The 67,105-nt window shown below is 42.1% G+C and overlaps 1 protein-coding gene across 1 annotated transcript; it reads left to right on the top strand.

Moving 5' to 3' along the window:
- The first annotated feature begins 10,389 nt into the window (after window positions 1-10,389).
- ACYP2 (acylphosphatase 2) lies at window positions 10,390-42,141 on the top strand. Its single transcript, XM_041417196.1, has 4 exons — window positions 10,390-10,666; window positions 11,266-11,282; window positions 12,712-12,821; window positions 41,517-42,141. The coding sequence occupies exons 1-4, from the start codon at window positions 10,405-10,407 to the stop codon at window positions 41,629-41,631; spliced, it is 504 nt and encodes a 167-aa protein (XP_041273130.1). The 5' UTR covers window positions 10,390-10,404; the 3' UTR covers window positions 41,632-42,141.
- The last annotated feature ends 24,964 nt before the right edge of the window (window positions 42,142-67,105 follow it).

Genomic DNA, 67,105 nt, shown 5'->3' with positions numbered 1-67,105 from the left:
AGAAATTGAAGTTGGCAGATATGTCAGGAGTTTCCCAGCTGCGTTCTGTTGCTTTGTGGCCATGTTATAAAAAATTACTCCTGCCCTTTCTAACCCAAGTTAAAACTAAGCCTTGATTTTTCAGGCTTTATTTTGGAATATTTGGCATGTGAATGAACACCTCTGACCTCAAGGAGCCTCTTCTGTCTGAGCCAACAAGCTGCCTTCTCAGCTGTGGCCTCAGACACATGAGTGCCTTCCATCAGGATTGAACACTCACGTTTTGGTGGAAAACATGCCAGGTTACACCATCAGCACCTCTGACAGCCATCCTAATAACTCATCTGATCTCCTCCATTCCTGTTTTCAGAGGCTGAAAAAGGGGGAGAGGAGATTCCTGCTCCGTTCATAATTACAGCAGTAAGCACACCTGTAGTACTTGCTTTTTGAATGTATTTTCTGCATGTTGATTTATTTACTAATTACATTTGGTGATTAAGAAAACCTAATCCTTTCCCCTTCCTGCTATGCCGCCATTCTGCTCTTTAAAAAGAAAAAAAAAAAAAAAAAAAAAAGAGATACATTTTGCCAAGTGAGTCAAAAATAAATGTGTTGTTCAAGTTTGCAATATGTTTTGGCTGCAGCAGTGTGTGAGAGCACATTTGGTTCCCGAGTCAGATGATGAGGGACGAGGCTTTCATAACACAGGACCCGTCTGTGCCACTTCACATCAACAGCTTCTTCCTCTCCCATTAAGTAGGAGGAATATGAATTGCCAGCAACCCAAATATGGCAGCCACCTGTTGGTTTTGGCATTGCCTCCTGAGAGCTGATGGATCTGAGTGGAGTAGTTGTGAGAAAAACACAATCTTCCCATTCATGAGGAACTTCGAGTGCTGATGGTGGCATGGGTCACGCTGGGGGTTGTCCACGTGTTCCCTCGTTGGGAGATGCCCGAGGGCAGCCAGCACCAGCACTGGCACTGGGATTTGGGAATCTTGTCACTCAGCCTTGCTTCCTACTGCCTCAGCTCTCCAGGGACTACTTAGCACAGATGTTTTCCTTAGTGACCCATCTGTCCTTTTCCACCCAAGTTAGATGATTTTTGAGTGACAGATTTCCATCCATTTTTCAGCACCTTCCAGTACCTGAAGGGAACCTCCAAGAAAAATGGAGAGGGACATTTCACAAGGATCTGGAGTGACAGGACAAGAGGGGATGGCTTCAAACTGAAAGAGAATAGGTTTAGATGAGATATACAGAAGAAATTCTTCTCTGTGATTAGGGAAGCTGTGGCTGCTCCATCCCTACAAGTGTCCAGGCTGGACAGGGCTTGGAGCAACCTGGGATGGGGAAAGGTGTCCCTACCCATGGCAGGGGGTGGAACTGGATGGGCTTTAAGCTCCTTTCCAACCTAAACCACTCTATGACTACAATGTGGAAAAGAATAGCCAATCCAACAGGAGCTTCATGTCACCTGTATCATACCTGTCCTAGCCTATGACCCCCATATTTCACACAGCACCACTACAGGAATAAAGAGGAATAGCTGCTTTCTGATGAGGATTCTCAGACTTTCCCTCAGCCCCGTGTTTCTAAACTGGTCAGTCATCCAAAGATGGTGCTGAAAGGTGCCAAAGAGGCAACTCAGAAACATCCCTGTCACATAAACCTCTGTTTTACAGAGAATTTGTCTATCTGGGGGATGAGGGCAAGAGTAATTACAGCATCTGAATGAGGAACTTAAAGTTTCCTGTGTAGTATGGGACAAAAATAGGTTCTTCTAAAGTGTGATTCAGAGGAACTAATTTTAGGTCCCTAAAATAAGGCTGTCTAAATACTCCATGACATGTTTCAAGTTGGATGGGGAGGCGGGTTCAGTGTCACCTACAGCACATACGCTGAATATTGTTCTTTTTCTGCAGAGCCTGTTTGGATCTGCGTGTTCTAATGTAAGTGGAACATTTCTGTTGAGCAGAAATAAGAGGCCCTTGTGAAGAGATTAAAGTGGGCACCTGTATAATTTTTAAAACTCTATTACATAGACAAGCCTGACCAAATAGGTGCAGCATTGTTATCCTTCACTTTGCATTCCCAGTGGTTCTGTTTATGAGAGTTACATCCATCCTCAGTTATATCCATTCACAAGATATTGTTTGGCCTCTGCTCTTTTCCAGCTGAACTTAGTGGGTTACTGTGCTTACAATGGACAGTCTTTGTACAAGAACAGGACCTCAATTCTCCTTGGTGACATAAATTAATTCATAGCAAAAGTGTTTTTTCCTCTTCACTCCCTGGATTTGTTATCTTTTGGTGTCTTATTGCCTAAGATATGGAAAGCATAATTGCCCCAAATCCACAGCAGAGATTCTGCCTGTGACAAGCTATTTCCTCCACATGTCTGAAACTCCCAAAGATATCCCTGGAAACTATTATGCCTGCGGGGAGAAAAAGCAATAGACTTGAGCCTCTTTGTAAGAGGTTGTTTCCAAATTACTCACAGCTATTTGAAATAAATAATAATTCCTTAGACATGACAGAAATGCAGCCAACTTTGGGGAAAGAGATATTAGGGTTATTTTCCTGTTCCTCTTGAGCCATTGAAATGGATTTTTCTGTCTTACTCTCTTGCCAAACAGAAACCAGCCCCAGAGGAGCATGTGATGACACTGAACTCACAAAGGTCATTCCTAGGGATTCTGCTGTTCTAGGAAATCAAGAAAACACAGTCCCTTGGCAGCCTGCAGTCACTCACATAGAAACTGCTCATTTTGAACTTGGGAGTCTCATGCAGCTGCCCTGTGTTTGCCAGAGAGGATTGTGACACACCTTATCCCAAGTGCCTGGGTGGTGATCATATTTATTGTTTTTAAGTGGCAAATGCATGTGTTGCAGCTTCTTCTGCAGTTCTCTGGTTTGTCTATTCCTTGTCAAGATGAAAAACTGGCAATGTATATTTAAAAAAAAATAGAAAGGTCTGCTTTCCCAACGCAGGATAAATCAAATAACAACCAGAAATCTTTGCTGAGGTTTTCAGTCTTGTTTCAAGCAGCATTCAGCACAAATAATTGTGTTTATCATGGCCATAGCTCAAGTAGTTGTTCAGGCTTTAATTCTGTGGGTGGATTGTGTTCACTGTTTGGACATGTGGATCAGAAAATACTTAAATATTTATGAATTCTGGAGGAGAAGCAATCTCACTTAAATATTCCCTTAAGCAACCAATCCTTTCTCTCATGCTGAAGAATTATCTATCCTTTGCTTCTGGCTGAGTGGTTTTGTGCATGGAATCTGCATGACAGACTTTTTGGCACGTTTCTAAAGCAGCAGCTTCTCTCATGGAGTGTTAGGGAGACACCCAGCAGATTAACAAACCTTTGGGAGGATCACACAGCACAACCTTGGAGCTCTCTGGTGTTCATTTGGTCTAACCTGGCACGTTGTTTATGTCTATGCCTTAGTAATGTGGGGATAATAAATGTAATTATGTCAAGGGCTTGATTATGGTAGTGCTGGGCCTACTGACTAACAGCAGGATTCAAGGAATTGTAAATTTGTTTTATTATTGTCCCAGGTATCCCGTTAAGAAGAGTTCAAGGTGAAACAATGACTGTAAATTAACGTTTCCTTACAACTTTGGAAATATAACTGTCAGAAAGGTCATTTAGGATAGAAGGAATGTTCCATTTAAAGAGCACAGGAGGCCTGTAAATTCAGGGATATCCCAGGCAGAGGAAAAAAGTTGCTTTTGCCACATTTGTGTGTTGTTACTTTGAGGTCAAGCCCAGTGGAAAACTGAGCCTTGCTTAGTACAAAGGCAGCAGCTGCCCTTCTGCTGGGCAGAGCACTGAGAAGTGGGTGAAAGAACTCAGGGGGTTTAGAAAATTCAAGTGAGAAACAGAATCTGCCTCGAACAAAAAGAGCAGGAAAAAGACAGTTTGTAATCTCCAGAGAGGGCTCTGCAGGACAATCCGGTGGGCGTTCACTGTGGCTGTGATACCACTATCTACAACCCCCATGTGTTTTCTTTTTCAGTAGCCTTGCAATGGATGGATACAGAACCTGATTCATGCTTTCTTGGCTTTGCCAAATGCCTGCTCAAATCCTGTATCCATGGTCTGAATTAATCTGCTTACCCAAAGGTATTGCTGGAAAAATGGTTGTCCTTGGAGATTCCAGCCCCCTTTGCCTGGGAAAGAGAGCCATCAGCATCTGGAGTGGTATTAGCAGGAGGCTTGACAGGCTCTGAAATTAGAAGAAACAGTGTCAGAATCACTCTGCTTACCCCTAAATACCCCCAGCAAATTAGCACCTCTGAAAAGCAGGGAGTTTTGAGATGGGAAGTCAGGAGCAAAGCGAATTTGGGGTGGTATCAGGGGTGCCAGAGGTGTTACCAAGTTCAGAGCACCCAAGAGCTGGATGTGCACAACACCTCTGCATCACAGCAGCTGCAGCAGTCTGAGTGCAGCCAGAGCCAGCAGCCCAGGGCACCTGACCCAGCCCAGGGCACCTGACCCAATCCTGCACTGCACAGAGCAAGGGATGGCATCCACCAGCTCTCCAGGGGCTTTTCAGGGAGCAGCTGGTACCATCAGAGTTACTTTGTAGAGTATCTCCTTCAGGTGCCCTCACTGTGATTTTTTTGAAGTTAGATAATCACTTAGGTAGTTTTATCTTCTCACTAGATTCCCAGGCTCCATGCCTTTTTCTCTCTGCAAAGCTTTCAGTTTCTTTCAGCTGGCCTCAGTCTTTGCTGCGGAAATGTGCAAGAACATTTTCCTGTGACAAGACTAAAACTCAGAACTAAAGATTAAGAACTGGGCGTGCAGCTTACTTCCCCCCTGCACACTCTCCATTTTCTTAGTTCAGACAGACATCCTGACTCACAGGCTATTTAGTTCTGTTTAATAGTGCTAAATGGGTTTTTCATCCCCTCATTCATCTGCTTTTTAAGCTCATTATGTTCTGGCCTCATGTTCTGCAGCAGTAATTTCTGATTCATGCACAGTGAAAAGTTGTTCCCTTTTGATTGTTGTTAACTTTTTATCTGGGAATTTTTTTAGTGCCCTGAGATTTCCTGTGTGAGAAATAACAAGGCCTCTTTGCCATCTATGATTATACAGACCTGTGTGGTCTATAAAAATTATGCTGATTCTTCCTTTTTCATCAGAACCACTAAAGTTTCTGCTAGGTTGGATGGGGAAGCTGCCATCAAATTATAAAGATGGATGGAAAGTTTGGGACTGACAGCATCCCTCCTTTCAAATGCAAGACACCATCTTTCTTCACCCAGGTGCTGACTTTCACCAAATTTGTCACAAGTAAATGTCTTTGAATCATACTTTTGATGAGAGCTGGCCACATGTTCAAACTTGGAGAATGAAATCCAGAAGTTATCCAATTCCACGTAGTGAAGCAGTAATCAGTTCGGTGAGACTTCCTCTGATGGCAGAGGCTGCACTAATACAGGGCAAGATTCTGAAATACTCACTATTTTCTCTTTGTTGTTTTGAGAAGAAATAAAGGTCTAATGCAATTAAGGAGAATGAATCAAATAGTTTCACAGAGCTGCAAAATGTAATGCTGTCAGCCCACCTCCCTGAGAAACCATTCCTTTAGCAACCCACGCTCTTTTGTGTGTTCTTGGATCTTCTGTAGAGCCCTGAATCCTCCCTAAATTTGACAGCATTGTTCTGCCAGCTGTGGGAAGGGTGATGCTTAAAATTTCCTGTGTTTCAATGGGAATAAAAACTTACTGCCTTAAATGACCACATCTCCTCCTCCTCCTCAGCATGTGCAAGAGGAGAAAACATAACAGTAGAATCTCAATGTTTTCCTCAAATGTTAATGAGTTTGCTGTGAATGGATATTTCATAAATCAAACGTTAGATCAATCTGCTTTCCTATCAAAACAATTTAAATGTAGGTGTTATAGTAGGTGGGTTTGTGTTTGGATTTAGTCATCAAGCCAAGCCTCACTTGACCTTTCATACCAGCAGACAACTGACAGACTTAACCCCAAATTCCACCTGATTCCTGTGCTTTGGTACTGAATAGTTTAACTTTATCCATCACATTTTTGTTTGAGATGGGTTTTTCTTTTGCCATAGGCACATCAGTTCATATACTCATGTTTTAATTCCCAACATCTTGTAGTTGAAAAGAACTTTGCAGTGGTGATGCAAGTTCCTGAGGCTGATTTCCTCATATCAAGTATTTATATTTACCCAGTGGTTTTGTTTCTTATTGTAATTTCAGATTAAAACTTCACAACTACCAACTAGGAATGGTTTACCTGAATATTCTTTATTTTTTTAATACATAATTTATCTTTTAAAAAAATATTCTTTTAAAGTACTTTTAAAAGCTTAATTTAGACAAAAAAAAAATAACTTTGAACTTTGTTCTCAAGTGGTTTTATTGGTGGACGTTTAGAGGTTTATTGCCCAACTTAAAAAATAAAAGCTCCTTTCAGAGAAACAGTCGATTGGTCTTCATGCCCTACAGAATCAGGCTATGACACAAAAATAAAACAAAAAATAACACGAAATCGAAACAATATAGTCTAGCCAGAGGAAAATAACAGGCTCACAGTTTTGTATGTGTCACTCGTGTTACTTTGTTACTTTATGTAAGCAGTGCGGGTTTTTGGAGCACGAGGGACAAATTTAGCTCCTGTCCACACAAAGTTTGGCTGCGCTCCTGAAATCTGATCTGTGTGGGTGTGACTCATACCCTGCAAGACTCTCCCCTCGCTCAGGGGCTGCTGCACAGGTCGGGGGTTCTTCCCACATGGATCACGTCCCTGGATTTGGATCCTGGAGTATGAATTGATCAGGAGACAAGTGCTGTAACCAGGTCACCTCCCTGTGCTATGGGCACGCTGGGGATCCAGCTGTAAAGTCATTAATCACTCAACCACCAGAATAAAGCTCTCCAAGAATCCCTCTTTGTGCCCCTCTTGCCCATTAGACTTCCGAATATAATCTGTAGTGCTAAAAGGAAGAAAGTTCCTGATAGCCACTAAAGAGGAAAAACTGGGAGATTAAGCCCTCCAAAAGGTTTCAGTATATTTAGATACTATGTAAATAAGGACTGCAAAAAAGACACTGAAGAAGCTCGTACAGCTTTGAAGAAGAGATAGCAATCCCCTTAATTTTCATTCAGAAATGAGGAGTAAACACAATTTAGGGAAAGAAAACATTCTATGGGAATGAGGACAAGAGGAAGAACAGTGAAAAAGGTTAGAAGTTTATAATTTTGCCTGAAGGAGAAAACATAAAGGAACAGAAGTGCATTACCTAAAAGGACAGAAAAATAAAATCTGATGTTCATTACCGTTTACAGAAAATAAGGAAAAAAATGTGGGAAAGGTCAAACTAAGCTTACATAGCTTCCAAGTTCTTCCCTGATATTGCATGCTCCCTAGGTAACAGCAAAAACCTGGCAACAGAAGCAGTATCTTTATAATTTATCTATCTGGAGGCTTTGGTGTCCTTTGGGAAACACTCACCAAAATCATCTGGGGACAGTTTGCAAGTGAATCAGGTCTAGAGTTTGGCTCTGATAAACAGAGCTGCACAGCTAAAGATACCACAAGAAACTTTTATGATTAGAAATAGCAGGGGAGAGACATGCAATCACAGCAGGTTTGAGGAGGAGCCAGCTTACCTAAAAACGGTGCAGAAAAACAGTGTAGTTACAAGGTGAAGGATGAATCAAGACAGCAAGGTGGGAGGTTAAGTGCCTGACAGGGTATCCATGTGAATGCCAAAGCAGCCATTTTGGGAGTGGGAAACATCAGGTGTGTGTGGGGGGGGGTGTGAGGTGACAGCCACACACAGAGATAGCAGCAGTAATGGCTAATGAAAGAACCAGCTGGTTTCAAATCTATTCTGTGCCAGAGATGAACAAACAGCATAAATAAGGAAGCTAACACTTTCCAATGACCAACCCAAAAGCTTAATAACTGAGATGCTTTAATCAAATTGCTTTTTACTGGTACTGGCCAGAGTCAAGGGCACCAACAGCTCTGGCCCTCCCAACCAGCCTCACCTGGCACACACCCATGCCTGGTGCAGGAGCTCTGTTTAAGCTGAGGGCTGAGCAGAACTCTTGCCTTTAAACCGTGGTGTGTTCAGGTTTTATCTCTGTGTTGTAGCTGTGGCTTCCTGCTCCTGGAGGGACTCTGCTGCCCAGGTACTGTGGGGCTGTTGTCACTGACGTGCCAAGGTTGCTCCTTGCAAAGCCTTGCTTGTGCTGGTCCCTGGTGCTCAGCTGCAAGAACGCTACTGTTGGGTTTTGGTGCTTTCCAGTAATGATAATTTTTACTATCCCCTTTTTCATGCCATGGCTAAAACCCAGCGTCGTTGCAGAGTTTTACTGTGCTTGGAGTGAATACTGGGAGGCTTTTAAAGGCTTTATGCCCAGAGGAGGGGCAGAGGGCCTGGTGGTGAAATGTGGTATTGTTATTTTTACAATTGGCTGTAGCTTTGGGAAGTGCAGCCAACTGGTTCTCCTTAGGCCAATGCCACCACCCTGGAATAAACAGCTGGAAGTGGGAGGGAAATTCAGAACTCCTGCATTTTTTGGTAGTGTGTGCTAAAGCTCTCTTGCTAATTAATGTCAGTAACCTTTGGTTTCTAATATGGATTAATTAGGCAGCAAAATATTAACTGGTTCACAGTACCACCTTCAGGAGTTTTCTACTACTTGTCAGGAAATAAGGAGAAAGTTGGACTTGTCTAAGGAAAGTGGGACAAGTTGTTATGACAAATGAAATGTCAAAGACTGTAGTGATAAAAAGTGTTGCTGCCAGTGCTGGAATCTGCAGGTATCCAAGTGTCATCAGCACCAGGATAAGCTCTGCTTTCAGGCTTGTGTGGCTTTCTAGTGCAATAGACTCTACTATAAATCTACTCTTTTACTGGTCTTGTTCTTCACTGCTGCCAGATGGCAGCAAATTACAAAGGATTTTCTGTGTTCTGCTCCTCTTTCTGTGGAATCCTCTTCTTTGAAAACAAAATGGTGCTGATTCCACATTAGTAAAATGCATGGTCTCCAAAGATTTGATTTAGTGTGCTATATAGGTAAAGCAAATGAAGTTTTGTCCATTACGTGCCTATTCCCTGTCATACTGGAAGCTTTTTTGTTTCTATGTGAATATTTGTGTTCTGTGCTGAATTCAGTGGTTGTTTCTTTCGTTAACTTGTGTATCTGGGAAAAACAATTTAGTTACTTTTCTAGGACTTTATTTTGAACCTCCCTGTAGTCTTAAGATCCAAACCTGCGAACAACTCAGGTTATGCTGTATTACTGTAGAACACAAGGTGCATGTGACTAGAAATTGCTTAATAGTGAGAGCAAATGAAAATATTTTCATTTTTATTGTACAGTTGCTGTTAACTTATCTTCATCTGTTGGTGAGTGAGAGCAGAGCTCATCTTCTACAGATGGATAAATGTTGTTTCTAATGTAGAATTTTGCCTGAAAAGTATTGTTGGTTAAAGAAAAAAAAAAAAAAGTGGGGGGGAAAGTTAACCTTCAAGCAGACATAGAACACACCAGAGAAAAACCTTTGTGGTGTGTTGCTGGAGAGTCAACCGACTAAATAATCAATTGCTGACTTTTTTTTTTTTTTTTTTTTTAATCTGTAGCATATAGGCAAAAAGAAATGTCATGACAACAGTTTTGGAAAGGTGTTGCAATGAGAACATAAGCACTACTAGATACCACTGAAAGCTGGGTGAATAGCTTGCGTGGAATGAGCTTTCTTTCTCTGGGGTCTGCTGCTCCAGCTGAGGAGTCTGGCATTTGCCCCAGCACAGAGGGGGATAGAAATGGGCTGTTCAAACTCCGGGTGAAGATTTTTAAGCCACGTGGAGATTGGAGATGTAAGCTGGTCACTCAGCCTCGTGCAGGGAGGAGTGCCCAAGACAAATTTGAGGGTTTTTTTTCCTCATGCTTTAGTTTTCAACTATCTAATTTTCCATCTTATCAGGCAAAATTACCTCATTTAGCAATGTACATTGCAAAATTACCTCATTTAGCAATGTACGGGAGACACTTTGTTTTCAATGATTCCTGTAAATGCCCGGGAAAGACTAATGCCGCTCACCTGTGCTGTGGATGCTGGAGAGTCCAGGTGTGTGTGTGTGTCAGCACCAGTCCTGGAGGAGGAGACGGTGCCCTTCGGACACTGCTCTCTGAGCACATTTCTAATCTGGAACAGAGACGGGAATGACCCCTTGTGAGGGCTCTGTAGGAGCCCTTTAGGGACGTGGGGCCGCCGCCCTCACGGCGGGAGCGCCTTCCCGCCCTCGGGATCATGGGGCGCTCTCTCACCCCTCGCTGTCAGGTGTTTTCCCTTACAGGAAGAGCTGTGCCACCCCTCGCTGTCAGGTGTTTCCCCTCACAGGAGGAGCGATGTTTCCGCCCGCCGTTGTCGGCCGTTCGCTCCTCACACTCGGGGCTCTCTTCGGGGTGCCGTGGCCCGCCCCATTTGCACGTGAGGCGGCCGCTTGCGCGGTAAGCTTGAGCCTCTCGCGCTCCCGTCCGGGCGCCGCTGGTTCGCGGAGCACTGGCGGCCGCCACAGCAGCTCTTCCTTCGCTGGTGCCATGTCCGCCCCGGCCAAAGCCGCCGGCGCACTCAAATCCGTGGATTACGAAGTGTTCGGGCGCGTGCAAGGTAATGGCGGGCTGAGGGGGTCACCGGGCGAGGGGCGCCGCGCTGAGGCAGCGGCGGCGCCACCGCGCGTGCGCGGGGTGGGAGCGGCCTGAGGGGGGGCGGGAGCCGGCGCCGCGTACCCGGCCGGACGGGGAAGTTTTTGGGTCGCGTGGTTGGTTTGTTTGTTTGTTTTTAAAATTTAAGTCGTTGTAAATATTCCCCCGTCCTAAGGCTCGGCTTCCCCTGGGTCACAGGCTGCTCTGTCCAAAGTAGTTCCCATTCCGCGCACTTGCGCTCGTGGCTTCTGTCAGCGCGGGTGTGTGGAAATGCCCCGCCCGTCCTTCCCATTCACACACCGCGGCGTTTTCACTTAAATACACTTATTATTTCACTTAAATACATAAATGTGTGAATATAATAATCATGTGACGTAGGGAAGGATCAAAAGTCCTGTTCGGTTTCCCTAATATTAATGTCACTGAAATTTCAGTAGTAAAACACCACGGGTGACTTGTATGCACATCATTGCTCCTTTATATTAACTGAAATTCCTACGGGTGGTATGCTTTCACAGGATTTTAATTTATTTTTCTTTTTTTTTCTTTTTTTTTTTTTTTTAGGTGTTTGTTTCAGGATGGTAAGGCAATGCTGGATTTGCTAGCTGCTTTATGGTATAATGTTTCCAGTGCTAAAAATAAGGCAGCGGGTCTGTGGAGTGTAAATATATCCAGCCTGAACTTTGGTTGGATGGTTAAGTACTCTGAGTAGACTTTAAATGGTTTTATATTAAAATGGATTTTTAGAAGCTTAATTAATGTGTTGCTTGTGTAGATTGTGGTTTGGATTACTTGTGATGTAGCAGCCACAAGAATGTTGTAACACCTTAATCTTTAGAAAGGTTAAATATGAAACAAGGTGTTTCAGTTTAATTTTTCAAGTGGCAGCTCAGTGCCTGTATTTAAGGAAGGTTACTGTGGAAAAAAATGTGCTGCAAAAAAGCACTTTGTGGCTCATACCCTGTGCAAATGACTCCAGCAGCTCTGAAGTGCAGCAGGTGGTTTTGAGTTTCACAGAAACCCACGAAACAAGAGGACACAATTAAAGTAAGAATAGTTTGGTCTCAAAACACTGCCCCATGCTTAATACTAAACCTGAGAGATTTTATGTATAGTGTATATGTATTGTGAAATAGTGCCAAGGGGAAAGGAACAGAGGACTGCAGTGGAGTTTGCCTCAAATTTAGTTATTCTATCAGGATTAAAGGGTAAGTCTAAGCTTGCTGTGCCTTATTTTGATCTGACCTGGAGCTGTGTGAACACGCAGCTCAATGCCAGTCCTGAGCTGCTCTGCAGTACTGAGGAAAAGGTTTGCTGCTGCATTCCTGTGCTTTTGGGCAAATTAGTTGGGAGAAGCTGCTCATAGTCACCTTGGAAAACACTCTTCACAGTTAGCACCATTTTTTCATTGTCTGCATCACCCCAAGGCACCTTTTATCTTTTGGAATGGGCCATACAGACCTGATGTTTGGCTCTTGCTATTTGTGAATTTCATCACAACTGGGTGGCTGGGAAACCATAATTTTTTGCAGAAATATGCTTGGTTTTTTTTTTCTAGCTGTTAGATTATGGCCCTTGCTGTTGTCAGTAGAAATGCAGCAGCTGGGGGTAGGATTTAAAGGGTGAAAGTTGGGTGGAAAGGATTTGAAAGGGAACTGGAAAGTTTTTACATTTAGCAGATTTAAAGAGTTTACAGACTGTGCTGATTGAAGGGTCAAATGGGCAGTGATAGGAACTGTGGAAAGGAATAAAGTGGGTACAAGGGAATGGTATGGGATTAGTGGAGTCCTCTATGATGAAAATATTGTTCTTTTTGGAAAATGAGCTGTGCCTGCTGCAACTCCAGAGCTGCCAGGAATATCTGAATGCTTGAGGATGAGCATCACTCATGGGTTTTTATTTTTTAAGTGTAGCTCTCACAGCTGGACAAATGCAAGTGGGGGGTTAAGAGTTCTGTCTGTGGTGTCTGTGCTGGCACTGACTGTCCTCTTTCATTATTTCCCAAATCAGTACACAGAACAGGAAGCCAAGAAATTAGGAGTGGTTGGCTGGGTTAAAAATACCAGCCAAGGAACCGTGACAGGCCAAGTTCAGGGCCCAGAAGAGAAAGTGAATGAAATGTAAGTATTTCTGTGTTAGGTTTTTTTCTTACTGTCATTAAAGTAATTTACAAAGTGTTTTTAATGTGTCAGTAATGTAACAGTGTTTTCATTCAGCTTTGGAGGTAAGGAGGTGCATTCTTTGAGCTGTGAACAATCTTTAACTTGAAAAATACCGTTTTCATTTCTAGTGTCTCACAGTTTGTGAATGTATTTCCGTAACATCCTCGCTTCTTGTGAAATGAAAAGAAAGTCTTTATTATTTATAATAAGTGTGACTAAAGATCTGTTTTTTAATTCACCAAAAGTTCTCTAGTTAAAAAAAAAATAAAATTGAAGGGCTTCTCAATACTTTCTCAGTCTGTGCTTAAAAAAAACGGTTTAAAGGATACTGGGTTTAAATACGATTTTTTTTTTCTGGTTTAAAAAAAAAAAAAATTGAAGAACTTCTCAATATTTTCTCAGTCTGTGCTTAAAAAAACAGTTTAAAGGATACTGGGTTTAAATATGATTTTTTTTTCTGGTTTAAAAAAAAAAAACCACAAACAATACATAAATGCACATTTTAGCCAAGGCTTGCAGTTTCTGCCATTTGGAAATGAGTTTTGAAGTATTTTGGTGTCTTTTAAAGAATGGGTAATGATTTTCATTACGGGATTGCCAGTTTCCAGGAGCTTAAAGCTATCACTGAGGAAATGATGCCTGGAAAAACACAAAGCCTGATTGAGTTACTTCCAACTATCATTTTTTTCAACTGTGTACAGGGAGATTGTTGGGAACTTCAAAAAATCCTTCAGGGGTTTGTTCTCTCAACAAAGAATGAGTGAGGGCAGAGCTTTCCTTTTCTAGATGGGAAATGAGCAGTGCACATTCTGCCAGCACTTTCCCATACAGGAATTGCTTCAAAACTGAACTTGGATGAGGAGAAGTTGGCTTTGTGCACGCAGAAGTGTTGCACATTCTAGTCAGGAGACTTAAATAATTTCCAGTCATTTTCCTTGGTTTTGTGCTTAACGTGAGGTTCTTATCTTGGGCTGCAAAACATTTACAAAGCCAGAGAAATACCACGTTTTTTCTTCTATCAAGTTTGCACTTTTTGAAAGAGTTTAATATTCAGAGCTCTTCATGTTTTGTAAATTTCAGTGTTGGTGCCACATTTTTATTTAACTTGGAACATGAAACTGACCACATAAGAAACCAGGGTTTTTTTACTGTTTTTTGTCCTACTTTTTCGTTCAAAAACACAGATCCAGAAGAAATAAAAAGTTGTTTTCAGTTGCTTCTCCTTTATTTCATGTTGGAAATCAACGTGTTTCTCTGACATGGGAATAATGTGGCAATGTGAAGTCCAAGTGTGGTTTTTGATGCATGGATTATTAAATTTGGGGTCCTGGAGTAAAATTCTGAAATAGGAAGCATTTTCCTTGTTCCTCAAGAAGCATTGGCCTTATGTAATTTGTTTTTATGTGCAGGTTGCAAGGTAAGGTATAACTTAGGAGGAGCAAGAGAACAAGCAGACATAAAATGTAGTCATGCTGAGTTCCTTTGGGAGGTGCCATGCAAAATAGTTTGCTCTGGAGCAAACAGCTGAGCAGGGGCCTCCTGCCTCTGCAGAAAGCAGTGCTACATTTTAAATAAGTGTGAACAGCTGGGGCCTGGGAAGTGCTGCTTGTGCAGGAAGTTGTATCCCTGATTGGGCCATTCATTTCGTGGTGAACATGGCTGTGAATTTCCTTGGAAGTGCTGGGAGGCTGATTCCTTGATATTCTGTGGTGCTGAAATCTTGATCCCGCTAAAAACTGGCAAAATGTACCAACCTCCCCAGAGTGCGTTGGGAATGTCACTGTGCTGCAGGAAGCCCAAGGGATAGATGAGCACTTTGAGATATTTTCCTTTCAATTTTGCATTCAGTTTGGTTTTAATGAAAGCCTTCTAGGTTCTCAGGGATTAGGTGACTTTTGTGTAAAGTATTTTAAAGCAAATTCTTAAATTGGGAGACCTTGGAGAATGTTTTAGAGGGTGTTTTTAAGAAGTCTTGAGAACCTTTTACCTGTCAGCTTGTTTTGGTATCCCTTGGTTTTTAACTCTAGATGGAGCTGTTAGTTCTGAAGATCCTCAACCATTCATGCTCTGTTTGCAGGGAATCTATTTTTAGACTTATGGTAGACTCCATCTTTTTCCTCACTGTATTTTATAGTCCTGTTCCCTTTGCTGCTTCTGCTCCACACAGATCACACCCCTTAGGTAATAAAAGCTCATTTTCAGAGAGTTTGACCTGTCAAGTCCCAAGAGAAGCAGAGCTGCACCATTTCTGTAACATAATAAGGTTTTATGGTAAAGTGGAGGCCTTTTTTTGCCAGCCAAGGTATGAGCTGGCATAAAAAATATGATAAAAAATGGGGCAGAGGAGTCTTTTGTTTTATTTTTCCTTTGTTTTATTTTTCCTCAGGAATGCTCACACCACAGGATTTTTCATTATATTATCTTGTGCTATTTCTTCCACTTTACCCATTAAATAAGGTTGGGCTCTGTGTAGTCATGGTGGTTGTTGCCATAGCAACCTGCACTGACAGGCTGGAAGTTGCTTTCTTGGGAGAATTTTTTAAGCTTCAATGACAAATTGCTAAGTTATCCATTAAAAAGGCAGGATAAGAGTCTTTGTAGAGTGCCAAATTCAGAATTTACTCCAAAATCCAAGGTCAAATCAGGCTGACACTTGAAAATATGAAATCTTAGGGTATTTTTTAAGCACAAGCATGTAACAGCACAGTCAGTGTTCTTCCTGTCTCTAGAGAAAGGCAGAGTTCTAAATATAGATGGCTTGTCTTGGAAATGGGTTTTAATTAGGAAACTAATGCTAATTTCATTTGAATGTTGTAATTTTTATTACCAATGTCAGTTAAGAAGAATTAAGATTTAACTGACACAAGATTTAAATTACTATAATGTATAAATGCATAGAAAAATCTAGTTTTTTACCATGTAGAAGAGAAGAATGATACTCTGTATTGTTATTATCATATTTGTTATTATCATATTGTTTCAGTAATCAGGTGTAGGCCAAGGTTCTGGTCTGTACCAAGTGGCATTGAATAAATATCATTTTCCCCAATGTAGTTTTTTAAGTGTTTGCAGAGAATAGCCCTTAAATGGAGCTAAATGCTACTGAAGATACCTGTGGGGAAAAAAATTCTAGGTCTTGGTACCCAGTTGATGTTTAGTTATAAAGTGAACAGATTTTAGTCAGTGTTTTGAGATTTTTCTCCTTTTTAAAAGGATATATTTTTACAAGTATTTTGCTCAAACTAGAACTGTTGTTTAGGAGAATCCTTAACATTTATTTGCACATGGACTTGTCAGTGAGGCAGGGAGGTGCCCTGCAGGATGGCTGAAATATTCCTGGGATGTGCTGTTCTTAGGAAGCTGACAGTGACAGATTTTAGAGAAAGGGCTGAAGGAAATGAAAATCACATTTTAAAATATTTTTTTAACTTTGTTAAAATGCAAACCAGTGAGAGATATTAGATTTGTTCCCATTTATGATGGTAATGAAGAACAGTTTTTACATTAATCACTGCTAAAGGTGATTTATAGTGTTTCAGTGAATCAATAGCAAATGACAGGAAAATATGATGGAAATTTTATAATTCAGTGTATCTCCAAATATAATAATATTAGGTTTTTAATATTTGATTATATTTTTTGTTTAAAGGTAAGACTAATATATGCTGGAAGACTAAATTAGGCTATAACTTTTGTGGGTAATAAAATGGTAAATGTGTTTCTCTTTTCATGTTGAATGTTTGAGGTATTAATTTCTTCTCTATAGTTATTTATTGCTTAAAATTGACAGTCTAAATTATGAATTATTGTAGTTATTGGTCCTGTAAATGAAATTTACTGAGCTGTTACTGATGATGGCCTGGGAGAAACAGCCATAACCCTTGTTCTTTGGGGTTTTCTAGTAATATAAAATTAGATGAATGAGCTAATTTGTTGTAGCAGCTGTACTGTTTAAAAGCCAAGGAATGGGTCAGGTAAGTCAGAACATGGAGCTCTTGGTTACTGAGAATAAAGTGAGTGAGCTGTTTATCTGAAGGAGAGCTGCATGCACTTCCAGCACAAACCCAGAGGCCCCGTGGCTCATCTTGTGCAGTGTCCTAAGGGAATTCCCCTGTCCTCTGTCCCTCTGGGGCCCAGGAAAAGGCTGTTTTCCCTGTGTGCCCCCAGGGGCTGAGGGAAGAGGTGTCCCTGTGCCCTGAAGGTCACCCAGCCCACCGGTGACAGCCAGAAATAGCAGTGGCCTCCTGGCACAGCTCCTCTGCTTTCCACTGCACTGGATGTGCCTGCTCCCTGCAATGCCTGAAACCACAAAAGCTTTTAGCCATGCTTGGGTCTTTCTGGATATAGAATAGGGCCCAAAAAAACCCCAAGTTTTCCACACCCCTGTTTCTTCTGCTGGAGTATAAAAATAGCTGCCTTGCATGACCTTGTAGATTCTTTTTTACAGTAGCTCTGTGGAATTGGAATGCTTTATCAAGTATCTGCTTCCAGTTCTTCTTATCACTGAAGTGTTTTTGTTTATAGAGCATTTACCAGATGTTTCTGCATGTAAACAGGTCTGAATTTCTAGGATTTTGGCTCTGGAATAAGCAGAGTTCGTTTTGCATTGTGTTGGAAGTTCAGAATGTGATGTTGGGCAAGACAGTTCACTTTTCTCCTGTCTCTAGTGGATGCTGCATTAATGCTCCCAAGTCCTTTAGCAATGTTAGGAACCAAGGCTGAGTTTCCTATGGAATTCCAGATTTTTATTGGCTTCGCTGATGGGTATCTCTGGGAACACTCAATTCCAACATCCTGGCTGCACAGTTAGGGGCAGGAAGGATTTCAAGGCTGTATTGGATTGTACTGTAAACACAGGCAAGTTGACCTGTTTGAACACTCAATTGAGGCATTTTACTGCATAATTAGAAATCATGTGCCTCTCTTCCACACTGGGAAGTCAGGCTTCTTTCTGCTCAAAATTAATCTTAACTAAACCATAATAACTGTTCTATGAAGGATTGGTTGAGCTTTGTGGGACAATGATTTTAAAATAAAATTTACAATGTAATGCATGATTTCTACTGGGAGCTTCTTGTTTATTTGAGCATTTATGCATTCTTTAATGCTGATAATTTTTATGATTTAGCCACATGTAATGCTTTATTTCCAAAGTGAAGGTGTTCTGTTATTGCTTATGCAGTAGGATGTGGTACAGTTCCTTGCCATTCATTTGGCTTTTTGTGCTGAATAAAGTGTTTAATGTGTCTTTAGTGCTCCACCACAACACTTAGAGAGACATTAATGAGTAAAAGTCAGCTTAAACTAGGATTTTTAATGGCTTTTGTTATTTAGTTTAGCAGGGTGGCTAACTGTGCACACAGTCAAAAATAGATCTTTGGCAACAAACTGGTAATTATCAATAAAAACATGTACTTAGTGTCGGTTTCCTGGAAACCTATTCTGGATGGGATGCTTCAAACAAGTTCTGAAAGTACAAACCAACTCATGTGACTCTTAAAGAACAGCTTCAGAACTGCAATTTTTTTGCTTTCCTTTTGGTGTGCTGATATTTGAAAATGACTGAGCAGGGAACAAGCCTGTTATGACCATTTCTCTATCTGAAGGGTGTTATTCTGAATCTGGAGGTTTGTGTTTGTAATCCACAGAAGAAAGCAACATTAAATTAATATTAGAGTTGCATAATGTGAGGATGAGAAGACCTCTGTGAGATTGCTGCTGCTGTCCCCAAAAGGGGTGCCACAAGTGGGCAGACATTCAGGTGAAGCTGCTCCTGGTGGGAAATCAGGAGGGAATGTTCTCCAGGTGTATTAAATCTTGTGTGTAGTACAGCAGGAGCTCTCCCACAGGAATGCCGAGGTGTATCCCAAATGGAAAATGTTTGGCAGACTTAACCAGGAGCCCTGTGCTGAGGAGGTGGATTCAGTTCTGAATTTGCTGGTGTAATTATGCACAAATCATGATTGTTGCTGCTGCTGATCTTCTCAATGTTGTGGTGCTGAAAAGCATCTTCTCTGAGACTTCAGCACTTCCTTAGCCAGGTGAATGTAGGACTGGAAGCAAAATCTCTATTCCTTATGCCATGTTAGCCAGAAAGGGAGAGGGAGCTTTTATAGGGAAAGAGTTCTGAAGCCTGTTGATGTTTTGTTTTATTCCTTAATTACTGTCGTTGTGCTTTGGTTCATTGGCAGGCTGTGTTCAGTTTATTTACCATGTTTTTGTCAAAAATGAGTATGTTTCACACTTGTGTGCTTGAGATACACCATTTGCCAACAGCAGAAAAATCAAAATTGCTTCTGGTGCTGCTCTTCCCTCAGCCACTATTAGCATTGCAGCAGTAGGAAAAAAGTGTCTCTCTGGGTATCTTGGTTATATAACTCAATTTTACCTTGTTCTTTTTCCCAGTTCCTCCCTCTCTCTACTCCCTGGTCTGACTCTCCACAGAAATACAATGTTTATTTATTTAAGGTGGTGCCCTGAGATGTTTCCCTTGAACTGTGCTGGATGTCACCAGCTATCCTGCAGAGTTAATATTAGTTTTGGTGTCTTTGTCTTTATGTGGCCCCTCTGAAGGGGGATTCTGAAGTCTCTCTAGAGAGAATCACTTGGAGAAGTCCCTGGGTTTGGTCTGTCAGCCTTTTGCTCTCCAGCTGATTTACTGTAGTCACTCTGTGACTGGATGAGAAGCTTTCTTTTCAAAGCTGGTTTTCTTGGAGATGTTTTTCCCTAGCTGGGGTGAAGCAGCTGGCTGGGCTCATCTGTAATGAATGCTGTGCTTGTGTACCTTCAGTGCTTTCCACTGGTGTTCACTTTTGTGCTCTGCTCTTGTGAATGCTCTGGGCTCTTCCTGCTGCTAAAGGAACAAAGGAAATCAGTCTGCCAAGTGTTCAGAACTTCATGGGGCAGGGGGGATGGTGGTGGAGGGGAAGGCAGGGTTTTTAACTTTGGAAGAATAAATCAAGCATTAAATTTAATTAATGTCCCGTTTAAAACTGGGCAGCTGATACTCAGTTTGAGCAGTTTCCTTGAACTCCCAGTGGATGTTCTTGTAGGAGAGGATCCTGGGCAAGGAGTTTTCCTTCCCTTTTTTACTCTCTAGAGCTGTAGAATTTTAATATGTGCCAAAAAACAAACCCATTTGGAACAAAATCCCAATCCATTCCTGTTTGCACATCTCCCAGCAATTGTTTAATGATGTTTCATTTGTCATACTTCTGGATCTGAGCTGGTTTGGTGTACCATAGAGGAGCTCACCTGAAACCATCACACTCCATAAATGCTGATCCTGAGCCTCTGTCCCTGCTCACTGTATAACAAAAACCCTTCCTTGAAATTAGATTATAATGTCAGTGCTAGGAACTTTCAGGCAGCACAATTCTACTCCCATGTTGGTCTGGATAGGGTTAAAATAATCTTTAATTTTAGATGGTTGATGATTTGCAGGGTAAATTTCAAGAGTTTAGGAAAATGTTTGGTTGAGTATTCTAGGAGGGGTGGAGAAAAGCAGCTGCCTGCTGCCAGCCTTAGATCTCCCTGACCTGCCCTGCTTTTCCAGGCTGTGGATCCAGGAGCTGGAGCCTGGAAACTGAGGTCTTCCTTGGCAGTCAGAGGCCTGCAGAGCTCCTTTGTTGGAGTGAAGGCTCCCAGCAAACTGCAAATTCAGTTGCTTTTGGAGGTGAATCTGTTCAACCTACAGCAAATTAGTTTTCCAGGGAATAACACCTGTAACCTGTCTCTGGTTGGGAGTACATGCAGAGGTGGAATTTTGCTGCTGCTCCCTGCTTTGCTGGAAAATTGCTTGAGCAGTGTCACTCCACCTCAGGTGTGGGAAAACACCTTTGCTGTTCATCACAAACATCACTCCTTGTGTCTACCTGTGTTTTAAAAAGCCTTGGTTGGGATGTGATCAAGATCTCATGGATTTCTGTGTTTTCCAGATTTGTCTTGTCCAGCTCACACAACACTTGAGTGGTTTTGTGTGAAGTTCAGCTGCCAGGACCTGCTGTTACCCAGCCTGGAGGGTTGATGCTCTTACTGCAGTCTGTGATGTCCTAAATGCCAAATCAGCAGCAATGCAGTGCAACTTCAAAAACCAGAGTTCATATTTGCTTTTTGGCATTGTGGTGGAGCTGAAATTGAGAGCCACAAAGGGACTACCTAAATTTGGAATGAGGGCTTAGACAAAATTTGGTGAATACTTGTTTTTAAAATTTCTAGTGCAAGTGTGAATTAAAATTGAAGATCATTTTGGTGAGTAGTTACACATGGATTATTCCCATGCTGTATGTGGAGGAACTAGGGCACAGAGCAGCATCAGTACAGTCTCTCGTGGCAAATTTGTGGTGGAGCTGAGAGGCAATGTGGGAGTGTTGATAGCCAGTCCTGTGCTAATCCTTGGAACAGAGTTTCTTCCTGTAAATTGTTGGGGCTCTGTGCATTGGTTAACTAATGTCAGAGAAGCACTGCCCAGAATTTCAGGGTGTATTATGTGCTTATTTAATTTCCAGTAACTGCTTTTGGACTGCTGCAAGCCCCACAGCTGCATTATTGTATCAGCTGATTCCTCTGGCCCAGATGGAGCTGTTGTTTTCTGCCAGGTCCAGAAGAAATCCATCTTTCTAATCTCAAAATGTTCAAGAGTACAATGAAAAAAAAAAACCCTGATAGGCTGGAGTCAGGACCTCATTCTGCTTTATCAACATGAAATTCCTACTACCAAGAAATAGATAGTAAATTAAGGAATAGAGCCAGAGAATGTGAATGTGCTATAGGATTCCATTTGTAAATTAGTACTGAGGGGAGCTCATTGGCTCAATTGCACAGAAATTCTGGTGCTGACTCTGGATTCATGTTGTTCCTTGTTCCCTTCACCACTCTGCTCTTTGCTCTTTTGGTCCTGTAGTTTAAAACAAAACAAAATTGTTGAACTTTCCTTGTTAGTAGCTATAAAATACAAACATGCCCTTTGTAGTTCTCACACCAGAAGTGAAGTAATTGTTATATGCCAGCTGGCTTTTTTTTTTGCTGTTAAATGCTAGCATTAATAATAATTAACTGGATAATTACATAGAAATTTTTGTTCTGGCTCATGTCCATATGGATAGTATGGGCAGAAAATGCAGTGTGGAGTGGAACATACAAGCAATTAATCGTTTCAGTGAGTACTTGTAAACAAGGTCAGCTCAGCAGGCCTCCAGGAAATATCTTCTGAAATGTGATGCTGTCTTCATTATCCTTTTAGGGGGTGTTGGTGTAGGACCAGAACAGCAGTAGGATTTCTCTGCCATGCACTCTGACTACACACAGCAAATTTAGGAGGGCTGGTAGACCCAGAGATAGATGTCAAAAACTGCAGTATTTTATTAGAACTGTGTACTATTCTCATTTGAAAGCTGATGTTTTGCCTGAGTTTAGTCACAGTTATGCAGGCTAACAAAAATCTATTTAACTTGGTGTCTGGTTTAATATTTTACTAATATCAAATGGGATGTGTCTGGGTTGGAATAATAGGAGCGTGTGGAAGGCTGACAACCTTGGTATTTATTGAGTCACATGTTCTGAGAAATGCTAAATATTTTGCTTGGTGTTGTTAGATAGAATTAAAAAACATCTTGAGTTTTGTAGTTGTCAGACTACAGCAAGCCATGCCTGCTGGAGACCTGGAAATTGCCAAGTCTGGAGCACATGGGGCTCAGGCATGAAGCAGTGTGGTGGTGGCAGAGGTGCCTGGGACTTAAAATGTCCTCTGGCCATGTGGGAGAGGATGCTGGAGCTCTGGTTTGGGACCTGTGCTGAAAATCCTTCCTGTTGGAGACCTGCCCAATGCCTTTGCCCCGAGGAAACTACTCTGTGTTATTAGCTCTCCTCTTCCTAATTATCCTCCCAAATGGAGATAAAAAATGAACTTAATGGCTTTAGCTGGAGTCCTGCATGGAAAATTGTCTTCTCCCAAGGGGATCAAGTCACTGGGAATGGGCTCCTATAGAAAGGCCTAAAAGAGGTCTGTGTTACCATGGGGTTTGAAAATAGAACTTCCTGAAATTCTCTAAGTGTTTTTCCAGCTGATGTGGCTTTCCAGAAGGGTGACCTTCACCTTGAGATGGATGGCTGAGTGCAGAGTCCAGGTGCCTTCAGTGGGATTGTGCCTGTGCATATCTCCCTGTTATGGGAAACACCTCCCTCTCTCCTTTGGCCTGTTTAAATCACAGCGTGTGCTTTGAGACGTGGGGGACTGGACAGAAATAGAATATTCTTTGTTCTGGGCCAGGTGATCTGTGCTGCCTATCCCAGTGTTTCCAGTGAATAGCAGGAATGGGTGTGCCAGAGCTCTGAAGGCAGGGACTGTGCAGCCTCTTGGGTTATGTGGGGTACTGTCCAAGGCAGCCAAGTGTTTGTTTGCAGGGTGGTTTTCCTGGCAGGCACCTGTTTATTGTGGCTGTTGTTAGAGAGGACCTCAGAGGACGAAGAGGGAAAGGACAGAGAGTTTGTAGTCAATGATGTGTTGATGCCAATGAAGTTATACCTGGTATGCAGCAAGTGTTAGTTTTGAACAGCTGTCTGTAGGTAGGAATAAGTTCTGTGATCCACACTCTCAAAATACAGAATGGGCATGTTGTGCTGATCACAAGATTGGACAAATCCTCCATGGAAGCTGGTGTAGGAAGGGACACAGGTGCCTTGGGCTGCCCGAGGGTAGAACACACAGTCCATTTCCAGGGAGTGTTGATGCCACTTGTTTGGAGCTCTGTGGTTGGTAACCCTGTTCTCTGCCTGCCTCCCTGCTCTTAGTGGATCAGCAGGGAACGTGCGAGTGGCTTTTGGAATTCATCTCAAGGTCACATCTAAACACAGGAGAACAAAAGGGAAGGACTGTGATACATTTCCCCCTAGTCTAGGCAAGAGCAGAGTATCCTCTGTATGGCTTTTATACAGCACTCCTGGGATTTGCTGAAGAGGAAGGAATAAGGTGAAGCACTCTAAATGCTGGATAAAAGAAAATATTAGTTCTGGTTCTGTAGCCAGCTCAAAAAGCAGAGAATAAGATAGGCAGGACAACTAGGTACTTCTATTTTTGTTGGTGATTCTGTCCCTCTGCAGGAGAGGGAAGAGCAGCTGTTTTGACACCAGCAGACACTGAAATACAGGAGCACTTTTGTGTCCTGGCTCCATTCCAGCTTGACAGGAAGAAAGATCCTCTGGTGGCAATTTAAGTTGAAGTTTTGGTTATTTTATACCACTGTAGTGTGGCAGAGTGACTGGATGACAAAGAAATTCTGTCTTGATGACATTTAAACTGTCTAGTGATGAATAAAAAAATAAAGCCTCAGGAAGGGGATTTTCAAATCCTATGGGTCTTGATGAAAAGACTTTTTTAAGAAAGTTTAACAATTAAATTCCTCTAGGAGAAAGGTTTGTAACTTAAGAAATTATGCCAAGAGGGCTGTTGTTCTACCAAATAACTTCTGGTGTGTTTTAGTTGCTGAATAAAAAATGTGTCTAGAAAAGGAGGTTAGTTTTAGCTAATTATGGAGAATGTGGTTTTTAAATCTGTTTTCAGGCACACTGATAATGTTTCATTCACTAATGACTCAGTGATAGCATCCTGATTCACTGCATTGCTAATAAAACATTTGTGACAATACTTGATTTTTTTTTTTTTTTTTTCTCAAGGCCCAAGGCCTCAGCACAAAGCTACTCTATAGGAGTTGAAATTCTGTTTTAGATAAAGGTTTGTAGCCTTCCATATTGCATTGTTGAGATAATGCCAAAACCCAGAGGCAGGCAAACATCTGAATTTTGGTTTAATTATCTCAGATTTCAGCTGGTCTCATGATTTTTTGGCAGTTGATTAATAAATCTGAGCATGAGGGATTATTACTAATCCTTAGTGAAAAGGAGATAGTAAGAGTATTATGAATAATTTCCAGGTATTTCCTACTCTGTTCAGGTTCATTGCACACTTTGCTGCTTTGGTGTCTAGCTCTCCTAATTAAAAAATGCGAGAGATAAGACAATTATATTAAAGTAAGGCCATGATATATTTAAGTCTTACCTTTTTTTGTTATCAGCCTCAATGTGATCCTGATGACAAATGAGGAAAAGCAGATCCTGAATCAGTGATGGATCATTTCCTGCAGTCTGTCTTTGGACTGTGGAGGTTTTGTATCTTAGCAGGTAGGGAAGTAAAATGTAATTCAGACACTCAAGGAAAACAGAACAAGGGTTTTGTTCCAAAACCATGTAACTTGGCCTTGTTTTCAGTGTATTTCTGCAGTAGTTACTTGGTGGTAGTCACAGAGCTGTGTTGGGCATTTCTCCAGTTAATTTTGTCTTGTTTGGTTTCATGCCCAAAACAAAAAATGGACAACATTTGGATTTTTTCATTTTTTTTCTTTTTTTTTTCCTTGGGTTCTGCCTGTTTGCAGTTTCTGAAAATCCCTGGCTTGAGGAGCAAATCTGGATGCATTTGAAATTGGCCTTGAAAAGGGTCTTTGGGTCTGGGCAAGTTCTCCTTAACTTTCCTTTCAGAACTCTGTAGGGTTTAAGAGGTGCCAAGGAGCCATTTTCCAGCTGACCTGGCGTGTACAGTGTTGTTACTGTCAGGAAAGTTTGGTTCAGAGTGGAGCTCACTCCTGTGCCCTTGTGAAAATGGCCCTGGGAGCAGCCCTGGTTTCATTTTTCCAGCTGTATTTGCCATTTCCAGAGCTTATCCTGAAGTCATGGCGCACCTCTGACTCATCGTGCAGAGGTTCCCTGGAGTCCTGAATTTTCCTGAGTCAAAACAACCCTTGGGTCGTATCTACAGCAGCACAAACTGTCAGTTGTGTAATGATTAACACATTGGGTCAGTGGCAAGATGAGGAATTGTACTTACTTTGAAAAACAAAAATTCACCTTCATCACTCAGGGCAATAGGGTATCAGGACACAGTGAGTCATTGGGTTTGAGACAGAGAGATGTCCTAATATTATTATGGAAAATGAGTTGTGAATGAGTTGTTTGGATACTTGTCTCTCAGCTTTTAAGGTACTATTTTTTAGAGATTGCTTTTGTGAAATTATTGCAGGCAGGAGCCTGAAAAGAGGGCTGAAACAGCCAGGAAAATGTGGTGATGTCCAAAATTTCTGCCAATGCCACCAATACTGGACAGAGTAAAAAGCTGACAAACTCATACGTCTTTGAAATGTTTTCATTCCTTTGAAAGGAATGAAAACATCTTTGCCCAAAATTTAATACCTGAAATTCTAGGATCATCATGCTGATACAAGAGGTCAATCTTCAGTGGAATGACTTTGAAAATTCTTTTGTTTATCTTTTCTACAACATATAAACTTTCTTTCCCTATTCATTGTGTTAAATAGCACAGCTGATTAGAGGCTACTTATGCCTCTTCTCATCAGACTCTGAGCCTGCAATGCAGAAATGGGAGTATCAAAGATATCTTTCAGTCATAAATTATAAAATTAAACCATGCAGTCATTCTGCCTTTGTCTCTAACTCCTCACCTTATCCAGAGGTGGGAAAAGCTTCTCCTTGACCAGGTGACCTCTTCCTTGTTCTTCCTAACTCACTTCATTTCTGATTTCTGTGATTTGGTGTTCTGATTCACAGCTGACATCTCATTTCTCCTCTGCTGGAAGCTGCATTTCCTCAGTCACTGGTACATTGTTTTTGATTTTATATAGCTATTAAAAAAAAAAAAAAAAACAACAACTAAGTGCTTGTATTTGGAGGATTTGATTCTTTGTAATTTAAAAAAATATTTTTAATTAATCCTTGTTGATGTGGCTTTGTAGTTCAGTGTTCTTACACTAGATGTCAATCTACTTGCATATGTGGAAGTTACTATTTTGTGCCTTCTAGATATTTCTCTCAACAACTCTCCTACAAAAATGCTGCTTTCCATCTGCTTTGCAGGAAAATCAATGCCACGAGAAAAGGGATGAGTTGAAATATTGATTTTCTTTTGGTAGCTGATGTTGAACAGGACTTTTGCAAATAAGACAGCAGTTTTGGGGTTGTCAAGTGTAATTAAAATCACTTATTTCAGTAAAGCTGGTTGACAGCTTTAATGGAAAATGAAATTTCAGCCAGTGTAGAGAAACTTGATCCAGGTCTTATTTCTTAATCTTTCCCCCTCTTTTCAAACACCATTCAGGGTTTGATTGAAATAAGATCTCTGAGTTTAAAAAAGCATTTCCCACCTTGCCATTGCAGACCCAGTGCTCCAATGAATTGTTTAGGAATAAATGGAACTAATTCCTGCTAGGAATGCAGAATTCATTCTTGTCACAGAGCAACTAATAATTATTAACTGCTTTTTAATATATAACTCCTCATTAAATTAACCTCTTCTCTTGTGTTACAGCTTCAGTTCTGTGATATCTTCTGCCTATTCTGAGAGGCCCCAGAGTATAAAAGCTTTTTTTTTTCCTAGTCAAGAAGTGTTTAAAACTTGTTTTAGTGTGTATTTGTGGAAGATGAACCAAGATGATGTCTTATGTTATGCTGTAATCCTATACTTTATTATTTTTTAATTTTTGGAGTGCACATCAGTGCCTTATTAATACAGTTTTCCAGGATTTTCTTGAATGGACTAAAAATTCCAAACATCATTGAAGAACCAAGCTGGCTGGAATTTCTAGTCATTTGAAGAACTATGTGATTTAGAAATCAGTTCAAAAAGGGAAAGAATATATTCAACATGGCAGTAAAACAGAGAAGCCAGACAGAGCATCGTGGCTTGTTAAAAGAAAGTTACATAAGAATTTTAAATATGCAGATACTTTAAGAGTTTGTGCTTCTTCATCATGAAGTTGATTTCTGATGAAGAGTGAGACAGGCCTGAATGTCTTTAACTCATCAACTTTAACTTTTTTAATTTTGGGAGTTTTTTTGGTTTTAAAATATTAAAAGGCTTTTTGGTGCCCAGTCCCACTTGGTAACTCAAAATGCTTTGAACTCCTGGAAAATGTAAATTTCTAATTTAGGATTTTTGAGGGGTTACTGAAGTCCTGGGTTTTTGACTGGAGGTTCCTGTAAAGTGTATGGGAGAAGGTAACCTTTACAGTTATGCATCATTTACTTTGTGTTATTTCATAGGGCTTAAGAGACTTAAATTTGTGTGAAACAGCTGCTAAAAGTGGTGAATGTATATAAAGTAATAATTAATGAAGAATAATTTGCTTTACAAAAAATCCTTCTGATGAGCTGGGATGATTTGTATTCTCTAGCCAGCAACAGTTTCTTTGTCTGAAAGAATTTTGCCATAAGGGAAGTGTTTTGCATTCCTTAGCAAACACAATCTCTCCCAGGATTCACTGAAGTGCCCTGAAGAACTGTAAGTAATAAGTAATTGCTTGGTACCTGGAATTTTCTTTGAAATTGGATTTATTTTAAAAACATATCAGGAAAGGGTGCAGTTTGAATGTTGCATAGTAACATTGTGGAACAGATTTAGGTTCCCTTTATCACATTTTACATAAAAATCCCCAGCTTTGAGCTCTGTTGCTTTGGAGCAGCCTACAAAGTGATTTTTATAGAAGCACAGGAGTGGAAAGTGTACCCAGTTCTTTGATTCTCTTCCATGTGTGAGGATGGGGATTGAAAGGAAGGCTTGGTCCCTGTCACCTGTCACTTGGTGCCCCTCGGAGCTGTTCTGCCTCTCCCTCCTACAGACTCCTCAGTAACCAAGGAACCTCCTCAGGAGGTTTGGGGTGGTGCCCTCATTCTGCATGGACTTCTCCTGCCAACCTGATGGATATCAACTCTGCAGAGAAGGGCCTGGGGATCCCAGTGGGCACCAAGGTGTCCCTGACCAGCAGCGCTGTGGGGGCCAGGAAGGCTGAAGGGACTTGGGATGCACTGGAAGGGCATTCCCAAAAGGTCAGGGAGGGAATCCTGCCCCTCTGGCCAGCCCTGGGAGGCACATCTGGAGTGCTGTGTCCAGGTTTGGGATCATCAGGACAGGAAGCACAGGGAGCTCCTGGAGCAGGGCCAGCAATGGCTGTGAAGATGAGAAAGGGTCTGGAGCATCTCTGTGCGCAGGAAAGTCTGAGGGAGCTGGGCAGGGCCCTCAGCCCTGGGTGTCCCTGTCTGCAAGGACCAGGCTCTGTTCCAGGGGGCCCAGCCCTGGCACAAGATGAACAGGCAGGAAGAGATTCCACCTGGGCAGGAGGAAGAACTTCTTGGAACAGTTTGTCCAGAGAGGTGCAGAGTTTCCCTCTCTGGAGATGTTCCAGAGCTAGCTGGATACACTCCTGTGTTGTGTGCTCTGGGATGATGGACTTGGGTCCCTTTTCACCTGACCCATCCTGGGATTCTGATTCTGTTGATGCACACTGTGGCTGTTTGGAGCATAAAAGCAGCAGATGTGGAGCTCAGGTGTTGTGGAGAGCTATTGCTCTGCCTTGATCTGTTTAGATTTAGGCACACTGGTCTTGTTTCATACTCTTTGCCACATTTATTTTACTCTGCTCTGAACCAGTTTTGTAGGTTTGGTCTGTCCTTTTTTCTGAGTTCCTAAGTCAGCATTGTGCCACCAAGCAGCAGAGTGCTGGGAGCATACAGCTGCCACTTGAGGTGTGCAATGGACTGGAGATATGGCAAGGTAGCCTTGATTTGTGAGGGTGGTGAAGAGAGACCAAAAGGCTTATCCACATAGAACTGAATGGGAAAGCTTCTCCTTACTCTGAATTAAGTGCTCCCTGCTCCCTCTTTAGTGTTTCTGCTTGGGTCTGGTGTTCAGCCAGGTTTCCATCAGAGTTGTGTGGCTGCTCTGTTTAAATGTGGCAGCTTTGAGCTGCTTATGGTTCATGTTAAAGCTGCAGCCATGCAACCATTTTTGTCCTATGTGCTTGTGGTAAATGTAATTGTGTTAAAATTATACATGCAGATAAAGGCCTGAATTGTTTATGCATAGTTTTCTGTTCTGGTAGTTGGTTCTCCTTAGGGTTCTCCCTGTTTGTTTTCTAATTAGTCTTGTAAGGGTTGTAAATGTGTTTAGGTGGAATAAAGAGGTTTTATTTCTGCCCTGTTGCTTTAGGGTTTGGTCAGTTGCTGTTTTTCTGGTCACCCCAGCCGTGTATCAGTTGTGTACCTGGGAACAAAGTGTGTCGTTTCCTAACGAAATCAGTGGTTTGTGTTTTGTGAAAGGTGGGGAATTGTCATCCTGTTACCAGGTCTTGGAAGCCATCCAGCACTTTGGATCTGTGAGTGTTGTGGGGTTTGGAGAGAATCTGCTCCAGCAATTCAGAGCACTCCTTCTTGATCCCCAAATATAGGGAGAGGAGTCAAAGTCTGATTTAACCAGCACCTACAACTTGATTAGCTGAGCAGGTTTTTCTGCCTGTGTTTTTATCCTTTTGCTGCTGCTGCAGGAGCAAGGCAAAGCAGGAGATATTAATATTTAATGAAATTTTCTGGATCTCAACCGTAATTGTGTTGCTTTTTATCTGGAGAACTCCTTGAAGTTCCTGCTGGATTTCTTTGTCTGAGAAGCTCAGCCCAGATTTCTCAAGCTGGTAGACTTAATCCTTGAGTTAGATTACCAAGTTGAGTGTATTTGTAGGGAATCAGACTCTTGGCTTAAAAATATTTATTAGTTAATATACAGAGTAGAAAATTATTGTAGTTGTTAGATTTCCTCGATGGTCACTGAGCTGCTTCTTAACATACACCTTGAAGATGAAGGACCCTTAAGAACTGGACCCATCAATACCTAGGAGTTTTGGGCCTTTGTCTTCCAGTATTGGGAAAGGTAAGTCATTAAAAATGTCCAACAGTTAAAACTGGGGTGAAAATAATGATGTAAAGCTAAAATTTAGAGCTAAATTTAAAGCTAAAATTTTAAATTGGAGTTTTATATGAGAGGGTTAAAAATTAAAGAAGCGTCATAGTATTTTTCTACATACTGGATCAATATATGGATAAATGAGCAAAATTGCATAAAGAAGGTTGTTTCTATTGTGAAGTCGAAGGAGAACTAAGGAACAGAAACATTTACATCACAATAGTAGATCATCTGTCAATAACTGAATCATGAACTTGTTTCCATTGTTTCAGTAAACAAATAAATGTGTAGGCAAGCCTGTGTTGTCCTCTACTAAGTTTAAAGCCAAAATGGATGTTTTAATTAAATAAAAATCCTTTTTGCTGCTTTATATTATGGGGGAAAGTTGTTCTCTGGTAGAGATGCATTTCTTTACTTGCAGACACCTTCCTAATAACTCTTGTGCTCTTTTGTCCTGTAGCAGTGGAGCTGGAGAGCCAAGTTCCATGTGGGAATTTCGAACTTGTAATGCAAGGTTCTGGCTTTATTTGATCCCCACAGTCCACACACAGAATTTCGTACAAGGGCAGGAAAGTGGTTGATGTAATTTGAGTTATTTAATAATTTGTCAAGTTCTCTGGTCAAATGCCCTTGATTGCAAAGGAAACTGATGCAGCAGCTCTGAGTTAGGTTTGTTATGGCATTGTGTGTTTAATGCTTGGTGCCAGCATTACAGGTGTTCACTGGCTAATGAATTCCTAGAAACCCTTGTTGTCTGGGTTCTGACATCTGTTGACTTCTCAGTGCCAGGATTTCCAGTCTCCTGGAGGAGTTTGGTTTGCCTAAATAGAGTCTGTCTGTCCAAGAGGAAATGTGCTCTGGTGATTGGTATCCAAGAGTTTGAGGGATGGCTTGTTTTGAAACTGAATGGCTTTGGAATTGGAAACCTATATGTGGTTGAGAATATATTCTATGTGGAGTTGTCACAGTCAAGATTAGTTTATATATTTTTTACTCTAGGTATAAATGCAAATTTGCCCTCAGCAGGATGTATTCACACAGTAGCAGCAGTTGTGCTGCTTCAGATATGTTTGCTGATGAAAATTCCAGCAGAATAAGCAACCACTCATTTCTCCAAACACAGGGGAAGGATTCAGCATGATGTAAGAAATGGGACTGACTTTGCACTCCTGCCTTAGTTCTGTGCTGAAGGAAATGGCAATTATTCCTGCATGTTGATATTATAAAGGATGAAGTGATGTTTCTGTGCCTTTGGAAAGACTTCCTCCTTTGTGATTCCTCCTTTTACTGGTACCCAGTCTGAGAGCCTGGAATGTGATTCACAGAGGTGATGTGCTCTTGAGCTCCTTCCTGATCTCAGTTTGGTGGTAAAATCTGTCATATCATCATAAATATTCATGAAACTCCATCCTTATCTCAGAGTGGGAATTCCTGGAGGCTTTTAGTGCCTTTATCTGGAGGCAGATCTATGGTCAAGCCACTCTCTTCGTCCCACACATGCTCTGTCCTGAATTTCAGTGCAGCTGCTGTGAAGTTCATATTTAACTGATATGATTTATATAGTGTTTGGACTGTTTTTCCAGGACAGCCAGGCAGCTTGTTTTTATAAAAACCATGATGACATGAACTGTTCTGACATGAATTTTGTGAAATTATTTTTTCACAGCAGCTCCCCAATCATACACTGCTAATGTTTGGAAGTTTGCATAATTCCTCCTATAAATTATTACTTTTGTTGTTTTGCTTCAAAGCTCTTGGTGTTGCCAAAAACTGAAAACATCTTTTATTCTCTGTGCACTTAGAAATGGTCAAATAAACCTTGAGCAAAAACAAAGAGCCTGAGCTTGCCTTATGAGAGGTTTTATTCCAGTAATGCCTCTGTGTCTTCTGTGCAAGGGCTTCAGCTCCCTGCCTTTGGAAATGTGTCAATGAAAGCACTAAGGAGCTCCAAGTTGACTATGAAATGAGTTGAGGGCTTTTCTGAAATACTTGTACATAAATTTCAGTAAAATGGGCCACTAGTTAGATTTGTGTCTTTCAAGGATTTTTGTAGTTCTCAATTCACGTCCCAACCCATGTAGCTCCTGGAGCCAGACTCCATGGGAAAGCTGTAAGAACAACTTCAAAAAGAGGGAAGGGAAAAAAAGAAAATGGCATAAATTACAGAAAACAAATGAGATGTTTGATACTTCTTGACAGACCCTGAAGCTTGAAGGAAAAATGGAAGAAAACCAGGAAGATGGAATTTAGGAACATATTTATGCTTTGCCAATAATTCTCTTGTTACCAAGCATCTCACAAAATATCAAAACCTGCTGTATATTAAGGAATTATGAAGCATAAACAAAAAAATAAAAAATTTCTGCAGGACAAGGCACTTACAAATAGTTATTAACAAGACCTATTTGGGAATACTTACACAGTATGAAATAGTCTTCCAAATATGGTTTCTGTTGATTTTGATATTTCTTCTGTAGTTGTAGTTCTTTAAGTTTTGTAAAAGCAGACATCAGGCTATCTCCCTGCCCCTAGTAAGTGTTGACTTTAGTAGACACAAGATGCTGTTGACTTCAGTAGAAAAAAGTTACTGCCTTTAGTAGAATACTACTTTTATTCTGATTTTCTTTGGAGTCTGAAGCTCTCACTGCCAAAATCTTGTACTGCTAATGGGCAGATTTGGAAGGAGCAGGAAAATGTCTACACCCATGGGAAATCTAGGTGGAAAGATGAAGCCAGTTACCCTTAATTATAATAAAATCAATCTGGTTTGTTTTCAGTATGTGGTAACTCCAAGTAGGAAGTTCCAGAGCTGCCTTGAGAAGCCAAGGTTTTGGTATTTCCAGTATGGCTTCATTTTGTAGAAAAAAAGATTCAAAGAAATCTATTTCTTGATTCATTCATCACTGTTGCAGATAAACAGGAGAATGTTTTTAGGTAAATACTCTGGAAATGAGATTTAATAAAAGCATGATGTAGTACAACACTGAACAGCAAGAACATCTATCAGATCTCATTTCAGTACATATTAAAAGCCTTGTTGAACAATTTTTTTACACAAAGAAACATTGAACCAGGATACTTCTTCATGCTCTGATGGCTTCCTTAAATAGCTGGGAGCTTTAAGTGTGTTTATTTTACCTCAGTGAGTATATCCATAGTGACAGATCATGGACCCCCGGATGGGCTTTGCCCTTGGTATGCTGTGGTGAAAAAGTCTATTCATATTAAAAAAATAGATAGAAAAGAAAGTATAAAGCCTAACAATTAGAGATGTTGCAAAGTAGACTTTGAGGAAATCAAGTAGCCTTGGCTGAGTTATATTTGTTATTTATTTGATATCTCAGCTGATCTCTATCCAGCATCCCTCTTGTTGGAGTGGTTTGGGATCAGGGCTTGAATGGCTTTATTAGGGTGATGTGTTTAGTACCTGCCTGCAGAGAGTGAAAGGATAACTTCGTGGAACTTGGGAGAAATGAGGTTGAGATTAGATCTGCTAGAAATGGTATTTTGAATACAGGTGAAGTCGTAAGAAAAACATGATAAAGAAGCAATGTGTTGAAGAATGAAAGTTATTTTCTTACTGTAAGTGGAACACAATTCCTTGGGATGTGACTCTGGAAAGGGATGTTTGCTTCTGTAAGGTCCTGAGGGGGCAGCCTGGCACATCCCATCCTGGAGCCCCTCCTGCCTCAGGCTGTTGTGTCTGGAGCTTTACCTCAAGGCAGAGCAAACAGAGGGTCTTGGGGATATATGATGGAAACAATAAATAATACATATCCTAGTCCTTCCTCTGCTTTCCAGGGAATATGGTGTGTGCATCCTGTGGATGACAGGTGCAGTGTTCCCTGCCTTGTAAACACACCCTGCTGGATGTACCTCTGCTCTGGTGTGCTGGAAATCACAAGGAGTACTTGTCAAATCAAGAACAGAATCCCTGCAACATCCTTATGTTAATTTTTTGCTTTCTGCTTGTTAGAGCTATATCTGTAATACCAAAAAAAAAAAAAAGAGCATTATGAAAGAAGTATTGATAAAGCTCAAATTATCTCAGCTTATAAATTTTAAGCAGACTATTAGCTAGTGGAATCCACTTGGTGTTTTCCTGAACACTTGTGCTCTCTAATATTATGTATTTAAAACATTTTCTTGTTGCTCTTATGTTCTGAAATGTCTACTATGTTGCATCACAGTTGCTTTAAGAAAAGCAGTTGGAGATGGGAGGTTAAAAGGTGGGGGTGTAACTGCTTCCTTGGAAAGTGTGCAATTTAAATTAACAAATTAGATCACATAGTGTAAAATCGGGGAAAAAATAGAGCTGAGCTGGCTGAATGCTTGACAAAAAATTCAAAACTCTTTTGCAAACGAAGGATAAAAAGAGACCCGAAGTTCTTCGTTGTAGGCCAACCTTGTTAGCTTGTGAAATATTCCAACAGAGGCATTCTAGGAAAAGATAAATTTATGTGCAGTCACTGCAACACTGAAAATGTTAAATATTGGCCCTCAGACTTGCTCAGAGCTCTACAGGAGGATGCTTTCAAAGTGTTGATGCGTTTCTTTAAGACCTTTATGATTGGAAATGGCAACTTCTCAGTGAGCCTTCTAACTCTTCTATTTTTTCAGTCCTTTAACTATGTAATGAGATTTGTAAAATAAGGGGGAATTTTGAGGAAAATAGAATCCCAGTGGTGCTTGAAGGAATTCACTCCAGTTTGGCCTGGCATTATTTTTAGTTCTTGCATAATAATAAATTATTCTTCAGAGTAAGTGTCTCCTTTGAGGAGATGCAGCAAGTGTGGAACTGTGGGTGTTGTTCCTCATGGCTTTTGTGTCCGGCTGAGCCTTGGGAACTGCACCACAGGGAAGTGTTGTCTTTCAAATTCCTGACTGTGTTGGTCAGCTGGACTCTTGGATTTCTGCCAGGCTGTGTAAGGACATGGGTTTGAAGTAAAGCTGAGCTGGTCAAGTGTGGTGATTCATTATGGCTCTGAAATGGCCAGTGTAAGGATTTAATTAACATTTTGATGGGTAAAATTGGTCAGAGGCTGAAGTCCTTTAGTCCTTGTTCAGTCTCATGTGGGTGATGGGCGCTGAGCATTAGAAGTGCTTTTCTTTGGTTGGTGCCCTAACAACAGTTCCTCCTCATTTTAGCTTCCTGTGGCCTTGGCTTTAATAGATGTGGAATGGCAGAGAACCTTGAGTGGCGTTCTGTGCAGTGGGTGGGCTTAGCCAAAATTCCCAGTCAGCCTGGGGAGCCAAGGTCCCTGTAGGGGCAGACAGATTCCAGGGAGAAAACACAATGGGCCTTTTGGCTGCTGCTGGCTTCCTGGGATGTTTACTGCTCTGGGAGACAGGACACAAACTTAACTGGAAATTCTCTTTGTCTCCTGCTTTTCTGTAGGTCAGTGTGGACATAAAAGCTTTGTTTGAGTTACTGGAATGGCTGAATTTGGGGTTACTTTTCACTACTTCTTTACTTTGGAACAAATGACTGCAGTGTTGCTGAGATTTTTCTGATAAGATCTCTGAAAGAAGCCAAAAGTGACTTGCCTAACATGGCCTAAACAAAGAGGTATGCTGATAAGTTTTAATAAAAATATACTTATGATCTCATGTTGAAATGATTAAATCCTCCTTGAAGGTTACCAAGATGATTAACAGGAAAATGCACAACAGATCTTGGCATTGCATATGACAAAACCAAAACAACTCCAGGCTTGGTTTCTGTCATTGTGGGATAATTCCTTCTCTTTAAAGTAATAGGTGAGGACATTTAACATAGATCAGATACCAGTGTCAGAGTGGATTTGAGGTGCATAGAGCCAAATTCTCCCCGATACAAACTGGATGTGATCACTTCTACATTAAAAAAACCTTGCCAATGCCATACAGAATGTGATGATTAACACATAAGTCACTTTTCTCAAGTTTATAAATAGAAATCACCACCAAAATGTGTATTTGAGGCTTACTCAGGGCTGTGTCCCACAATATCTGTAAAATCTCAGATCCTGCTAATCTGCCCTTGCTGTTGACATCCTTTCCAATAATCCTCGAGGAAGAGCTCATTGTGCATTCCCAAGGGAAATGCTGCCCCTGAGTGCAACAAGGAAGGAAGAAATATAAACAAATTAACAACATTCATCTGACAGCTGTGTTTAAAAACTGAGTCAAACACCAGTTTTGATTAACTACCTTTCTCTCCTTCCTCAAACACTTCCAGACCTTGTGTTAAATCCCCGATGGGCAGAGGCATTCCTGCTGTTGGGATGCACGGAGCAGCCAGGCTCCCACACACCTCCAGGCTGCAGCTCTATTCTGGGCCACCATGCCCACACCTCAGCAGGTCCCTTCATTTCCAGCCACCCACTGCTTGGTTTGTATCCTTCAGTCCTGCTGCTTCTGCTTCCTTTAATCCTCTGGAGTAACCCCTCCCTTGGCTTGGATGTGGTGGGCTCTGGTGGGCCATCCTAATAATGGGGTTAAGATTCCCCTCCCTTACGCTTTGCCTGGTTCTCAAATCCCAGTATTCCCAACACACTTCTTTGCCAGGGCTTTTATTCTTCCTGCTGCTTTTTCACAGCAAGAAATCCTATAAATTTTCTTTACAATTACCTATTTTCCTGGTGGGAGGAGCAGAGGTGTAGGGACAATAGGAATGGCTGTGCAGTAAGCTGAGGAGAGAAAGGTGGGAGGTGTCTTTACGCAGAGGAATTTTGGGTTTATAAAAGCAAAGGTTTTTGAGTAAATGTTCCTGGTCTTAAAGATTGCAGAGCAAAGCTTGAAAACCATGGCTGAAGTTCTTTACAAAATCTCAGAAGCCAGATAGCCATGAGAGAGAATTCCACATTTCTTCTGCAAATATTGAAATATCAGGATTTATGAAAATTGGACAGTGCTGTTGCAGAAGGCAAAAATATTTTTGGAGGGATTTTATAAATATTTGCAAGCCTGGTCTATATGCTGTCACAGATGTAAATACAGTCTTCAAAAAGTAACATTCTCTGCAGTATTTATCCTTACAAAGGGAAATAAAGTGTAAGCAAGCCAGTGCCATTATTTTCCCTTGCTCTAAATAAAAGCACAGGTTTCTCCTGTTCCACTTAAGTGACACTGTACTTGAGGTGAAAAGAGAGGAACATACTCTGAACCTGTGCCTAGTTCCTCATGTATTAATGCTGGGAGGGCATTTCCAGGTCCTTTCCTAGTACCACAGACTGTAAATTTCTCCAGTATCAGGATAAAAGTTTGTCTTTTTGCATACAAAAAAGGAACTATTGTAGGAGTAGTTTTCATATTGTAAAGAAATACTTCAGAGAATAATGCCAAGCAAGCTGTTTATTTTAGACAGATCTGTCTTGTAGCAGAGATTGGAGTTAAAAAATACATATTGTTCAGGAAATCAGAAAGTTACTCTGTTATTCTAGTATTTCAAACACAGTGGATTTTAGGGCTGTGCCAGTGTTATTAGTTATTATTAACGATGGCACTTAATGCTGTGGTTTAGTTGACAAGATGGTATTTGCTCAAAGGTTGGAATCTGTCTGGGAGGTCTTTTCCAATATTGGGTTCTGTGATTATCCTGTGTTACAGAGATGTAGCTCCTTAAATAACTTTTCCAGGGAGCTCTCCAGATACCTGGCCAGGCTCCATTCTGCCAAGTTAACAGGTAGGAATGTTTTCCTGCTTGGAATACTGTGCACAGCTGGGCTGTTTCCACAAGGATATAAAGTGGGATGGTGAAAACCCAGCTCTTTGGATGTTGTTTTCCAAGAATGTGTGGAGTGGGGAGGGCTCTGTTGCCTGGGTGTCAGGGCAGATTCTCTTAGCAAGGTTTGTTTTAGTTAATGAAAGGAGAGAAGGGAAAGAGTGACAGATCAAATTGTTTTAAGCTCCTAGGAGTATTCCCCATGAACATGGGGATAGGGAAGCTGTGTGGTTTGGTTGGGAAGCTGTTTCAGGAGCACTGGCTTCTCCCCTGGACAGGGAGGTTGTGTAACTCAGAAATCCATGGTTATCCATGATTAACTCAATGGGATCAGAGCATGGCCAAGAGTGACTTCATGGACAGGCAGTGCTTGGGTTGGGGAGGAACTTTTTACAAGGGAATGGAGTAACAGGACAAGGGGGAATGGCTTCAGACTGACAGAGCAGGGTTGGGTGGGATATTGGGGAGGAATTTTTCCCTGTGAGGGTGGGGAGGTCCTGGCACAGGTTGCCCAGAGCAGCTGTGGCTGCCCCATCCCTGGCAGCATCCAAGGCCAGATTGGATGGGGCTTGGAGCAACCTGGGATAGTGGAAGTGTCCCCGCCCATGGCACAGGGGTGGCACTGGATGGGTTTTACGGTCTCTCCCAACCCAAACCATTCCATGAAGTTAAACGTGGTCAGAAATGGCTATTTAGAGATTAGCTCTTGTTCTGGATTCATTGGAGCAGTCACTTTGGGAATAAATCCTTCAAAACAAGAGTAACCTGTGTGGTGTCTTCTCAGCAATGTCCTCGTTTGCTTCAGATGAGTGAGGGGGAGGGAGTCTTTGCACTCCTGAGGAGAAGTGGGAAGGAGCAATGAATTTAACATGGATGCTATAAATGACAAGCTAAGATTCCAAATGCAAGTAATTGAAGCTCATTTCTACACACATGAAGAGATCTGAGGTGAATGGGAATTGAGAAGGCTGAGGAGGAAGAGTGCAGAACCTTTTCTTCACTGTTGAAGAAAATAAATACCCATGGTAGTGATGAGATTGGAGATGACATTTGACTTCTAGGAAATACTGATTTTCTGCTTTCCTAGCTTGTAAAAAATGTGCTTCTTCATAGTGCTGGTGACTGGGCTGTCACTTGAGCAGAGAGAGGGAGATGGCTAAGGAAAATCCCCTCAATGCAGAGCTGAGCCCCAAAGTCATGCAATTCCCAGGTATTGCCTCCTCCCCTCCCTGCTGCATTAAATAAGAAATAACACACACATCCTGTAAAGAGTTTCCATGGAGCTCGGTTGCTCTAACTGGATTTCATAATTTGTGCTTCATCCTTATTCATGTGAAGGCCAATATGTGGAGCTGAGAGTGAATTGTTTACTCTGGTCAGAGTTTGCAGGTACTTTTTCACCCAGCAGAACTTGGGAGTTGGAAGCATCCAGGGATGAATTTTCATTGTGAAGGCTGGACAAGGAATATGTTCCTTTTGGTTTTTTCCAGGATAAGCTCACCTTCAAAATGGGAAAAGAAATAGTGAACAAACTATCACATTACTTAAAAAGCGATTTCTACTATTTTCAGGAGATTAATTCAGTATTTCAAATTCATGTTCTTTCTTCTCACTCAAGGACATCCAACTGTTAGAGACTTTACTGGTAAACAAGTAAGAACCATTTTGAGGTTTTTTTCTGAATATGAAACAAAAGGGACTGGTCTGTCCTTAGGCTTGTTGAAATGTCCCCTCTGTCTTGAGGCTTCCAGCAGAACTGGGAAGTTGTGTTCTCCTGTTTTATTCCTGGACTCTTATTCCTATGTTATGTTCCTTATTGGAAAGGCTTCATCTAAGACAGGAAGGGAGGTTGTTCATAACATGCAGCAAAGAACAAGAGGTGTGAAGAAGTGGAAGCATCTGACAGATATTTTAATTTCTCTATGCTAAAATAAAGCAAGTCACACTTGGAACATGCGATACCTGGGTGTGGTTGCTGTTTTGTAGGAAGTTTTTCCATACAGAGGCTCTGTTTTATTGTTCAAGTCACATTGAATGCAAGTTTAGAACTGTCTGTGCCAGTGATGAGACCCATCTGTGAGAGACTAACATGATTCATGGGGAAATTATTTGTGTCTGGTAACTGGTGAAGCCCCTTGAGATGTTTTCTGGTGTTTTCTGGTGTCAAGAGCTGCTTTTTAAAAAATCTTGTATGTAGGGTCTCTAGCAAGGTGTGTTTCTGTATCTCAGATGTGATTTACTGGCTCAAGGTAAGTCATTTCTGTGCATAATTCTCATTATAAATACATCAAAATTAGGTCTCACTGCTAGAATATTGCAGTTTACAATGCTCAGTGGGATTCTGCAAAGGATTAATTAGCATAACTCTTAATAAGACAACTATTGTTTTCAAATCAGAATAATGTGAATATTTATTTCTTTTTAATAGTAATCAGTTAAGTATCTATACCAACTTTGAAAAATTATTTGTGTGGAAATATATTTCTCCTTCAATATGATACAATAAAATGCTTTCTGTCTTCTACTTCTGGGAGTTTAGTACAACCAAAAATACTGACCAAGTGTGTTTTGTAAATAAACCTCTCACCTGCTGCATTTCCAGTGTTTGGGTATCCAGTTACCCAGTATAGCATTCAATGTTTATTGCAAATCAGTGTTGCTCTGACATAATTGATGTCTTTTTGCTGGTTTTGAACTCATTCCTTTCCAGTTGCCATTCTTTTGGTTGCCAGCAAGGAGCAAACTGGCTGTTGGGATTCTGTTTTCCTGTCTTCTGAGTTGTCAGTGGTTTGTAGGTCCTTGCTAAAAGCACAGTATTGACTCTGCAGAGGTAATTATACCCATTGGAATACTATTAATAGTGTTTAGAAGGGATCATTGCAGTAAATCTGTTTTAGCCTTTTTGTCAGCTGTTTTTTTTTTTTTTTTTGTAATATTCTGTAAATCCCCTGGAAACACTGATACCTTTAAAGAGTTTGATTTGCTTTTGAAGTGGAAAGGGAGGGAAAACAGAAAAGAACAGATTTGGGGTAATTTCCTTATTGAAAGATGCTTTTTATGGCTCTTAAAAAAAGTAAAAGTGAGTGAAGGCATGACAGAGAATAACCCCCACATGTGCAGTTCCTTATCTGCCAACCCTCTCTTATTTTTCCTGCAGGAAATCCTGGCTGAGCAAAGTTGGAAGCCCAAGTTCCCGCATTGATAAAACAAGTTTTTCCAACGAAAAGGAGATCTCCAAGCTTGACTTCTCGGATTTCAACACTAGATACTAACAGGAGAGCACCTCACTTAGCACAAAACTCTGACATTTCTACTGCATGATATTTTGTGTGCCTCCATCAAATGTCACAAGAGCGTTGGAATGCTTTTCTGTACTAGGGAAAAGCATAAATGCTTCCTGTTCCCACCAAGTAAGAATTCCTAGTTGCTGTGTTAGACATCTTACACCATGAATGTCAACATTTAGTGTTCAAAATGCCAATGTCTAATTTATTGCAGCTTTGAAAGACAGATAAAAGCTTACAAGTGCTGGTGATTATTTGTGCACAATGAGACTTGTTACATACAACCAGATGGTACCTAATCTTTACACTGTGAGTCATATTTAGATGAAAAATAATAAATTTGTGTTTTACTGTTTGTGATCTCACCAAAAATATATAACTACAGAACTGGAACACTTGAGAGTTCTCTGTAACAAGCCTGTTATAGACCAGGCTCTTTGTGGCAATTAATAAGGCTATAGTGGTAACTTAAAATAAATATGTTGTTTCGAACTAGGATTATCTAACTAGCTCTGGTTTAAAATTCTTCATAATAATTCAGATAAATCATATTCCAAGGTGTTGAAATGTGTGCCACTCACCCTGTTTTTTCCTTGTCTACCTGTAGGTTGCAACCATGCTGACTATAAAGGATGTTTTAATCTCTTTGCTTTTTTAATGTTCTTACTAAAATTGAAGATTTAAGTGGTTTTCCTTATGGGTGTGTGTTTGCTCCTGAGTTAAGACTGTGTGGTGGAACCTGCACCCACATCCATCATCTGAAGTCCATGGAAGTTCTAATAAATCCTGGATAAGTCTGATCCAGTGTGGATCCAGTTCCTGTATCCAGCACTGTCTCCACAGGCACCCTGGAGTTAGGACTGGATCAGACCTGGATCCTCACTCCTGCAGTGCTTGTGGGTCAGGATTAGAACATTCAGGGAGACTTCATGAGGATACTGAAGCTGGTGTTCCCACTGGCTGTCCTGTCCCTTTTCCTGGGGGAGGTGGTGTAAGTTTGGGCTGCTGCACCAAATCTGCAGCTCATGATTTGAATTTCAGGAAGGACATTTCCTAACTCAAGCACTGCACTTCTCCATCAGTGCAAGGTGTCCCTAGAAAGGTATTTCTGCTCACCACTAGGCTGATTTTTCTTTGGACCTTTGTGTTAAGCAGTAAAATCTCCTTTCTGGAATTTGCAGGAGCTGCTTGTGAATTGTTTTGTGGTTATACACAAGCCCCCATTGTTCAAGTCGTGGTCAATGGCCCTTGTTCAGCTGATGGTAAATGGCAAAGTTCAAGTGTAGCAGGAGCTCAGTAACTGTTCCATCTTCATGGAAAACTGTATCCTGCCTAACAAAGGAGTTGACATTTTCCTTGGAGCTACCTGGCAGAAAATACCCCCTTAGTCAAAGATGTTCAGCCAAGTGCTTTGCTCATATTTTTAGGAACAAGGAGAGGAAGGCAAAAAACAAAGGGGTCATTGGATACAGAGGAAGAGCAGCCAAAAGTTGTTTTAATGTGTTCCAGGGATGGAGCTGGGGATTTTATCCCAACTCCTCTAGAAAGGCAAGGCTTGAGAGGGAAGCAGCCATTTCAAGTGCTCACTTTTTTGGGGAGGAACTGTGTAGAGGGAGCATTTCTCTGTGCTGCAAGTCGTGTGTTGCTGTGTTCCTGAAACTAATGGAGTCTTGGCTGGCACTGTGGGCATTAATCCTCTCATTTTATTTAATCCTCAGATTCTGATAAAGTATCCTGAGTCCAAAGCCATCCCATTTGTGGAAGTACAGTGTGTGCAGAGCAGCAGAGCAGTGTCTCTAGATTTAATGAGAACATTGGTTTTGAGGAACCAAAGAATCCCAATGGTAAGATAGAAAAGAAAGCAAGAACAGTTAGATAACTAGACATCAAAACTGAGTTGAGACATACTTCCTTTTCTACTCCATACTAATACCACTCAGTTATGACCATAGATTTTATTTTTTCAAAATGCAATGCAGCAAGAATGTATGATGTGTAGGCTAGCTTTATTCTTGCTGTAAGTGGAAGCACTTTCCACTAAATAGTTTCTATTTAAATATAAGTAGTTTCTGTCTATAGTTTCTATTCTGTTCTCCTATAGTTTCTATCTAAAAAGGGTTGAGACTTGGAAATAAATAGTGGGAACAGACTTCAGTGAGTTGTTTGGGCATTTTGTACATTGCTGACTTTCTTGAGGGGAAAATGTTGTGCCTGACTTGTGTTCTACTAGAATTCAGGAAAATTCATCTCATTAATCCTAAAGGCGAGACATGTTAATTAAAATCAGAGTTTAACTCCTAAATGACAGGCATTTCTGAAACGTATGGGTTTGTTTGTATTTGATTAAAGAATAAAAAAAATAGAACCTTGCCCAGGCCATGAGCAGAAGGAGAGCTTTGTGCCTCATCAGGAATGATGCAACCTTGCAGAACAGGGATGTTCTGCTGGACCTGCTCATTCTTGGTTTCTGTGTGGAGAAAAGCATGGTGGCATCTCCTGCCATACTTTCTCTTAGGTGACACCAATCTGTCACTTCTTATTTTCTTGATGTCCTCTGGAGCTGCCTTGCTTGGCTTGCTTTCTTCTTAGAAAACTGGGCATGTTTGCTGCTGGAATCCTCTTACTAGACAGAGTGAACTGGATTAGTCACTCGAGCTTCCTGATTAATGCATGGCTCTGTGCTGCTGCAAGCACTCTGATGTGAAGGGAATGTTGCAGTGAGGGATGAGGGCAAACACTGCTCTCTGCTAGCATTTATTTTTTAGAGTCTCTTTATACAAAAGCAATCCTGTAAATTGAATTTCTGTAGTATTTTTCTTTCTTAAAGGCTCCTCACAGTCCATTGTGTAGTGGGTAGAAGTATAAGAATTAAAGAGAGGTTACTTTTGCCTCAAAAACACTGCAGGGACTCAAAATAACTAAACTTGCCCCAACTCATTTGTTATTAATACTGGAATAATTGAATAAAAAATCCTGACATGGAAGATCAAAGGAGGAACAGCCTCTCTTTTGGTTAAAATGGCTGCAGGAGTGGGTTGGAGGGTTTTACCAATCAAAATTCCTGAATGGTTTGAGTAATCAGGAGGAGACCAGTTGTATTCCATAATTAGATGATGTTACTATAAAGCTTAATATACATAAGTGCAAATATAAATATTTAAAAGTAGTTTCTGATGATTAACACTGTAAATCAGTTGTGAAGTTGTCTTTACCCCAGAAGTGAAGAATTACACTCTGAACAGCATTAATGGGGGAGTAGGAGAAGTTTTTGGCTCAAAATCCAACAAGCATCTCTGTCTCTGGGGAAAGGCACTGTGAGCTCTACCATAGCTGTAATAATAATAGTAATAATAATTCCTTGATGTTAGGAATTAACACCTGTGATTCCTGCAGTTTGGAAAGGGGAAAGTTTTCTAACATTTCTTCCTCTTCCTGCATTTGTGTTGTTCTAAAAGTGGGCAATAAGCTCTAAGCCATGTTTTGTTTCATAGACAATTGATCAGCACCAAGAAGCAAATTTTGTCCGTCATAACCATGACAGAAAAAATGGGGCAATGCCCTTGTGGATTTTTGGAAGCAATTATTTTCTGGGTCTGACAGGCTGAATTGGAGGAATACCCAGCATCCCAGGGTTTCTCCACTAGCTGGAAGGTGACCTGGCATTCCCTTGGATTTGGCAGGGAGGTGACAGTTCTGTGCTGCAGGCACTGACTTAGGTTCTGCTGGAATGCTGCCACGAACTTTAGTGGGAACAGGAATTGGTCATGCAACCAAGGAAATGCATTATTAATGGGACAGTGTTTGAGCAGGGGGCCATAAGATAAAGACTAAGCCACTTTCTTGGTGCTGGTTTTATATTTTCCTAATTACAGAGGAATCACTGTGGCCTCAGGAACATTAGAAAAGCCAGAACTTTCTTGCATGGAGTTCAGCACTTAAAACCATGCCAGATACTCACTATCCCAAGCAGGCCATAATTCCCAATTTGTAGTTAAAGAATTGTTCTGCAAAGGGTGGGAGCAGAGAGTGGATACATGCAACTCGTCAAAGCCTTATATAATAATACAATTAAAAATGAAATTCTAGTGCAAGCATAGAAATGGTAAATAGAAAGGAGGGGAGCAGGGACAGGAGTTTTAAGAAGATCAATGTGGAGAAATTGACCCACAGTTGTTTATTGGGATCTGCAGTCAGTGGCACCACTGAAAATGAGTTCTGTGTCAGCAGCATAGAGAAAAGGGGTGGATGGGGAAGAGGGGCTTGGCAGAAGAGGGTGTAAAAAGTTTAAAAGCAAAAGCTCAGGAGATGTTTGGAGCATGAGAAGAGCAGCCAATGTTTCATCAACTGGTAAGGGAATGCTCAGTTTAGATGGCAGCACCTGGGTGCTCTGGGCAGGTCACAGCAGGGATTTGAGACTCACTGAGAGTCTTGTTCAGCTGTTGGTGATGCTTTGTATTTTCCCCCTGTTTAAAACCAACCAGCCTCAAACTTTTCTAAACATCCACTCCTGAACTCTACAACTGTTGTACTGCTGTGAGTAGTTCAGCTCACTTGGGAAAGAAATCTCAATGCCAGGTAGGAAAACAACCCTGAATTGTGTGATGGGCTCTAACAGTAACATCTCTTCCCAGAGAGATGTTACTGCCTGCTGTCAGGAAACAGGCAGACAAAAAAATTGCAGACCAAGTTAAAACTCATTAATGACCCACAGTATAACTCGGGGAGAAAAAAAAAAAAACAAACCTGTGTAGTTATCTAAGTTTGCTGACACTTTGGAAACAAAATGATGACTAAATAGCAATGTGTGCTCCAAAGAATGAGTGATATACCAAGATGAATAGGATTTAGGCACTATTTATCACAGTTAAGCCATAGCCTGAATACCATAATGCTGATTCCTTAAATTCATTATGCAGCCAGTATAATCTAGCAGGCTGCAATGTGCCTGTCTGAAGGAAGAAACTATTTCCATTGTTGTAAACTGAACTGTAGGCACAGAGTCATTGACAAGATTCTGCTTTGTCTTATTTCTAAGATACCACACCAATGTTTGTAACAACATTTGTGTGAAGCAAAGTGTTAAACCCACTGAATTCTTACATTTTGCTGTTTAAACTAGTAATCATTGTGTATTTATCTGATAGATACAGGGGGATGTCATTCCATATATGTAAGAAGTGTTGGTTGGACATCATCCCTGTTTAGAGCTGGCAGTGTGGGTGCTTCCAGCTTCTATTTATGTGACTGGGATTTGTCCTGTGGAATAAATAACAATTAATTTTTCTGGTGTTAATACCTCTGAGGGTCTTGAGAGCAGCCTCACACCTCTGCACACATTTATTTGTAGAAATTGTCATGTGTGAAATAACAGCTTTGTTCTGACCCAGCCATACAATTTACTCTTTGGGTGGTAGGAAATGTGGCACTCCTGAGCTACCCTCCAGTGGGAATTCTGCAATATTTTGGGAAGAAAGGAAGAGGAAAGGACAGAAATAGCCACAACTTCTGAATTTTTTGGCTTAGTCAAGGTATGTTTAAAACTCCCCCAATGTTCTGAATGAAATAAGTGAATTGTTCTGGAGGTACTGAGATAACAGTTGCTGGTTGCTTTTTTTTGAATTTTCAGATAGCATTCAGGAAGTGTGAGTAATGAAAGCACACAGGAAAGCTGAGAGATTTATTTTGTTTAATGTCTTTTTTCTTTTTTTCCCCCCTTTTTTAAAGCCACAGCCAAGACTTATTTGCATTTTTTAAAACCTGTCTGTGGGGGAATGGAGCCACTAAAAGCTGGAGTGGCTATGATGAGGCTGTGGTAATTAACATGGTTTGATGTGCTCGATGCCTTGGAGCAAATCACTACAGAATTCCTGGTGCTGGGTCCTGGGGGAAAGGCTGGGATACATTAAATTGCTTTATAGGAAAGCCCCTTGGGTTTTTCAAATGGTGTAAAGAAGAGAGTTTGCAGCCATCCAGCTAAAAATGCCACAGAATTATCAATTCTGAAGAACCTTAGCAACAACGTGGCAGCTTTGCTGCCCTCACTACAAAGCAAAAGAGAAAAAATGGATTCTCCTCTGTGCTGCTGCAAGCCAGGAGGAATTAACGTCTGGAGAGGAGTAGGAGGAGGCAGGTTGCACCTTAGATGCTTGTATTCCCTGAAATAAAAGATGAAATGGCAGCTCTACATTATTTAGTACCAAACAACTGATGTGTCTATTAAAAGATGCAAGGGAAGATACCCTCTGAATTTTAAATATCTAATTGAGGTAGCAAACCAAATAACCACAAATCAAAGGCTTGCAGGCATGAGAAAAATACTTGAGAGGACAACCTATCCACAGTGACCCAAAGCAACCACTAAACTAATGCACTTGAAACAAGGATTCAGGAAAGAAAAGAAATCTGTTACCTGGAAAATTAGAGGGAAATGGGGATCTGTACCTCTTTGGTCCTGTGCTTTTTTTTTTTTGCTGGATTAGTACCTGTAATACCTGCTGCTCAGTAGGTGAGGACTGTTTGGTTCTGCTTCTGTATATCACAGTTGGTACAGAAAATAGTTTTGGTGAGATAAATCCTACCAATTCCCTGCATTACACTTCCCCACTAATTTATTTTTCCTCAAACATCTTTTCTCATGTTTTGCACAGCTGAGCTGCTATCCATCTGTCTGTGACAGAGATGTTTATTCTTAGTCCAAGATGGAATCTCAGACTCTTGTTTCCTGGTTACCATTTTCCTTTACCCAAGATCTGCAGATTTGGATGTAGGATATTGACAACCTAAAATTTCAAGTGGAGCAGCCTGAAAAATTGAAGCACTTTAAAGAGCTCTCGATGTCCTCTGAAAGCTGCAGCGTGGAGTGTAGGAACCATCCACAGGCTTTTCCACGCTGAGCTGCCTCCATTTTATTTTCCAGTCCTTTGCTTCAGATTAGAGTTGTCATATCCCACTGGCCAATTCTAAGGCACCTCCTTCTTTCCAGTCTTTTTTAGTCCCCTTGAGTCTGAGGTCAGCTGGAGTTTTATAGCCTGTGAACTCCCAGAAACCTCTGTCGCTCTGCTCTGTCCCTTTGGGATTTTGCCTTTCCATTTTATTTCAGGCTTTTGCCACTGATCCATCTCCCTGCATAAAGCTAAGCTGGGAACAACCTTATATTCCCCCTGCTCATTGCTCTCTTCCAGCTATTCCATTTCAGCTGATAGTGATCACTAATGGCTCCTCTTTGTGCTGGACTCGGTCTCCCTCAGAAGTCTGGCCTCACCAGCCACACTCCATTGGATCTTTGGGGGTGATCCTTCCTGACAGCATAGCCCCACTGGGGATTGCATTAGCCAGCCATGCAGAAAAGAGAAAGTGCCTGTCTAGTGTAATAAAATAAACACACAAGGGGAAAATTGCCAGCCAGGAGTAGAGCTGGGGTTTCCAGTGTTCTTCAAAAACTCTCCCCTGCATAGGTATGGTAATACACCCTCTGACTCCCTCAAATCTTTAAGCTTTTCCATGAATTTGTGGTGATTTTTTACAGTAGGTATCCAGTGAGTTTTCTTTCATCTGTTCAAATTTCATCTGCTCTTCTTTCATTACGAAGAAAATGTTAATATTAAAAAAAATGAAGCCATGCATGTGTAGGCTTAGGGAAGTTCAATCACTGAGCTCTCAGTTTAGCCCTGAGTCAAGTAAGTTTAATCCAAGAAAACAAAATTACATGAACCAATCTTATTTCTTCTTCATCCTGCTTTACAGTAAACACTGTTATTATGATCCTGAAACTTAGTTTATCCTTCCCTCACCACCTCTAGCTCCTTCCTTGGAGCCCCCACTAAATCCTTCTGACTGCATCCCACAATCCTTTCAGAGGCAATTGGCTTATGGCAAACAAGTGGAAGCCCAGTTTGGCACCTTGGTCTCCTCAGGAATCCAGGGTGCCTAAATCCTTCTGCAAGGTAGCAGCTCCTTTAGTTTATTTATATAATGTAGCAAGCTCCTTTATTTTTGAGTCTTGCTATAGGTACAGTAGACAGTTTTCTCTGTGCCTTCCTCAGTTTCTACAGTGCACCCACTTACCTTTGCAGACATATTTCACTTGGGATTCTGCAGGGGGGCAACAAGTCTGTCATTGAGAGAACTTCAATCCACCTGTGATCAAGTTAAGTGGCTTCAGTGACACATTGAGGGTCATTTCCTTCAGGTGCTGGCTGTAAATGTAAACCCCAAACCCTCCTCCTTTTCAGGTAAGTTATTTCTTAGGACTAAATGAGGTTTCTGAAAGAAGTAGGGACTAAAGAGTCCAGTCCCAAATTAAAAGGGTAATTTGAACTGGATGTGGTGGCTGTCATGGTTCCTGCCACAGTGAAATGTCTTCCCAGGCTCTGGAAGCTGGGTCTGGCTGCAGAAACATCACCCTGGAGCTTGTGTTCTTCCTTTGCAGCTCATTTCTCTTTGGAGCTGAAACAGTAGCAAAGATTTTTGGTGTAAACTGAAATTACAGAAAAAATACTCTGGATGTGTTGTTTTTCCAAGGCTGTGAGCACCCACAAGTTGCATGAGGTCTGTCTGGTGATGGAGACACTGAGCAGGGTGCAGGAAGGTAAAACTTCCCTGACTTCCTTATGGAGTAATATTGCAGATGACCAACTGGGAACGGGGAGCTCAAACAACCCGAGGGGGGTTGTCCTAGGCTCCATCCCAAACTGCAGAGGGGGGAGAAACAGCCTCTCTCCAGGCCATTTATCGCCATCAATCCCTGTTCCTCCTCTCTGCCTGCAGGAAAAGCCCCTTTCAGGAGCTGTTTCCTCACAGCCAAGGAGGAAGGCTCTGCCCAGGGCTCCACGTGGAGCTGAGCCAGCTTTGTGCAATTCCAGGCATTTCAGGCCTGGGAAAAGAGCATGGATGTGTCTAACATCTGTACAGATACCTTTCTTGAAGGGACTTCCTCTATCACACTGCCTCTTTGGTACTTCTTTTTCTCTCTTTTCTCCCTTATTTTTTATCAACTTAGCCACTCACATGCTGGATAAACAAAGTTTCAAAGAGCTTTCCAAATCCAAAAGATGGGGATGTTATACAAATTAATCTTATGAAGCAAGGTATTTTCTGGGAAAGTCTTCTATAGGAATTTTTTCATTAGTTGAGTCCCTCATTACAGGATTAAAAGCTAAGCTCCTTCTTCTCTCATTTCTTCCACAAATTAGGTTTTCATAAGACCTTTTATGTATTTTTCTAAGTATTTCAGGTCTTGCCTCTTCTGGCAGAAGTATAAATGTTAATAACATTAATTACTTCATGCTAATAAACTACTTTTGGGAACCTTGGCTAGGAAAAATGTAGGAATCCCTCTTTTTGCGGTTTTTTTCTGCAGTATTTTAAATGTATTTGGAAATATTCAGGGCCACATAATAGATGGATGTCATTGCCTTTAATGCAGTCTGGATTTTGCACAATAACACTGTTTTGGCTCTCTGAAGTATAATACTAATACTGGTATTTTAGATGGGATTTAGCTTTGTCAGGGAAACTCAGGCCTGTGAAATCCCCAAATCTGGCAAGTGGCATCCACAGGTGAACCCTGGATCCTCTGGAGCTGCTCTTATGGGCTTTCTGTGTGGGGCCAAGGAAGGATCCTGGGAAGCATCAAGCATCCAGTAACTCCATACAGGGGAAAGCTTCCCTTTCCTGAGCTCTCAAAGTTGTGGCCACCATTATGGAAGTGTTTGTTCTTCTGTGCACATCCAGAATTTATGGGGAAGTGCAGAACAATGGACAACAATTAACTGCTAGCCAAAAGAAAGGTGTATAAAATATGCAATACATAAGGTTTAGCAGTCTGAGAAAGGTGCAGGAATTAGCATTTGGGATCCAAAGGCTTAACCTCAGCAGTGATAAAACATGCACAGAAAAAGAAAAAAGGCTTGTGCCTCAACTGGAAGTGTAAAATTTCTGATACAAAAATGTCTGAATTCTAGCGGAAAATTGCAGTCCCTACCTTCAAAAATGCTGGGCAGTGTCTAATGTTCCTAGAAGTGTCTCATTGAATGACATTTGACCCAGTGACAAGATTTCATTATGACTTCATTTAGAACCTTTGGACAAATGGAAAGGAGAGTAACAGTTAACCTGACCTCTCAAAAGATTTTGTTAATGTACCTGATTTCCTAGACAGGAAAAATATCTTTGCCAAGTCTACGAAAATAAATGCATTTATTTATAAGTGGAATTGGAATGTAGAATAAAACCAACTGGAAATTTTCAGATATGTGATTCCTCCTCAGAGGCAATGGGAGAAGTCTTCACCTCGAGAAAATTATCAGAAAATGGCCTTTGGCCCTGATGGAGAGCATTTCTTTTTAAACATTAACTGTAGATGACAGTATCAGTCTGGTTTACCACTGTGATAAAAGTTCAGTTCACCGTTGTATTAAAATGACTGAACTGGCTGGTCAATGTTTTGTAACTGAGAACCATTTCCTTTGTAACTTAAGCTCTTAATTGCTTCTAATTGGTTTCTGTTGCAAAGGAGACTCGGATCTAAAGGACAGAGCAGAGAGAAGAGGATGGGGAGCCCCTGGTAACTGCACATTATTAAGGTGTCAGTGGTGTGAGCAGAGGTGTCATTGTGGAACAGGACAAAGGAAAAGGAGGAGGAGACTAGGGAGCATCTGGGAATGCTCACAGAGAGGCCACTGGGGATTCTGGGAGAGATCGCTGAAGATTAGTCCTGGCAAACAAATCAGGAAAACAGGATTTGATGAGGCATAGAGTCCTCAGCTAATCAGGGTCCAAAGCAGCTGATAACAGCAGTCAAAACCATTGAAATCAGTGAGGCAGTGGCACTTGGGAAAGCTGGCATTATGGTCTGATCAGGGAAAGAAATCACAGAACTAAATCATGAATTAAACACCAAACAAACTCTCAAAATAGGCAACCTGGTCCAGGAATCTGTTTTGTGCCTTCAGGATCCAGTGGTAGATGTGAGTGAGCCAGAATCTTGGTTTAGGAGAGCAAAGGAGGCATTTTCACTGCAGCTTTCTGTGCAAGCTGACCTCATTGCCCTTGTGTGAACCAAGAGTAAGTAGAAGAAAATTAATGTGAATGAGAACAAAACTTAATTTTTGGCATTTGCAGAAACTTAAAGCCAGATTATACCTTGTTCTGATTTTAGAGAAATCAATATTATCATCTGGGGCATGCTGACTTCTGAACCAGTACACAGTGGTATAAACATATTTAAATATTATCAATGAGTAGAGTTCATGTATTGGTGTAAAAATTCCTTCCTTGTCTTCTTTTGTCTTTTAGCCTGAATAGTGATGAAGTGTTTAATATTGGCACAATAATTGCCCACAGAGACTTTATATCTCTCCCAAATAAATGCTCCTCATGTTCACCAGTGGCACCATAATCCCAATTACATTGTGCAGGATTAATTAGCTCCAGTGTAAGGCTGCTAAATGAGCAGTTATACTATTGGGGAGCAAAAGACACCAAAACAAACTAGGTATGAACAATTTCCACTTACTCTTTCAGTATTACAAGATGGAATGGGTTCAACTGACAAAAGAAAAAAAAAAAAAACAGAGCAAAATTGTTCCCTGTGAGTGTGGGGAGGCCCTGGCACAGGTTGCCCAGAGAAGCTGTGGCTGCCCCATCCCATCCAAGGCCAGGTTGGATAGGGGGAGGTGTCCCTGACCATGGCAGGGTGTGAGACTGGATGGATTTTAAGGTGCCATGTGTGTCATTGTGTCACTGAATTGCAGAGCCCCAAAGAGCTGATCAGGCACCAGCCTGAGTAGGTTCTGCTGGCTGAGTTCAGTCAGCAGCAGCTGAAAACCCTCAAACTTTTCTCCAGTACTGGATGTCACCTGACTTGATTGCACTGTGGACACTGTCAAGCAGTTGTTTTCTGCCAACAGGTTTAACAGTTGTGTTGTTAATTTAACAGTATAGTTGTTGTCCTATACTCCGAAATGGAAAAAGGTACATTTTTCAAACATACTTTATGGGGAGCATCTGTGTGCAGAGATGATTTTTGTTTCCATGTAGCAATACATGTTAAAAATTACCCTGCTGATGTCACTGGAGCTGTTTCCTCCTGGCTTTCTTCCCCATCCTGAATAAGCAGCTATAAAGAGAGAGTTCACCTGCTGTATGACCCTGTATCAGTAACAACCCTTCCACTGGCATGGATAAAGCAGACCTTTGGGAGTTACCGTATGAGGAAGTACTTCTATTTAAAAGCTCCACATCTGGAGGCTGTGAGGTTGGAAGAGGCTCCCTTCAGCTCTTTGAAGGTAGAGTTACTGGTTTTGAGAGAGTTTGAGTTGGGAGGCCAAGTGTTTGCAGTGTCCCCTGGCTGAGCAGCATAGGTAGCACAGAGCCACAGGGACTGTCTCAGGGCAGATAAATTCAGTCTCCTGTCCTTTTTCCCAGCTGTCTCTAAAGCAAATTAATGAGAGCAAGTCTAGACCAATTTTTAACCAACTGCTCAGACAGGCTCTCTCCCTCTTGCTGGTGTTTTGTCAGCATAATGGCTGACTGGTCTTTTATTCCCTGCAAGTAGGGCATTTGGGGAACTAAATGCTCCATAGAACCAGACTTAGTTGAGCAGGAAAGCCTCATCTAAAAGCATGTCAGCAGCAGGTGAGCTGCCTGGCTGGCAGAGCAGGCATCCCTTGGGGGCCTGGGAGCACTGTCTGAGCAGCCACTCACCCTCAACTGCTGCTGCTGTGACTTTCATCACAGCTTGTTTCTGCAAGAAGAAATTGCTAGAGAGAGTGGCAATCTTGCATTTCTTCACTCCATGTGTATTTATTCTGGGGCAACTGGTTTGGGAGCCAACACCCTTGCTGACTATGACAAGAGGATCAGCTGAGCCTGCTGCTGTCACCAAAGGGTGTTCCAGGAGAGCAGCGTGGCAGCAGCAGCCTTGGAGACCAGAGTGTTATGGCTGAACTGCATTCTCTTCAACTAAAAAACCTTGTCCTGTGGATCCCTTGTTTAATGCCAAAAACCACTTAGAAACACAGCAGATTATACTCTAGCAACCCAATGTGTTTTCCCAAGTACCAGAGCCTGATACATTTTAAATAAGCATAATTCTCTAATGCTCTGAGCTGCTCTGTTTCTGTGGGCTAATTGGAACAGATTTTCAAGTTGGTAAAGAGGGGCTCCCTACTTGGCAACTTCTGAGCAATCTGAGATGTGGAGGGAAAAGCTTTTGACAATTACAGTAATTAAGAAAGAGAGGAGGATGAAGGGGAGGTGTTTCCTTGAACAGAGGGACAGTTTCTTGTCTGCCCTGGTTTAAGGAGGGAAAGGGCTGCTTGCTCAGGGCTCTTTCTCTTGAGTAATTGATGAAGCAGATCTATTCTGCAAGACACGGAAGCCAAGGTGATGCTGACTGGGCAGATCTTGGAGCTCTCCAGGTTTCTGGCAGCAAAGGGAGGAAACAGCATCAGAAGAAAATCATTTGTGTTGCAGCAAGAGCTATCATGTGCTGGCTTTCTTTCCTCCAGGGTGGGAGGGGAAAGAGAATAGCAGTTGTTGGCTCTTTTTCCCTGCTAGTGAAGGAGAGAGCATGGACAGGAATGTCATGATACAGGCAGGCACAAATCTCTAAATCAGTGCTCTTGGCTCATCAGGGGATCCCTGCCAAGTGTTAGCAGAAAGGAGTGACAATCAGAGGCAATCTTAACTCACAGGTGTGTGTTCTATCCAGTGTCACCTGGTGCTCAGGGGTCCGGTGGCTGCTGTTACAGCCCAGCTGCTGCAAGGTTTCTAATTGTGCAGACCCTCTTGCAGTGAATTCACAGCCAAATGGGAGTTATGAAACCATGTTTTAAGATTCAGTCTGTATAGTCAAGCTTGTGTAGTAGAAAATAAAAGGCCACATTTAGAACCATGACAGATTTTGCCAAATGCTGAGAAGGGTGAGAGAAATAATCAGGGAATTATTTTCATTTTTCTGATTATTTCTGCAGCAAAAGTCAATGAAGAGGTAATAGTGAAATTTGGAGTGTGGGATTGTATTTACCTTTACCTGGAGGATCCTGAAGCCTGTGACTCTTCCATGGGTGCTGTTGCCAGACTTGGTGACTTAAACATGTGCTGAGCACAAAATCTATGTTCCCTTGTGACAAATGTCTTGTTTGCTTGCGGGAAATCTTTTGGGCTCTTCTAGGAAAGATCTTGGCTCTCCTCTCCTGGCTGTTTGGTGTTGGCCTTGTGTCAAGGCAGATGGAAGTGGCCTGTAACAGAATGCTGGATCATCTGTCCATGTCCAAGGAAGGAGAATGCTCTGAAGGGCCAACCCTTCCCCTTGGCAATACCAATTTACTGCTCCTAATATGGCTGTGGTTATTGCCCTGTGCTTTGATCAGTGATTTTTGGCCTTGTGGAACTTTGTATCCCTGGAGACTGCAGCACTGCCAGTTTAGTCCAGTCTGGAGCCCCAAATGGGAGACTTGGGAAAACTTCTATGTAGGTACACATGGGGAATACTGGGGAACCTGTGCCAAGCTGTGAAGCCAAGCTATGGAGCAAGAATCAGCATCAGAGTGGCTTATCCAAGGCTGATTTCCTGTTTAGAAAGTTAAGATAAGCATCTTTTATTATTGAAAAATCAGAATGATCAGCTGAAAGCACCAGCATTTAGGGAGTTAATGGCTGCCTCCTGGTCTGTGCTCCTGTGAAGCATCTGGAGCAGTCCCGTCCTTACTCAGGTTCAGTAGGTGCTCCCTTGTGACTCCATCCCCCAGCAGTCACTGTGGGGGAAAGGGGCTGTGCTTGGTCCTGGTGATTCACAACCACCGTGACAGCAAAAGACTGGTTCAGTGTTCCCTAAATTGCTGCTGGAGTGCCAGGACTGGGAGCAAGCACAGGGCACCCCTGTGCCCTTCACCCCTCAGCTCCAGTTGAGCAATGCCCCCCTGAGCTGAGCGTCTGGTCCTCCCAGACAGACACAGTAACTCCTCTATGGGAACGTTCATACCAATTAAATCTTATCATCAAATCATTCTGTTCCATCACTCCACTTAATTAGCCATGGTCTTTGGTATTTCAGCAATGCTGCACCGTGCCAAAAAATGAAAGTATTCTTTGTGTGGTACACACCCAACAACTGCCTGTCTGCCAGCCAGGGGCAGACCAACAAATATTTCTCCTGCACCAGAGCAGTATCTGCTGGGAAATGTAATTGCCCCCTTCTGTTTTTTCAAACTGAAATGAGTTAGAGGCTGTGGTCTTTTCGTCTGGGCACTCTGCTTTCCTTGCAGCAAAACCAAGCTGATTTCTCCTCAGCTGTTTAGCGAACATAAACTGGGATGAGTCACACAGAACCCACAACTGAAGGGGTTCCTCGACTGTTAGTTGTTAATATGGTCTTTCTGTTTACAAATGATAAACACAAGAAAGGAACACCAATTAACTGCTCGTTAGCAGCAGATCAGAGCTATTACCTAAATCCTTCTCTGCAGCAGGGCCCTTGACTTTAGGAATGTGTATCAGGTCTGACCTGATTTTATTTTATGTTTGGAAACATCCAAACCCAAGCAGATCATCACATCCCACTTTCGCAGGAGAGTGCCTGATTTGGCAGCCTCTGTTGTAAATGGCTGCAATTTTTTCTCCTAAAATTTGAGCAGCTCCTATGAGTAAGTGAGGATAAAAAGCTCTGTGATCTGCAGAATCCAGCCTAGAATTGCTCATCAACAAATGACAGTGAGGGAAGCATTAGGGATGAGGAAATAATTATGGTTAGTTCCCTGCTGATGCTGAGACCCATTTACATTGCCATCGAGAAGGGGGCCACCAACTTACCTGTGACAAGGAGTCAGTTGATCCATGGAAACAGGAACTCTTTTAATAGCCCCCCAAAGCTGTTCCCTGCCATCTGAGGCATTTGTCAGATGTGACAAGGCACTTGGCCTATTTTTGTCACACAGCAAATCCTTTTTCCTACTCTACTTGGGGCTCAGTCCCACCCTTGGATATGAGCTCACTGCTCTTTCACTTGCATGGAAATGTTCTGTGCCTGAAGGCAGAATTTGGCTGGATCTGAATAATGACATCTGTAATGTTCCCTCAGACAGGACCCAAAGGACATCAACAGGTGCTGATAAGCATCCAGCCTGCAGAGAGGTGTTTGTAAATCCTCCACAGTGCTTGTTTGCATCTTCACAGTGCTTTTGGAAAATCTGCCTTGGGGAGGCTTGGAGAAAACCTGGAATTGCTGCAGGAACAGATGTGGCGGTTCAGTCTGTTTGTCTTGGTGGCCCAGACAAGACCTTAACCATCATAACAGCCCTCCTCCTGCCAAAAGCCCAGGTGATGGTTTATTCCTGTGCTGTACAGCCAGGTATGCTTCTGCCTCTTGTCTTCCATGTGAAAACGTTGCTTTTCCTATAATCCACAGAAGAGCTAATTCCAGAGGTTCCATTAGCAAGAAATAATCAATCACATCACCTGCAGAATTCCAACATTGCTCGGAACCCCTGGCTCTGGTGAAAGCAAGAGAAAAATATATGTTCACCTCTACTGAGCCACAATTTCAGTTTCCTGGGGTGCCTAAGGAGTGGCTCCAGAAGTGCCACCCTCACTGGTGTTTACTGATTTAAAACACAGACCCCTCCTGGCTTTTCACTCATCCCAGCAGTTCTTTAGGAAGTTGCCTGTTTCCCTTCACCATCCTTTGCTGTATGAGCCCAGAAAACTTCTTGAACGAAGGCTTTCCTTGCATTCTCAACAGGAATTTGCCTTTCTGATCTCCAGATCATTAGGAAAAAAATCCTCTTGATTTTTCCCTTATGTTGCAGGCCCGTGGCAGCTTCATTGACACAGAGAAGTTGGCACTGGTGTCAAAGCATGTAACCTATGGACAGATACTCACCTTTAAACCTCACTTCTCTTGCTGAGGCTGCCAAGGTGTGGTGGTTTTCTGGAGTCCTGGGGGTGGTTTTTGGCTTCTGTAGGCTTTTCTTATTTAGAGTAGCTGAGATTTTGTTCCAAAGATTTTTTCTTTCCCATGAACTTTTTGTATCACGTGTACCTTTAAATGACAAGTGTGCTCTATTTCAAGGAAAGGGGAAAATAAAAGGCAAGAAGAGGTCTAACTTCAAGATTTAGCTGCTTTTATACGAAGCTGGAGCAAGATCTGTGCTGCTGTGTGAAATGCAGCCTTGTCCAGAGAGGCTCAGACTGGGGCAGCAGCTCTTTTGCTTTCTGCTCTGTGTAAATACCTTTGCTGCCCTTCACACCAGGCTCTGGGGATCTCCACTGGATAAAAAGTTAAAGTCCAAATAGTGAACCATTTGGGGTGATTGATGGGGGGTGTTGTGCACACACCCAGGGATGTCATTTCCAATCTGAAGGGAAGCAATTGTTTCCATATGTTGGCACGTTGGGGCTCTTGGTGCCGGGCCAGTTGTCTGGCTGCGATCAGGCAGCAGCATCTCTCACTGATGGAAGATTATACCTTGGAAGAGGGGTGCTAACTTTATGCTGTATTCCTTAAAAGGATACAAACTCTGAACACTTCTGCAGGATGTAATTTATGGTTCCAGTATGTTTTGACTTTACATAGATGAAAAAACAGGCCTTTTCTGTATGCATATATGCATAAAAATTCCTTCCTGCTCCGTGGCCCCCTCTCCCCCGCCAAAGAAATCCAATAAAACAATAGCTGGAGCTGGGTTATGTTGCTAACTTGGCTGCATGGGCTGCTGCCTGCTGAGGCTCAGAAGGATTCTCCCTCTTATTAATCCAATTCCATACAGGTATTTTAACAGCTACATCTAGTTTTGTTAACTAAATCTAGCTTTTGTTGCTCAGCTGGAATTCAGGCTCTTGGAACAGATTTTAGAGATGCCTTGCCCCTACCAAACCCATCATGTTGGGATTTTGGGGTGGTTTGGTTTGGTTTTTTTTTTTTGGTAAAGTGTCAAACTGGTTGCATGTTGATGCACAAATAAGTCCATATAATTTTCAAACTTCATTAGTAAGATTCCTCCATGCCAAGGTCCTGCATCAAGCAGGGAGGGGGCAAGTTAAAGGCTGCTGGAAGAGGGTGTTAAAACATAGTGAGAAGCCACCAATTTAAAATATTCTGTGAGTTCCTGAGCTGTCCACAATTCCCTGAATCACCATCACTGGAGCAAAGCTGCCTGATGGTGATGCAGCCAGTGAGGGATCACCTCATCCTTCCTGAAGTGTCTGTACTGCCAACAAAACCTGCACTAGATGTTGTGTGTGTGTGACCCCATTTGAAAAACACAGGCAGATCATCAGAGACTTCACTCTGTGTCATATCCAAGCCAGTTCTTTTGGATAAAGTCACTCTGAAATTCTAAAAAATGCATTTTTTCCTCCCTAAATGGTGAGCAATCATCAGGCTTTTAATTCTGCAGCCAAAAGCCTTTGCAACTGTGAGACACAGTGGGCAGAACCACTCAAATCACTGCAGCAATGCTCCTTCCTCCAGCTGGGAATAAAGAACACATCAAATCACTCTGACACACACACACGTTTCATTTAGGGAAGCAGGCTAGATTGGTGTTTTCACTCTGGGAATGTTTGCAGTGATATTGTTTGAGCATCTTGGGGTTGTGTATTGACCACAGGATGATCTTCTCTGTGAAAGACTTGGATAGATATGGAGAGAGATGTTGGAATGCTAAAAGCCAAGGATGCAAGCTTCTCCCCAGGAAGACTTGCAAAGTTGTGAGAAGAAAGCAGAGACAGAAATTTGAGGGTTTTTTTTCAGTCATGTGCATGGGGTTTTTTAAATTTATTGTAAATATTAAGACCCTCTGCTGGAATATTTGTGTAATATATATAACATGATCTGAAGAGATTTTTGATGCCTAAAATTCCACTCAGAGGAATGAACTAATGTCTTTTAATAGAAGATTTGCAAAACTGAAACGTATGAGGATATATACTGTATTCAACTTTTAAAGTAATTTATTAAGAAAATAGTTTTGATCTTCTGAGCAGGTGTTTGGATATTGAGAAAAAAAATGTTCAGTGCTTTTATGGGAGCTACATGCACACTCAAAATGTCAACAATGGCATTATTCATGTGTGGTTTTGAACAATGTGGATTTTATCTTGTCTCTAAATAATGCTCTTAGTGCCTGAAAAATGTCAGAGTCTGGAATTGATAACAGTATTGTTCATGCAGTTCCTGCCATGGTTGGTGTGAATATATATAAATGTATAGCCCTGGATTCCAGCATGAAATTTGGGAGCTAGATTTTCCATCTAAATTTGTTTTTCACTTTTAAGGTCTCCTACAATTACATGTGTAGATTTGGTTATTAGACATCAGGAGTCAGACAATTTATAGTTCTACCAAACCAAACAATTCTCTGTATAAAAGACAAGTACTCATTTTAAACATGCCTCATTTCTGCTCGGAAAGTTGTAGCTCCAGGAATGCCTCAAGCTTGTAGGGCTTCCTGAACAGCTACAAATCCATGTGTATGCACTTTTGTTGGAGCTCCAGAGCTGTGTTTGCATTCCTGAGCTGCAGGGATTGCCATTCCCCTCCTGCAATGGGTGAAAGCCAGGGGTAAGCCCAGGATTGCTCTGCAGTGGTTGACCTAAAACTGCTGCATTCTACAAAAGTGCTCCGTCCCACCCTGCTGGAATGTAGCTCTGCCCTATCTTCAGAGCCAGTCAGCACTAATTAACCACTTCCAGCCTATTAACAGCCTTGGCCATACGTGTCAATACTAGATGGACGCTGATCTAACGAACTGCTCCGTGTTAATTATGACCTCATTGAGCAAACCAGTTTGGGTAGAATGGGAGATCCATTGGTGCTCTGCGGGCTCCTTCCCTGCTGGCCACGGTGACCTTGAGGAGCTGCTGGCCTCGGGTCCCCCATCCCATAGCCCATTTCCCTGAATATTGCTCTAACAAAGGACTCCAGGTTATCACACTCAGACTCCTGTACCTGATCTGGCCTTTGCTGCTATTTGGGGCCCATGGACCACTATTTCTGTGTGATGGTGCATGTTCCCAAAATAAATTAGCAGGTTCAGTTACAGGGAGCAGTCTGGCTGTAGCAGTAGAGAGCTTGATTTAGGGCCAATTTGATTTTTTTTTTTTTTTTTTGAGAAAATGTGCTCTTTTGAGGTTAATAATTATCTAATTACTTAGTTAATAATAGATGCCTCTCAACATATTAATGGGATATCATATATTTTTCAAAAGGACTGGATACTTTAGCAGACGCAAGCCTTGGTCCAGCAATGTTGTAGCAATAAATCAGCATCTGTTCAAGGGCTGCTGGTTGTATCACAGGGATGCCAACTACAGATTTACTCTGTTTCAGCTCTGCTTCCACATTCAGGGTTTATTTGAGGGGTTTGTGTCCCAGTGACTCTGACAACTCTGCTGAGTTGCTGCTGTGCAAATGGAAGTGCAGTGGCCTACATTTCCCTGGTGATCAGTGAGACAGCCTGACCCACTTGAAACACGTTAACCAGCCCTGCTTCCAGACAGCTGGGAGCACTTGTCCACCAATGGGCCTGGGCTGATGCCGTGCCTCAAGCTGAAAATTCAGAATTTATGGCCATTTTGGAGAATTTGATACAGATAATTTAAGTTGTGCTTGGCGCTTGTTTTCTTCCCCATGTGCCTGTATGTGTCACGGTTCAGTGTAATGGGTCAGTCTGCGTTTCATTAAATATTAACAGGGAAAATGATTTGTGCTCGTTTAGAGGGTAATACTGCTGTGCTAATGGATGGAAAATTGCCTGGAAGGCTGCTGGTAAAGGTGTAGTGGCAACTGGTGCTGAACCCTTGTTCTGAACTGCCCTGCCAGGGGGATGGGAAACATTAAGAGGTAAAAAATCTACAGGAAAAAAAAAAAGGATACTGTAAGGCACATGCTGAGTGATCTGACTGGCCTTTCTGCTCTGCACTGTAAAAATGATCCCTCTGACGTGGTTTTCATCCAGAGCCCAGCCAAAGCCCTGCCCTGAAGCCACCTCAGAGCACTGTCCCTCAGCAAACGCTTGTGTTGCTGTGACACGTGGGAGCCCAGCCCCGTATCCCACTCCTGGCACTTACTTTCCCTTGTGGGAAGCGTTGTGGTCTCCCTGTCTGGCAAAGGCACTTGAGCAGCTCAAGAGAAGCAGCTGCCACTTGTATTTGTGCCCTGTGGGCTTCCTTGGCCATGTCCCACGAGTGCTCTCTGACAATTTTATAACAATATATTCTTCAGTTCCACTTGTGCCTCCCAGAGCATCCAAAGGTCTCCTGGAGCTGTTCCAGGAGCAGACCTCCTTTAGCTGCTGGTGCAACGCCAGGGAGCCTGGTACTGAGCCCATCTGAGGGAAGGTGGGACAATGTGCATCCGGTGTGATTAATGGCATCCAGGAAGGTGGAGCAGAACGTTTATCCCGGAGCTTCCGACTGTCTGGGCAGTAGGAAGATTTGTTGTCAGATGCTTTAGATTGGCTAACAATTAATATTAACGATGTGCTCTTTTGTGCTGTTGGGACATGCTCCCCTTTGTATTTGTGTGTGCTGTAGCACCCAGGCTTCCTGTGGGCTTGATAAACAATAACCTAATCATAAATCACATGATTTGGATTTCTAAAGAGGGTGTTTATGCTGTGACTTCACCGAATCCCACTGTCTCTGCCTGCGAAAAAGCTGGAATGAGTAAGATAAGAACAAGGCTAGTGCAGAAGGGTCTGTTTTGATACAGGCACTTAACTCTTGCCAGGCCTTGGCTCTCAGGAGCTTGTACATGTGATTATACATTCCTTATAAATCAGTAACTTAGCATAAATATGCTGTAATGTATATAAACAGACTCTGATAGGCTTCAAGAAATCCAAGATACAGGGTTTGACTGTGAAAAATATTTTGAGAAATGCAGGGCCTTCTTCTTTCCCCTTCTGTTTATGTAAAAAACATAATACTGAAGAGAATCCTGTGTGGCTCTGATGAGCAGACTGGTTGGGGATGCAGTCATAAATCTCCTGGCCTACAAAAGCAGCGGTTCAGCATCGTCTCCATGGCAACCCATGGAGCAAGAAATGAAATCTGATATGAAGAGTCTCACTGAGGAGAGCCGTATGCGAGTCACACACTCGCCGAGGCAGAGTGCTGGTGAAGCAGAGAAAATAAGATGCATTTTCTTTTACTTGTTGCTTCGTTCTGAGTATTCCTGCCATGGATAAAAGGGGCTGACAAACCAGCCATTATTCCATGGCCTTCAACTACTCGGAGCCAGGCCAGGGGCCGGCGGAGCGGCCGAGCAACAAGCACAGGCTCTGCCAGCACTTGAGCTCATAAATGAACTCAGCTCACAGCTGCATCTCTGAGCTGCTTGTGTTCCCCTGCTTAATGTCAACCTTGTTTCCCCTTCCAGTGACATGGAACTTTTGTGTGTGCACAGATAAAACCAACGAGTGGTCGATGCTCCTACGGGGACAGAAATATTCCCGAGCGCTGGAGGGTCATGTTCACCAGAGCGGCCAAAAACAGAGAAAGGAAACTCAGTGAAAAGCTGAATGACCTCACCCACTTTCTTCCTGCAGAATTCCTAGGAGACACTAGGCTCTGAAAATCACTTATCAAAACCAGACGTCAGAGAAATAGCCAAGGCATACCCCAGAATTCCTGCGGGAGGACACAAAAGTTCAGGCATTTCTCAGACAGCTGAGGTGGATGTTGGCTGCCCTGGTGGGGAGGAGCCCTTCATGTCCTGCAGTGAGACACCTTCCATCAGAACAGGAGGGGGCTTTTACCTCCTGCACAGGAAAATATGGAGACACTGATCCTGCCAGCAGCAAGTGACAGAAAAAAAAGAAAAAAAAGAGCCTGGAGTTGCTCTCTTTGCTGATTCCAATGTGTCGGTGACGCCAACCACGAGCTGACACCAGGGAGTTGTTGGAGGCAGCACAATCCTCCTTTGACGTGCCAGCAGCTGCACCATGCTTTGATGTCTCCACAAAACTCTGTGTTTATCAGAACCTTCTCTAACGGTGAAATTTCATTGCCTCCCTGGTGCCATCAGCCCCTTGATTCCTTCCCTGCATGCTGTGAGATGATTTTTACGTTCGTCAACATTTTCAGAGCTGCTGCTTAGAAGTGGAAGCCACTGTGATTCATGAAAAGGTGCTTCATTTTCTGAACCAGTTGTACTTTTCCTTTCATGTTTTTGCTGGTTGCTAGGTGTTCTGGGGGCTTTATTTGCTGCATCCTTTTGGGTGCTGCAGTGTGAACAGTAATTCCATATGCTGGGTGGTGTCAGCTCGTGATAAATGGGAGCCATTGTTGCTTCCGTAGGAAACAATGACAGCCAAGAGGGACAATTTGCTGCAGTCCACAGGAATGCAAAAATAATATGTCACTGCTCTCCACAGCTAATGAAGACAAACCCTTGCAGCAAGCCCTTTTGGGGGGAGAAGTGAATGCTTTTGCCTAAGATTGAAGTCTACATTTTTTTTCTCGTACTGGGGTACATTAAGCAAGAAAACAGTAAATTTACTCAGGGCTTTCCCCCCAGACTAAGAGAAAACAATTATTCAAGAGGCTGAAGGACAGGTTTTATTAATATATCTCCAGTGGATTTCCCTGTGCTGTTCACTGGTCTTCCCGATAGATTTTCTCCTGTATTCTTGTTTTTTAACTCAAAAACACCCCCCTATACAACATGCTGTGATAACTTTTCATTTCTTCTTACATACTTTCACTAGGTGGGTTTTTTAACGTGAAGTGGCAGCAGCTCAGCGTTATATTTAATCAGATATTTACATAACACACATAGATCCCCAAACTGTGTTAATTTACTGTGAAGTTTTGCAAAGTCCTCTTTTAGAAAAGATGCCTCAAAAGACCAAAATGCCTAAATTAAAATTTATGGGAGACCAAGTTCACATGATGGAGAGTGTGTTGCCATCACATCTGGTGTCTTTTCAGTCTCATGAGTGCTTGGAGCAGCTTCACCAACCAGCTCTAAGGCACCACACCAGGGTTCCCTGTTCTTGGAGCTGTTTGAGGACTTCTCTCTGTCAGATCTTTTTATTTTCATTGAGCATCAATAAAATCAATTCTTTAGTTACTGTACATAGTGAGACATCAGTGCCATTTAGTATGAACTTGTTAGAAAATACATTTCTGTATCTTGAAGAGTTTTAGGAAATAAGTGCAGTATAGAAGAGATGGGTCTTGGTTTACATCTCTTTTTTAATCAGAGATTTTGTGAGCCCCAGACTAAAAATCATGTGGTCAAATCTTTGAAACGTGCCAACATTGTAGGACTTTTGATAGTGGATACTAAACTCAGAAGTTCCCAGTGTGTGCAGTTGAGTTTTCAGAGTGTTCACTGACTTTTTATGACATTTGGATGCATTGTTAGGTGCTTGGGCACGAGGAATTTCCTCAGGAGCTGTGCTATCCAGAGTGTCTGGCTCATTCATCTGCCAGCTAAAAAATCCTGTGAGGCAGCAAGAGGAGGACGAAAGCAAAGCACTGGTTAAGTTGTCCCAGGTGACCAGCCCAGCCTACAGCCATCCAAACAGGCTCGAGGGGAGGTGCCAACCAGACCCTGCTGCCCTTGGCTGCTGATGTAGATCAGAGCAGAGCAGCTGCCCAGAGCAGGCTGTGCCTCAGCTTGCAGCCCCGAGAGGGTGTTTCACTGGAGCAGACTCCACAATCCTGCCCTGGAAGCATCCCTGCACCTGCTAGGAATCCCTGTCCTGGTTTAGGGGATGGGAAACAACAGAATCACAGAATGGTTTGGGTGGAAGGGTCCAACCCCTTGCCATGGGCACCTTCCCCTATCCCAGGTTGCTCCGAACCCCATCCAACCTGGCCTTGCACACTTCCAGGGATGGGGCAGGCACAGCTTCTCTGGGCAACCTCACCACCTTCACAGGGAAGGATCTGGCACTGAACTCAATTTACTGCTGCTTCAGCTGATCATAAAATGGCAAAACTTGTGGCTGAGGCTTCTGGCAGCTCCTGGCTGCATTGTTTGCTCTGTAAGACACTCATCCTTCTCAGGCAGCTCTTGTCAATGGGATATCCATGTTTTTTGAATATAAATATGAGGGGAGCTTCAGGGAACATAGATTTATTTCTTTTTCTCTGCTTGGAGAGGTGATTCAGGATGGTGGGTAGGGATCAGTTGGACAGACTCGTGTGTGTTGTCCAGAGTTCAGTCACCAGGAATTCCTTTGGGATCTGTGCTGCTCATTGTGTCTGGATCCCGTGTCTGTCACTCTGTGATGTGAGTTACCAATCTGTTTGCATGCCCCAGGCAGGCAGAACTGTGTGAAAAGAAACCTGGGAGAAGATTCCACAATGTGCAGGAAACCCCAGTCTAGACAAGCTGAAGGTGGTTCATTATTCAAGGCTGCTGCATTTCTGCTGTGGAAGGAAGACAGCGAGTGATTAGCCTTGTTATTGTCTCCATAGCACTGGTTTAACAGAACTTGTGAGA

Source organism: Onychostruthus taczanowskii, unplaced genomic scaffold (genome assembly GCF_017590055.1).
Source record: "Onychostruthus taczanowskii isolate IOZ18803 unplaced genomic scaffold, ASM1759005v1 scaffold55, whole genome shotgun sequence".
NCBI lineage: Eukaryota > Metazoa > Chordata > Aves > Passeriformes > Passeridae > Onychostruthus > Onychostruthus taczanowskii.
Note: the sequence above shows the minus strand (reverse complement) of the source record. Positions and strands in the feature narration are given on the sequence as shown.

Excerpts from the sequence above, each read along its gene's own strand:
- ACYP2 (XM_041417196.1), top strand. The coding sequence starts at position 10,405 with ATGTTTCCGCCCGCCGTTGTCGGCCGTTCGCTCCTCACACTCGGGGCT. Across the intron at positions 12,822-41,516 it reads GAAGAGAAAGTGAATGAAAT|GAAATCCTGGCTGAGCAAAG; the intron begins GTAAGTATTTCT and ends TTTTTCCTGCAG.